At 36.6% G+C, this 70,386-nt stretch overlaps 7 protein-coding genes across 10 annotated transcripts; 1 reads left to right on the top strand and 6 right to left on the bottom strand.

Moving 5' to 3' along the window:
• Positions 1–7,794: 7,794 nt before the first annotated feature.
• On the bottom strand, positions 7,795–8,681 carry LOC119999399 (transcription factor bHLH167-like). The gene is made up of 3 exons (XM_038846936.1): positions 8,560–8,681; positions 8,132–8,482; positions 7,795–8,040 (listed from the first exon to the last, which is right to left on the bottom strand). The coding sequence occupies exons 1-3, from the start codon at positions 8,617–8,619 to the stop codon at positions 7,972–7,974; spliced, it is 480 nt and encodes a 159-aa protein (XP_038702864.1). The 5' UTR covers positions 8,620–8,681; the 3' UTR covers positions 7,795–7,971.
• A 10,209-nt stretch (positions 8,682–18,890) lies between these two features.
• LOC119999823 (polygalacturonase 1 beta-like protein 3) lies at positions 18,891–21,203 on the bottom strand. Its single transcript, XM_038847580.1, has 2 exons — positions 20,934–21,203; positions 18,891–20,835 (listed from the first exon to the last, which is right to left on the bottom strand). Exons 1-2 carry the CDS (start codon positions 20,982–20,984, stop codon positions 19,012–19,014), a joined length of 1,875 nt encoding a protein of 624 aa, XP_038703508.1. The 5' UTR covers positions 20,985–21,203; the 3' UTR covers positions 18,891–19,011.
• A 13,779-nt stretch (positions 21,204–34,982) lies between these two features.
• On the bottom strand, positions 34,983–37,689 carry LOC119999282 (polygalacturonase 1 beta-like protein 3). 2 transcript variants are annotated; one of them, XM_038846766.1, is made up of 3 exons: positions 37,532–37,689; positions 37,081–37,279; positions 34,983–36,992 (listed from the first exon to the last, which is right to left on the bottom strand). In XM_038846766.1, the coding sequence occupies exons 2-3, from the start codon at positions 37,129–37,131 to the stop codon at positions 35,169–35,171; spliced, it is 1,875 nt and encodes a 624-aa protein (XP_038702694.1). In that variant the 5' UTR covers positions 37,132–37,279; positions 37,532–37,689; the 3' UTR covers positions 34,983–35,168. The 2 variants fall into 2 exon arrangements, with proteins under 2 accessions (XP_038702694.1, XP_038702693.1); XM_038846765.1 differs by having other exon boundaries at positions 37,377–37,584.
• A 7,970-nt stretch (positions 37,690–45,659) lies between these two features.
• On the bottom strand, positions 45,660–48,459 carry LOC120000526 (uncharacterized protein At4g28440-like). Of its 2 annotated transcripts, none has more exons than XM_038848641.1 (3): positions 48,305–48,459; positions 47,230–47,454; positions 45,660–46,236 (listed from the first exon to the last, which is right to left on the bottom strand). In XM_038848641.1, the coding sequence occupies exons 2-3, from the start codon at positions 47,450–47,452 to the stop codon at positions 46,046–46,048; spliced, it is 414 nt and encodes a 137-aa protein (XP_038704569.1). In that variant the 5' UTR covers positions 47,453–47,454; positions 48,305–48,459; the 3' UTR covers positions 45,660–46,045. The 2 variants fall into 2 exon arrangements, with proteins under 2 accessions (XP_038704569.1, XP_038704568.1); XM_038848640.1 differs by having other exon boundaries at positions 47,230–47,471; positions 48,305–48,457.
• Positions 48,460–49,818: 1,359 nt separating this feature from the next.
• Positions 49,819–52,165, top strand: LOC119999853 (NADPH-dependent alkenal/one oxidoreductase, chloroplastic). The gene is made up of 4 exons (XM_038847622.1): positions 49,819–50,307; positions 50,861–51,184; positions 51,319–51,478; positions 51,755–52,165. Exons 1-4 carry the CDS (start codon positions 49,867–49,869, stop codon positions 52,018–52,020), a joined length of 1,191 nt encoding a protein of 396 aa, XP_038703550.1. The 5' UTR covers positions 49,819–49,866; the 3' UTR covers positions 52,021–52,165.
• A 393-nt stretch (positions 52,166–52,558) lies between these two features.
• On the bottom strand, positions 52,559–56,930 carry LOC119999310 (spermidine synthase). The gene is made up of 9 exons (XM_038846811.1): positions 56,555–56,930; positions 55,522–55,598; positions 55,291–55,413; positions 54,325–54,429; positions 54,036–54,108; positions 53,881–53,952; positions 53,601–53,796; positions 53,051–53,177; positions 52,559–52,888 (listed from the first exon to the last, which is right to left on the bottom strand). The coding sequence occupies exons 1-9, from the start codon at positions 56,913–56,915 to the stop codon at positions 52,826–52,828; spliced, it is 1,197 nt and encodes a 398-aa protein (XP_038702739.1). The 5' UTR covers positions 56,916–56,930; the 3' UTR covers positions 52,559–52,825.
• Positions 56,931–63,044: 6,114 nt separating this feature from the next.
• Positions 63,045–66,513, bottom strand: LOC120001112 (G-type lectin S-receptor-like serine/threonine-protein kinase At1g67520). 2 transcript variants are annotated; one of them, XM_038849364.1, is made up of 7 exons: positions 65,228–66,507; positions 64,973–65,095; positions 64,667–64,896; positions 64,301–64,508; positions 63,973–64,210; positions 63,737–63,887; positions 63,045–63,636 (listed from the first exon to the last, which is right to left on the bottom strand). In XM_038849364.1, exons 1-7 carry the CDS (start codon positions 66,402–66,404, stop codon positions 63,331–63,333), a joined length of 2,433 nt encoding a protein of 810 aa, XP_038705292.1. In that variant the 5' UTR covers positions 66,405–66,507; the 3' UTR covers positions 63,045–63,330. The 2 variants fall into 2 exon arrangements, with proteins under 2 accessions (XP_038705292.1, XP_038705293.1); XM_038849365.1 differs by lacking the exon at positions 63,045–63,636 and having other exon boundaries at positions 63,736–63,870; positions 65,228–66,513.
• Positions 66,514–70,386: the final 3,873 nt, after the last annotated feature.

Genomic DNA, 70,386 nt, shown 5'->3' with positions numbered 1-70,386 from the left:
TCAGGAGATTGGCGGGATCTTTCTTCTTGAGTGGAAATGTTCTTTATAAAAGGAATGATGGGATAGTTTTCTTGCGTTGTGTTGACGTTGCTGAGGCTAAACAAATAATGGAGGAAATTCATGAAGGAATATGTGGGACTCATTCCAGTGGATATGCAATGGCACGGAAGATTATTCGTGCAGGGTATTATTGGTTACCATGGAGAGGGACTGTATAAGTTATGCAAATAGATGCCACAAGTGTCAGATTTATGCAGACAGAACACATGTTCCAGTTAATCCATTGCATGTGTTGACATCACCATGGCCTTTCTCAATGTGGGGATTAGATGTCATCGGTCCAATTGAGCCGAAGGCTTCTAATGGGCATCGGTTTATTCTGGTTGCTATCGATTATTTTACCAAATGGGTGGAGGCTGCTTCGTATTCTAATGTGACAAGTAGCGTGGTTGTTCGGTTCTTGAGAAAAGAGATTGTTTGTCGATATGGAGTCCCAGAAAGAATTATCACTGATAATGGCACGAATTTCAATAGCAAAATGGTGAAGGATTTTTGTGACCAGTTCAAAATTAGTCACCATAATTCAACTCCATACCGTCCAAAGATGAATGGGGCTGTCGAAGCGGCGAATAAGAATATCAAGAAGATCATCGGGAAGATGACAGAGAATTACAAAGATTGGCATGAAAAGCTCTCTTTTGCTTTATATGGTTATCGAACATCAATACGCACATCTACCGGGGAGACTCCTTTCTCCTTGGTGTATGGTATGGAAGCGGTTTTGCCTATCGAAGTGGAGATTCCATCCCTTCTAGTAGTTCTGGAGGCAGGATTGGAAGAGTCAGAATGGACTCGAATGCGATATGAACAGTTGAATTTGATTGAAGAACGAAGATTACGAGCAATTTGTAAAGGGCAATTGTATCAAAGAAGATTGATGAAAGCACATAATAAGAAAGTTCGACCTCGCAGTTTCAGGGAGGGAGAGTTAGTGTTGAAGATGATTTTGTCACCTCAAAAGGATCACCGAGGGAAGTGGACACCGAATTATGAGGGACCATATGTGGTGAAAAAAGCTTTTGAAGGAGGGACATTAATTTTGACAAGAATGGATGGAGAAGAATTGCCTAATCCGGTGAATGCAGACGCCATCAAAAAGTATTACCCATAGGGAAAAAAAAAAAAACTTGCTAGATTGAAAACCCGAAAGGGCAATCTAGGCAAAAATTAGAGCAAAAAAAAAACTCGCTAGATTGAAAACCCGAAAGGGCAGTCTAGGCAAAAATTAGAGCCATAAAAATCCCGCTGGAGTGAAAACCCCTCGTGGGCGCTTCAGGCAAAAATTAGGGAAAAAAGAAAAGTCTCTACTATAGTGAAAACCCTTCATGGGAGCTTCAAATAATATTGAGATCAGAAAGGTGTGGTGAAAACAACTAAGGGGAATGAGGCAGAGGCCTTTCGAGGATTTTAGATGAATATAAGGAAATACAATGAATGACAGATATCGAGGCTGTACAAAGGTGAATTGGTTATGTTCAGGGGTATGCATGATGAGGCTGCGAAGGAGACGATTGATATGGAAGTAGTCAGATTCAATAATTGCAAAATGGGGGCACACAAAACTGGAGCAGTTTTGTGCGGAATCAAAGTTATTTCATTTTATATCCTGTAAAAATTTCTGCTATTTCCTTTATTTCTAACCCTCTTGAATCATATATATACTTGATCAGTCTCTCCTGTTATCTATCTATTCTAAATAAAACTCTCTGAAGTCATTCAATTCATTTATGAATTCCTCATTCACTGTTTGTGTTCTTCACGATTTTTATTGCTTGTATATCTTGCCTTCAGAAATCTCATGTAGTACAAGCATTGCCATACTATTGAATTTATTTGGAAGTTAAGTGAAGTAATAAAAGAATCATGACAAGTGTATTAGGACATTGTTCTTAGCAGGAACTTGAGAGATTTGGTGTTCTTGACTGTAAAGGAGCTAAAAGAAATTACATGACGCTAAAAGGCATGGTGGAGCCGAAGAGATTTTGGTATTCTTGACTCTAGAGGAGCTAAAAGAAATTAAATGACGCTAAAAAGCATGGTGGAGCCGAAGAGATTGTGGTGTTCTTAATTCTAAGAGAGCTAAAAGAAATTAAATGACGTTAAAAGACATAGTGGGGCCCAAGAGATTCTGGAGCCGAAAAGCTTTTGTTTGGCGTTAAAGGTATGTCGGATTTGATGAAAATAAGATGGAAGCAGTAAATCGATGGAAAGACCAGACAAAAAGAGAATGAAAGATACAAGAATAAACGTAACATGGCAGATTGAAGATAGGGTGGAATCAAAAGATGCCGTCTTCTCATGATGGATGATTGTAAGATGATAGGGGGTGATAATGCTTACGACTATTAACCAAAATCAAATTTTCAAAATGAGAAAAATAAAAGAAAATACAATTTTCTTCATGCATTCATACACTCATGGATATTTTCTTGCATAAATTCAAACAAACATTTCTAGCCAAGCTGGGAATAGCCTTGTGATCCCGTGCCCTTTATTTTTCTGCACCAACATTTGGCCAAGTCGGCAATGGCCTTGTGATCCCATGCCCTTTATTTTTCTGCACAAACATTTGGCCAAGCCGGGAATGGCCTTGTGATCCCGTGCCCTTTATTTTTCTGCACAAACATTTGGCCAAGCCGGGAATGGTCTTGTGATCCCGTGCTCTTTATTTTTCTGCACCAACATTTTGCTAAGCCGGGAATGGCCTTGTGATCCTGTGCCCTTTATTTTTCTGCACAAACATTTGGCCCAGCCGGGAATGGCCTTGTGATCCCGTGCCCTTTATTTTCTTGCACAAACAGTTGGCCAAGCCAGGAATGGCTACAGTGATCCCGCGCATTTCAGTTCCCGTACGAAACTCGGTTGACTACACCTTTGTTTGTCTTTTATTTCATAAAAGACATACAAAGGGGGGCAGCAGTAGTACCTAGTTTTCGTCCGGCCCAAAAAAATAGAAAAAATAGAAAAATTTAAAAATACAATAATAATAATAATAATTCAAAAGCCCGTTCTGGAGCCCGTAAGCTCACAAGCATGCAAAAAATCCTAAAGCCTATTTCTTGGACCATAAGCCCATAAAAATTCCAACCCAAACCCAATATAACTAAACCCTAGAAAATATCTAAAAAATAGGAAAATTAAATAAATAATAAAGAAAATCCTTAAGAGGGAAGGTGGTTCCTTTATTAGGGTTTCACAAAAATAAGGAAAAGACAAAAATGTAAGTCTTGAGGGTTTTAGAGAAGGAGAGAAAAATAGGGTTTTTGGGGGCATTTTGGGATTTTTTGAAATAAAGATAAGTTAAAAGAGGACTAGGGAGCCGCATAACAAAAAAAACGGGGGGCCAACAATAGGAGGGATTGGCGGCACAAGAGAGAAGAGGGGAAAAAGGGAAAAAGAGAGAAAAGAAGAAGAAAAGGGAGAAGTGAGCAGCGGGCAGAAAAAAGGAGAAGGGGGATCTTCGTTGAGAAAGAAAGAGGAGGAGAGAGCTCAGTTTGAGAGAAGAAATCATCGGCGGAAGGACAAGACAATGAGAGGAAAGGATTTCGAAAGCAAAACAGAGAAAGCTGAGAGATAGGAACCGAGATAGCTGCACCAGATTCAAAGAATGTAATATACTGCAGTCAACCTAAATAGCTTTTGTTTGTTCTGTTTTGAGAATTGTTTTGGTTGATGTGTGAGATTCAGCTTGTTTTATGGAGTTATTGATTGTGACATGAAAATGGTTGAGAAAACCTTAGCTGATGATGAATGACAGAATTTCATTTGATGTTTGTTCGGTTCATAATCTATATGGGTCTGCTTACTCTGTAATGTCCAATTTTGATATCTGGCGACTTTTCCTGGTTTGGATACCCGATTGCTTATGCTGTCATATTTGAATCTAGATCTGGCTTTGATACTCCTAATCATTCACTATGTTAAATTACGATGTCGATACTTGGCTTTGATTTTTCTGGTGTGAATCTTGTTCGCTCATGGTGCTGATGTTTAGTTACTAATATCTGGTTAATCTGTGGTATCAATACACTGTACATACCTGGTCAATATGTTAATGCCTAGTTCCGATGTTCGGCTATGATGTATTGTTTTGATGTTTGGTTCTTGATGCCTGGTGTGGTATTTAGTCTTGAAATTTGATTTGATTGAAACTACATTGATTATTGAGTTGATTCCCTCGTGGAAGAAATGCTCAAGAGTTGTTGCCGATCCATCGTTTGGGCCTTTGTGTGGGTACAAATCTTGTATTCATTTGGTTTAAATTGGATTTTTCTTATATTTCCAATTGTACATGTATTGATACGGTGTTTTTTTTAAAAAAAATGGTGTTTTAAGGTGGTTTTTGATTTGATTTAAGTGGTATTTTAACCTTTCTCTTGTTGATTTTTGAATATGGACCGGGCTCGATTCTACTTGGGCCGGACTTGACTTCATTTGGGCCGAAGCACATATTTGGAGATCGGATTGGGTTTGAGTAATGGACCGGGCTCCGTGGCCATATTTGTATTTGTATTCTTTATTATTTGTTATTCTGTATATAGTTTTATCTTGTTTTTATTTGAATATGTCTATCCTTGTAAATATAAGCCATGTAATAGGGTAGTGGAAATAATGAAAAGTAGATTAGTGTAGTTTAGTTTTATTTATGTTTAACGTAATTAGTATGTATGTTTAGGGGTTTAGTTTTACCAATCCATCAATTCAATAATCACGTTTTTACCAACTCTTCATAAAAACAAATTAATGGATACTACATTAAAGTCAACTAGGAGGAGGACTTGATGACATTCAGCTCCTGCCTAAACTTTAATTGTGCTATCCTTATTTAAACAAAATGTAAATGGTAATTTAATCTATTAGATACCTAAATTAAAGTTCATTAGGAAGAGGACTTGATGACATTCAGCTCCTGCCTAGGCTTTAATTATGTTATCTTTTCAAATTAAAGTGTCATTTGTATTTCTAAATATAATGATAAATTAATTTACTAGATACCTAAATTAAAGTTCATTAGGAGGAGGACTTGATGACATTCAGCTCCTGCCTAGGCTTTAATTATGTTATCTTTTCAAATTAAAGTGTCGTTTGTATTTCTAAACATAATGATAAATTAATTTACTAGATACCTAAATTAAAGTTCATTAGGAGGAGGACTTGATGACATTCAGCTCTTGCCTAGGCTTTAATTATGTTATCTTTTCAAATTCAAGTGTCATTTGTATTTCTAAACACAATGATAAATTAATTTACTAGATACCTAAATTAAAGTTCATTAGGAGGAGGACTTGATGACATTCAGCTCTTGCCTAGGCTTTAATTATGTTATCTCTTCAAATTAAGGTATCATTTGTACTCGAAAAAATAATGGTAACTAAATTAAAGTTAATTAGGAGGAGGACTTGATGACATTCAGCTCATGCCTATGTTTTAATTATGTTATCTTTTCAAAGCAAAATATCATTTATATTGGACAATCAACTTTTCAAGAAAAAGCACATAGATCAATCTAGGTAACCTTTTAGGGAGTTGTGGTGTGCCTAACACCTTCCCCACACTCAATAGACCCTCTTACCTATTCTCTGGTTCATAGACCATTTTTTAGTGTCCAATTGCACTTAAATCAATTGGTGGCGACTCTAAATCATTTTTCATCCTTTCATCGCCGGTCCGTGTCGTGACCCGGTTGCGACAATGTTGATAGACCACCATAATTTGCTTTTGTGGAAAATCCTACATCTGAAAGGAATATGCAACCTAAGTTTGACAGATTGTACATGTGCCTTGATGGGTGTAAAAAAGCTTTTTTAGCAGCTTGTAGGCTAATTGTTGGTTTGGATGGTTGCTTCCTGAAGGGAATTTATGGTGGTCAAATTCTGGCAGCTGTTGGGAAGAACCCTAATGATGGTATACTGCCAATTGCAATAGTAGTTGTGAGACATGAGAACACAGATACATGGGATTGGTTCGTTAATAGGCTGTTGCAGGACATTAGAGCTAAAGGGAAGCTGACATTCATAAGTGATAGGCAGAAGGTAAGTTGTTTTGTAATAATTGAGATTGCTAACTGTTTTAATTTCTGCTATAATGTGAATTACTAACTGTGTTTTGTTTTGACACACTAGGGTTTGGTCAATGTATTGCAATCATTAGAATCACAACATGAGCATCAATTCTGTGTATGCCATCTTTACAGCAACATCAGTAAGAGGTACTCTGGACTCCAGTTAAAGGAGCTACTATTTTTGTAATGTTTCTATGTTTTGTAATTGATATGTACTGAACCTTGATATTGTTGTCTTCTTATTATGATTTTAGATATTCTGACGAAGTTGTTAGTATGGTTTGTGTATGGATGTGGACAATTTGTTAGGTCTTTTTTAGTTGAAGGACCAAAAGTATTACATTTTGATAGTTTAAGGACAAAACGTTGTGATTTAACAAAATTTGCCAATTGAGATTTTTTCAGTATGCCAACTAGGCACCACGTTGGCTTTTTTCAGCGTCAATCAGACTTCTAGTATAAAATCGGTACTTTTGGATAGTTCGAGGACGATTTTCGTACCAAAAAAAAATTAGGAACGAAATTGAAACCTGGAATATAGTTCAAAGATGAAATGTGTATTTTTGCCAATATAGCAAGTACGCGTACAGACTCTGGTGACAGGATACAGACTTGGTTACTCTTCCGCCGTTGATTCCTTTAACCAACCCAATCTGGATATTCTGCTTTGACCCCTTAACAGCCATGTTTCGGCCCAAAACCGAGCTCGCGAAGTCGATCATGTCCTCGATAGAGGCTACGCAGCGCTCGGTTTCGCCGACGCTTGGAACTCTCTCACACTCGCTCAAAGCATCTTTGATTATGGTTTCCATGGTTGAGTTGTCACTCGATTTGCTTGATTTCGCCAACCTTGGAAGTTGAGAATGGTAATTTTGAGACAATTGTCCGGGGCAAAAATGATTTTTCCGGCATTTTATCTCTAATGTCCGGCATAGGCATCACTGTACCCTCCTTGAGCATCGATTCTCTGAAAAATTTGCCCGGTTCAACCCTCTTATTGACCAAACTACCACTCAGCTTCTTTGCGGCTTGCTCGGAGTTGGCATCAGTATATTGTTTAACCATTGAGTGTTGTTTAGTCTGGATATAGATTTCGACAGGGTTTAGGTGGTAATTGAGTGTTTGATTGTAGGTTGGTGAGTGAAGATTGTGGAATCTTGATGTGATTCCGGTCTTTTAAACATAAAATGAATGATTTACAAGTACACTTAACATTTTATTAGGGACAATGACAAAGCTCGTGAACCCATCGATGGCTTGGCACCATCATCGAAAACTCTATGTTGCTACGTTTTGTAATAAAATTGACACCAACACGGGACAACTAGTTCTAGTTTGATGGATAAAATCATAAAACTATATCACTACTCTGTTTTTTAAACATAAAGTGATATTGACGTTTACAAACTTGTTCTTATTAATGGAGCATTTCCAACGGGGTAATCAAATCTAATAATTGTCATTTTGGTTACCCAATCTAACCAATAGAGTTTCCAACGAAGAAACTAAGTGGGGATGCAAATTTGATGATCCAGAGAAAAAGTTGTTCTCTAGGACATATGGACAATAGGACATTGCATTTATATTTCATAGATAATTTTATATTAATCTCATACATGTAAATGATATTCCATAACATTTAATTTTATTGCTAAAATTATTTATGCTTACTTGAGAGTTGTTCATCGATAATATCATTTAAGGTAGTTGTGCTATTGTAAATAGCTCTAAAAAACATTTATGGGGATGTTGCTCTCGGACCCCACAAAAGTCTTTTGAGTAGATCAATGTGATATTATTTTAGAATTAACCCATCGCAACATTACTTCATGCCTCCGCCTGTGTTGAATTCAAGAAAACAACATCTTCAACCTCTCATGTACTCTTGAAGCGTCTATACCAATTCTAGGGATTATAGCCTGCATTTTAAAAGACAATGTATATATATATGTTTGCATTGCATATATGATTATAAGTGATCGAAGAAAACCAATTGAAGATGCACAATACCTGTGAATGGATGGTATAGAAAACCCTGTCACCCTCTTTGTGGCATGTAGAAGTGATGATGACTGCTCCTTCTTCCTCAAGAACCCTAATAACTTCAGTCAACTTAAACATGTCATCTGAACCACAAATCAAGTTCACTTCCAAAGTAGACTCAAATGCTCCAACTTCAACGATGGGTACTGATCCTGACGATGATGTAACGTTTGCAGCCAATAATTGATATTGATCACTTGTTATGGAAACCTCTTCACCTGTCAAAATTGCTTCTTTTCTTTGGTGTAGTTGTTTAACTCTCGAATCCAAGCCCTTTATGTAATCCGTGGCCCTGTCCACCAACTCCGGCACCGACACCTACAACAACAAATATAACAATTAGTCTTCCTCTTTGTGTCAATGTTTATTTGTGTGCTTGAGTAGAGAGGGAGGACCTGAGAAGAGTTGAGAGCAATGAGTGAGGAGAGATTGGAGTAAAGAACCCTCATGTGCATTCTTCGGTTTTTCTCAATCAAACTTCGATCATGTCTTGATGCACTACTACTACTATTGTTTCGTGGCATGATTATTAATAATTTTATTTGTTTCTCTATACGTATGGACTGTGTATATATATATATATATATATTACACAAACGAAAATTTCGATGACCCGGAAACCATTTTGGTCTTGGTTTTGAATTGCGGCAGACACCGACCATATGCAGTATTTATATCATAAATAGACTCCTACAACATGGACAATCACACAATTCTAACTTCTTGGATTTATATTAACAATATTCAAGTCTGCATTAATTAAGACTCTTCTCAGGATATTTTGATTTAATTAGCATAAAAAACTACATTGCTAAAACAACGTTCCAATAAATCCCATCAATATCCATCCCAAAAGTACCCCAGCAATATGTGACACTCATGACGCAGGCGGAAACAACAAAGATCAAATGAACATTTAATCGACAAGAGAACACTAGAATCCACCAGATTTCAAAGAAAACTATTTAGGGTTTCAATATATTTCTCAAAATCAAAGTTAACGATCACTAGGGCGGCTACAACCCTAAAAGGATGAAAAATACAAAACATAAAATTACTACAATATCCCTGAAACATAAAGCGGTTCATTTAGCACCTAGTTATGATCACCACGTCAATCCGAGTCACCCGGTCAAATTTCGTACAACTTTGACAATATGTTGATTTTCAAGCCTACTAAGCGATTTTATTATAAATATAGTAAACTAGTCCTACATCAACTCACCACACCTAATGAATGAGTGTCACACACTATTAGGATATTTTTGTGATGGATGTCACTGACATCTTTTATCATGTTCCTAAAAACTAACATATATATTTTTTTTAAAAGTTATTTCTTCTTAAAGAATATAAGAGAAATTGATTTGTCATTCATGATGTCATTATTACACTTTACTCTGCAACCTTAATTTTTAGGTGGATCTCATGCTTAAAATAACAATACTTTATAATTTTTAGTGGGACCCACACAAAAAAAAATATTTTAAAAAAACGTTTCTCGAAGTTTGTTCTTTTGGAGTGTTAATCTTAATTTTGTGTTTGATGGGGCAGGTTGGGAAAGCGGGCCCACAATTGGGCCCACCCCACCAAACTGGCCGTCCTATGCAAGTCCTAAAGTCGTGTATCGTCACGTCAAAAATATATTGATCAAGTCTTGAGTGTTGAAATAATTAATATTGTTATAGGCCGCAATGTAAACAATGGAATCATATCTTGTCACGTTAAAAGATATTGTAAGTCAAATATATTGCAATTCTGCGTGGCTGCTTGTCCCGTTCACATACCAGGAGTCAGTGAAATAGAACCAACACCAAAAGGAATTGCACCCAAGGAAGAACAATGTGTACTCAATCTACTAGTACTCAAGCCCGACTCAGACTCAGTTGCTGTAGATTTTGAATTCACAACCAAGGGCCGAATCATGAATTGATTTTGGAGTGGACTGTTATATTCTGATTTGTTTGAAAAAATTTAGTGGGGGTTTACCCTCAAAATTTTTTTTAAGATTATTTTACAACAATACAACTTATTGAAATGATATTATCATGTATTTTAAGAGTAAAAATGTTTTACGATTTCATTTAAGATATTTGGGTTCCATTGTGCTATTAAAAGCTGGGTTACGTAGCGCTATTGATATGTGGTAGTACTATATATATTTTTAAAAACTATAAGGGGACTACAATTGAGGCTGTTCACAACTGTCAATCCAATCACAATTCAAGATAGGTATATATTGCTAAACGCAAATCATGCACAAAATAGACATGCATATGATAACAGAGTCAAGTGGACCTTCACATCGTATACGGACTTCACGTTTGATTTGATTACGTGTACGCAAGGGCAGAATTAACGGGAGCCAATTGCCCACCATAGAATTTTTTGTTTTTGTCCAAAAAAAAATTAGGCCTTCAGCCCAATTTTTTGCCCACTCTAATAAGCCATTTGACCCAGCTTTTGTCCACCTTGTACCCGTCTGCTTTGTACGTCTCTTGTATTTCTCACCTAAGTTCTAGCTAGGCTCAACTCTCAAGGAATCGAACGTTAGGCTTGAGCTAGAGTTTGCTATTTGATAGTTTATCAAATGAATGACTTGTTAGTTATTATGCGAGTCTTAGGGTGTGTTTGGATTGAGGGATTTGGGGGAAGGGAATGGAAGAGAAGATAGGGGAGAGAAGGAAAGGGAAGAGATAATAATATTTTTCCTTCTCTTTTAGATAAATTAAAAAAAATTTAGATTTTAGATTAATTCACTAATTTATCTTTAGTTTTATGTTAATTGTTATGTATAAGGATAAAATAGGTTTTTTACTTATAAATAATTTAATTAGTCATCCCTTCCCACCAAATAACTCTATTTTAACGAATAAGAACTTTGACAAAAATTTAATAAAATCTTCCATCCAATTCCCTCCAAATCCCTCAATCCAAACACTCTCTGTTTGTTTTTTTTTTTTAATTTTCTCTCAACATATGGTACAGTGTCAACCAAAGGCGGACACAATTATGGGCAGCAAAATTTCTATTAACCCTACTATGAGCTTATGTGAAGCTCCCTTAGCCCAAAAAAGAGGCCTCCAGTGGCACGAGTAACGATAAGTATTAATGAATTTTTGTATTTGCGATATATATTCGTGAATGTGAATCATGACATAAAAAAAACTCTAAAAAAAATAAATTTCAAGACACTGTTGTGTCCCCGATGATAAGTGGCCCCAATGATCCCAATTCATGAGCAAAGGCGGATCCAGCATTGGACATAAGCGGGGTAAAACTTAGTGCTAGGGTCCGCTGCCCCTTGTAATTCCAAGCATAACTAATGAGCTTGAGACACTACTTTTTTTTTTAATAAGTCAGTAATGTATTAATATTAAAATTTTACAAAGTACGAGGGGCATACCCTAAGCTTTAGACAAAAAGACCAAATTGGGAGACACCAACCGGTTAGAAGAAGCCACCATCCCAAGCCAAACATGAGAAGGGAAATTTACTCTCCCTTTCATTCTTCATTCCCTTTCCCTTATCTTCCCTTCTCCCAAATCCCTCAATCCAAACACACTATAAATGAAATCTTGTGTACAAGCAGTTGAAATGAACCCAATGATGTGTAGGAGTAAGTAAGGAGTCAAACTTTGTGCCACAACAAACTAAATGCCCACTTTAATCTTGCCCCTTCTTGGCATATTGGCAACCCAAGTCAAAATCTCAGTAGTCTCAAGCTGTACCTTTAATATTAGTTTCATTATAATATCAATTTTGCCAACAATTTTTTTTTTAACTGAAAAATTTTATTAACAGCATCGAGATGTAGCCACAAACAGACCGAAAAGACTTGGATTACATGAATTCAATACAATCAAAAAAAATTAGAGCAAATTCCACTTAGCCATAGCTTAATTGCATAGAAAGCCATCTATTCAGGAAAACCCCAAATAGGATTTCTTTTTATCATGGAAAATTCTTGAATTCCGCTCCTTCCAAATTAACCAACAGGTACAATATTGAAAGATCATGATGACAATTTCCCTTTTGGATTTTGTTAGTGGCCAGGAGAAATCAGACCTCAACCTCTGACATTAAGTTATCAAATGGAACCCAATGCCCATTAAATTTGACGCTGTACTCCATACTTTCGACGCCAAGAGTAGTACAAAAGGTGGTGGGAAATCGATTCTTCCACTGCCTTACAAAGCACATCCATTTGGCAAAAGAAAACCCCTTCTTTTTAAGTTATCAATAGTAACAATTTTATCACCCAAAGCGCCTCCCAAGAAAAGAAAGAGACCTTGGCGGGGCAAGAGGAACTGGACTCAATCACGGCAGCTCCAAAGTCCAATCTTGCTGTTGCTCAAAGTTCAGCATGGTGGATCCACTTAATGAGTGGCATGCGCCACACTTATCAAGTCTTAGTTTAATGGTGACATGCACCACACAAATCAACAATGCCATTTAATGGTGGCAGGCGCCACACATATCAATCATCTGTCTTCTTCAACCTAGAAAACCAACTGAAGTTGAGCATAACTTCAATTTCTCAATTGTCACCGTCTTTGTCAACTTGTCCGCTGGATTTCTGCTTCCTTGAATCTTCTCATGTTTTAGGATTGTATCCTTCAGTAGTGATATGATGAAGTGGTAGCGAATGTCAATGTGATTGGTCCTCAAATGAAATGTTGACTTTTTATCAAGGTGTATAGCACTATGATTGTCATAGTAAAAGGTACCCTTTACTTGTTTAAAACCAAATTCTTCTAGCAAGCTTTGCAACCAAACCATCTCTTTACTGGCTTCTGTCACAGCTACATACTCACCTTCTGTAGCAAACAATACAACAATCTTTTGCAATTGTGAAATCCAGCTAACTGCAGTAGCACCTACTGTAAATTAACATATCCCTCCGTGAACTGCATAAACATATCCCTCTAAACTCAAGTTCCTTTTTCCATGGCAAAGACACATATTGATAGCACCCTTTAGATACCTCAATATTTACTTTACTGCTTCCCAGTGTTGCTTTCCTAGATTTGACATAAATCTGCTGACAACTCTCACTGCATGGGATATATATGGTCTGGTGCAGATCATAGCATACATTACGCTTCCAGTAGCATATGCATATGGAACTCTATCCGTATAATCACTCTTAGAAGTCTGAGGAGACCTGTTCCTTAGTTAGCTTGAAGTGACTAGCTAATGGTGTGCTAACAACTTTAGCACTATCCATGTTGAAACGCTGAAGAATATTGTCGATATATTCAGCCTGAGATAACTTTAGAGTTTCTATCCCTCATAATTTCATTCCAAGAATTCGCTTTGCTAGACCCAAGTCTTTCATGGAAAATTCACTTGCAAATGTTGCTTCAAATTCTTAATTTCTTTCATGTCTGATCCTGCCACTAACATGTCATTGACATAAAGTAAGCGAATAATGAAACTGGCATCAAACCTCTTGAAGCAGGGGTGGAGGGAGGGGGGGACAACATATATATATATATATACACATATATATATTACATACATATATCCTACAACATATATATACATATATATACTACATATATACATTACTATATATATGTTTGTATCTTTAGACTATGATGTTTTATTACCTAATAGTAATGAATGATACATAACAATACTAACTTTCATTCTATTATTATTTATATTAAACAATAATACATAACAATACTTACATATTCTAATTGTATCTTTCATGGTCTTTAATTAATTTTCATCAATTTTAATATGTATTTATGTTAAACTATTGGGTTCCTTTATGATACCAAATATTAAGATGGATTTTCATCCACAATATCATTTTAATAAGTTGTATTGTTGTAAAATAACCCTAAAAAAAATTTCATGGGCGATGACCCCGAAACCCTACGGAAATTTTTCGAACAAACCAATATGCGTCAACCCACCCCATGATCAATTCCTAGCTCTGCCATTGTCTTGAAGTAGCAGTAATGATCAGCATTGCATTTATGGTAGCCCATTCTCTTCATGAAGTTGTCAAACTTCTTGTACCAATGATGAGGCGCTTGTTTCAAACAGGACAAGCTCTTTTTCAATTTGCACACAAGATTTTTCTTGCCTCTTTCTTTAAAACCCTCAGGTTGTTGCATATAGATCTCCTCTTCCAAATCTCCATGTAAGAAGGCGATTTTCACATCTAGTTGCTCTAGATGTAAGAAGGCGGTTGTCACATTAACTCCTTCACCTTTGGACCTCTTCACCATATCCCCATGACGTCACTTCGATACTATGCTGACATTTTGGATCTTGAGGGCGCCCACATTACATGGTCCTACAATTGGGCTTCAAGGCAAGTGGATGGCTGGCCCATTCTTTCTCAAAATTCATGACTTATGAGTTGGGTCCAATCACTTGCCTTATAACCCACTTAACACTTACATGTTTTTTCAATGTGGGACTTCTCGTGTGGGTTACAACAATACATTCAAAATCAAAACTCACTCTTCAGTTAGAACACTATAATTAAGACTCCATTTGCCTCGCTCATTGTTAATATTTCCATAGCTAAGAAAGAAAAAAAAAATTGGACAAAACCTCATCAATAAATTTCCTTTTTTCTAGTCAAACAAGTTACAGAATCAAAAAAGGTAAACTAAAATAGTCGGTTGGCCGATAATTATCAGCCAACCGATGATACGGTATTTTAAAAATCATCAACCAACCCATCTATACATGGGTCCGGTGATTTTATCAGCCTGACTATGAGGGTTGATTCATGGTTGATTATTGACCGACCAATAATGGGCCAGTTGACGGGTAATGGCTGATATAACCAACCTAATCCCAACCCTACATGCAGGAATGCACATATGTATCAAATTGAATCTGACCTAGAGAAGATGGGTTTCTGACTGGAGATTCGAGAAACATAGGTGGGCTTAGCAGTATCGAGTCCACTCAACTTAGTAGCTTTGCATGCAAAAGGTAACCCTATTGTCGTCGAATGGCTTAAGGGGTTTTCCCTGATATATGCTGAAGAGACTTTAAGCGTTCTTCTTGCAAAATTAGCCGCCATGGCCATTTGCTATTCAATCCACTAACTCCGTTTGGTAGAGCGATTAGATTAATTTCAATGTTAACTTAAAAGTTGTAATAAAAATTGTGTAATATGCAGGGATGGAATCACGCCCACCCAAAAGTGGGAGGCCGCTCCCTTAATTAATTTTTTTAATAGTATTTTTTTGATAATAAATTATGTATATATATAATTTGGATATATTATGTAGATAACTCAATAAATGTCCCCCCTAACCCAATAAAAAATATATTAATAAACTAGAGATCCAACTAAATAAATAAATTAAGCTCAAACGATGAATGACCTTACTAAAGATAATGATACATGTCCACTTTAGTCCAATAAAAGACTAATCATAAAGAGGTAATCATTTGAAGAAGTATAACTTTGTGTATCCGCTTGTGTATGGATTAATATCATTATCATTGACTTTGCCAAACTAGGAAAACCTACCCAAGTGATTAATTTGAAACATTTTTATCTTTGAGCGTTTAAATTGAAACATTTTAAACAATAGTACGCAAATTGAAACAACCACCATCTTTCGATGTGCAAAAGTGCAATTTACCCAATCAAGAACCGACATAGATAGAGACATAGGTAGATGCAAAAAATATGGCGACTCTTTATTTACTCTGATTTCTCTGCGAAACCTACCACACTTCGCTTTTCACCCTAGATGTTAGTCTATTTGGATGAATCGACAATTATAATGGAATGAGATAGAAGAAGATTTTTCTGTTGAAGGAATAAATTTTCCGTCACCCAACAAACTCTGGTGGTAGTTGGTGGTAGCATCGAGTAGTGGTGAAGCATGGATTATGGAATAGGGATGGGTCTAGATTGGTTTTGTCAGTCGTTGGTTGCAGAGAATGGGGTAGTCCCTCGGCCTTAACTTAGGAACTTTAAAGTGCTTGTTTGCAATCGAAGTTGTAGTAAGATGGTCTAGATTGAGTGCGCCAATGGTCCTTATAGTTTGTTGGGAAAAAAATGAGTTTGCTCCATACAGGGTTTCTGACGGATTTTAAATACCACAATGACAGTCTCATTTTTTTTTTATCGTAATGGTTTTGACGCTGTTATCAACGGCATCATTGATAATGACGTTGTTTGGAACAGCATCACTAACGATAATGGTTTTTCAATTAGGAGACGCTTTTTAGAACAACATTTTCATTATATTTCGCAAAAGACACTATGATAAACAACATTAATAATAGACAAACACTAATGACGCCATGAGTAATAGCGTCATTTGAGGAAATAACAATGACGCATTTTTAACAGCGTCATTGTTAGAAGAAGTACACAGCTCATGACAGTTTTTAGCAACCATAAAGCAGCTTGTAAAAATAAGAAATACTAACCAAAATATGGCAGCAGAGTAATATTTTATCAACAACATGGCATCATATAACATCACGTACCAATTAAAGTTTTTAATTCATTAACAAACTACATGTTAAGTAATATAATCAAGGCAGTTTACATGTCAGTCCTCCTCCTAGTGCATGGAGGCCAAGTGCTAGGAGTAGTAGATGGTCCTGGAGTTGGAGCTTCCTGTGTTAGCTGTGAAATCGGTAGCAAATAGAGGAATTCCACGTCCACGTCCGTGCCCTCGACCTTGTGTACGTTGAGGTACTTGTGGTGGTCTAACTACCCCAGCATGGGTCTTAACATCAGTCAGACGATATCCCTCTCTAAGCTCATCAAGAATGTCGTAACATGTTGCGAACCAGTTGTGGGCAACAGCGTCAACAACATCATTAACCGCATCGCTCAAAGAAGCAACAGCTCTCTTAGCCCTTGCCAATGCCAAATAGCGTCATCATATGATCTAAAATGACGTCGTTCCAAATGGCGTTATTTCACATTATCTTGAATGACGCTCTTTATAACAACGTCGATAGTATAAAACATCTAATTTTCCTTAAGACATTATTTATAACTGCGTCATTAATGTACTGATTTTAAAAACCTTATGACGCTATTGAAGACAACGTCATTAGTGTAAAAAAAATATTGATAAAAGTCATTTCAGTAAAAAAACATGGGAGTATCATTGTGGTATTTAATATCCGTCAGAAGCCCCGTACGACAAAAAAAAAACCTCAAAAAATAGCCCCTGTTTCAGTGCTACAGTACAGAGTACCCTGCCTGGACCCATCTTTGGCCCCCCAGTTATTTGATTAGCAGGAAAGTAATTCAAGAGTCAATGATTCACCCAATAAGCACTAGCTACATTGTTCACGGAAGGCTACACCAGGAAGCAATTGCAGGGTAATTAATGTCACATAACAATTATACAAGCGGTAGAACTTGAAACAGAAACAGTGTAGTACTATAGTTATTGACAAGAGTTGGTTTAGGTATGCTCCGTTTGTTTGGAGGAAAACTAACATCTCATGAAAAATATATCTCAAGGAAATAATTATCATGGAAAAATAATTAGTTTCTAGTGTTTGGATAAAAAAATTGCTAATGTTTTCTATTGTTTGTTTGGTGAAAAACATAAATTTGAGATACAACATTATTATTTTCTTGTGATGATATAAAGTGTGTATACATATATTTATCAATGTGTCAATACATAACAACTATAAGACACAAATATTAAATTATATTTTGAGACAATAATCCAACAAAATACAGAATAATCCAACTTCTTTTATGTTTTTTACATACAAACACATCCAATATTACTTCTTTTCATTATGTATGTGGATGTGTATATAACTATAAATGATCGGTGTACACAAGTATATGCTCAATACATTCTGTAATAGAATATATTCACAATCACAGTAATATAACTTGTTAAAACTAATATTTTCTAATTAATATTTTTTTTATATATATACATATAACATGTATAATTTAATGTCTTATTATATATATGAGGTACAATTTTAATTGACCTAAAAGTTCCTCTCGGTCCCACGTGACATTGAGAAAAAAAATGTCTTAATTTAATGTCTTATTATATGTATTTATCTATATGCAGTATTATATATAAAAGATACAATTTTTTTAATTCACCTTAAAAAGTCTTTCATGTATACTTTTAGCAAAAAAATTAGCTTAACAATTAATTTATTGTTATGGGGAAAACAACATCCCAAGGATAATAAGGGAAATTGATTTCCATCTTACAACTCCTTATTTTGAGTTGACTTATTATAAATTTTGTTTGACTAATTTTGTTTTCTTATATCCAAACACCACAAAATTAAGAAAGCATTTTCAAGAGGTTGATTTTCCGTCAAATAAACGGAGTATTAATGTCCAAATGTTTTCTTTCCTATTGCCAGAGCCGAAATTCACATGCACAAAATTCAATGACTTGGCTGACAATTTTGCTTGAAATGATGCTTCAAATACTCTTCCACACTTCCACTTGGGGCTCCGCCACCATATCATAAAATTTAGTGCTACTAGTACCAGGGCCTCCAAACTCACAAACTCTGCCAAGTGGAAGTGGTGTATATATATCTATATATATCCATATGTGTATATATATGTAAGATTTGTCGCAGCAGGTCAACATGGATGGTCTTTCTGGACCACCTAATCTTTTTTATTCACGTGTTCTTTTGATTTTTATGTGGATATAGATATACTGCTTCGGTACTTGTTAAGATATGAAAAACAAAATCCAAAAAAAAAAAAACACACAACCTCATTAGCTTACTTTAAATAAATTATATCAAATTGAGCTCGAGCCGGCGGCTAAGTTGTCTTAGCCAACGGTTTCAACCCAAATTACCAAAGGTTTGCACCCACTCTAATCAGCAATGGTCCACGTCATATCGTTCTCGAATATCCAGTGACAAACCTCGATCCGACCTGGACTTGAACCTAAAGCTAAGAAAGCTCCATGGGTCGGGCTCCAAGATGTGGTATCCAAGTGACAGATGGCAACACCATGGTTGATCTTGGCCTTCGTTGATGGATCTAATAAATCCGCTTCGTATACCCGAACTTTAGGGACTGAATGGCAGTAATATAGCAAGTAGGGGTATAAACTCTGGTGGCAAGAAACGGACTTGCTTACTCTTCCGCCGTTAATTCCTTTAACCAACCCGATCTGGATATTCTGCTTTGACCCCTTCACGTTGTCAGTTGAACGAACAGCCACGTTTCGGCCCAAAACTGAGCTCGTGAAGTCGATCATGTCCTCGATGGAGGTCACGCAGCGCTTCGTTTCGCCGGCGCTTGGAGCTCTCTCGCACTCGCTCAAAGCATCTTTGATTATGGTTTCCATGGTTGAGTTGTCACTCGCGTGGAAGATTTGCTTGATTTCGCCAACCTTGGAAGTTGAGAATGGTAATTTTGAGACTATTGTCCGGGGCAAAAATGATCTTTTCGGCATTTTATCTCTAATGTCCGGCATAGGCATCACGGTACCCTCCTTGAGCATGGATTCTCTGAAAAATTTGCCCGGTTCAACCCACTTATTGACCAAACTGCCACTCAGCTTCTTTGCGGTTTGCTCGGAGTTGGCATCAGTATATTGTTTAAACGACATTGCCTTCTTGTTGGTGTACTCTTTGAAAGTGCTGTTGACTCCATAGATCTTGAAGCCTATAGCCTGCCCTTTCGCAGCCTCACCGTAGCCAGTGAACCTGTCTGAACCTGGGTTGAACGTTTGTCCGTAATTACCGAAATTTATTTTTTCGGAATTGGATTTCTTGCCGTACGATTGAAACGTATCGTCGCCGATATTGGATTGGTCTCTGTAGCTGCTGAAGCTTTCAGTGCCTGCATTAGCTTCTGCTCCGTAATTCTTGAAATTATTCTCAGGAACATTTCCGTTGAACCCGTAAGACGTAAAGGAATCATTGTTCACATTTCCCTTCTCGCCATAGTTGTTGAAATTGGAAGTAATGACATTGGAATCCTTGCCGTAGCTAGAGAATTCATTGGGGGAGCCATTTGCGTTCTTGCCATAACTGGTGAAGGTCTCGCTCCCCGAATTAGTTCGGTCCGTGTAACTCGTGAAGGAGTGGGTCCTACCATTGGCATCGTCGTCATAGGAAGTGAATCGGAGATTAGGCACATTGACATCCGGGTTGTAATTCCTGAACTCCCCATCGCCACCGGTGGCTCCGGTAGCATAGGTCTGGAAGCTCTGGTCGACGACATTGCCGTCAGAGCCGTAAAGGGAAAACTTGTCCTTGTGACCCCCCGAGTCGCGGCTGTACCGTCTGAACGAATCAACAGCGACGCCTGAATAGTTCTTGAAGGAATCTACTCCGCCGAGCCTGTCAGTGCCGTAGTTCGCGAAGTTTCGATCAATGAAAGGATCATAAGACACAAAGTTGGAGTCACTGTCATGCTTTTCCAGACTAGTAGCCAAATCGGGGAAGCAAAACAGTTTGGCAGAGGAGCAGAAAGAGGAAAGGTGAGTTGAGAGCGAGTTGTGAGCAGCGAGTCTGGCAAAATTAACGGCGTCAACACTGTTCAATGGAGAAGCCTTGGAGAAGAGAAAATTAGGCTGGGGTAGATTGTTGTGGATCTCTCTGCTCCAATACCGCATCAGATAGGCCTTGGGCGAGAATGGGTTCTCTCCGGATGCATCGCTCCCAGCTCCGGCAATATGGTTCACCTGCATTGCTCCAAAAACAACAATCAATTCACAATAACAGCATTGATAATCCTTTCTAGAACTACAGAGACAAACCGAGAGAGAGGGACTTGGCTTACATTATTAGAAAATGAGAGAAAGAAGAGACAGAGGAGGATGAAGAGGTTCATGGGTTTGTGATTTTGATTCAGGAAAAATTCTGTTGAGAATGTTGGTGGGTCTGTTGGTTTTGTGTGTATATATATAAAACAAGATTTTTTTTTCCTCTGATGTCAAGAGGGAGAGAGTGAGAAGATTGGTGCTGGAAGGCAGAGTTAATGAGGTTTGACAAAGAAGCGCACCGCTTGGCTTGGGGGAGCCTGCTCTGTTGAATGTGTCTGTGTGTGTGTATATATAGGACCTGCAAAGTGGATGGAGCATGATTAAACAGTAATTATATTAATTAATTAAAATTGTAAAAAAATCAGTTCATTCATCGAGTGTTGTGTAGTCTGGATATAGATTTCAAAAGGGTTTTAGGGGGGTAATTGATTGTAGGTTGGTGAGTGAAGAAGGTAGAATCTTGATGTGATTCCTGTGTTTTAATCATAAAATGAATTATTACAACAAAGTGCACTTGACATTTGATTAGGGACGATGACAAAGCTCGTGAACCCAAAGATGGCACCATCATCGAAAACGCGTCTCGTATTTTTGGTTGAAGACAAGTTTTGTTTTTGGATGTTGGTGACCATAAACAAAAAGGTATTTATATGTCTAGTCTGTGACTCTGTGTTCCTAAGTTTTATAATAAAATCATAAAACGCAAGTGAATCGTTGGTTGAACAGCAATCAGATTGCATGTAAGGGATCATCCGTCCATTAGATCGTGGATTCGAATCTTATCCCCTCCCCAAATATCTGTTTCAAAAAAATAATAATAAAATAAAATCATAAAATTATATCACTACTCTGTTTTTAAGTAGAAATTGATATTCACTTTGACAACTTATTCTTTATTAAATGGAGCATCAAATCCAGTAATTGTCATTTTGGTTATCCAACCCAGCAAATAGAGTCTTCAACGGAGGAACCAGGTGGGGATGCAAATTTGAAGATTCAAATATTTGGATGCGAAAATTGTTCTCCAAGAGACAGAAATGGGAGAATGCAAAATGACAGGTACTCTTTCTCGGGTTTCATCAATCTTGTCCTCTGTCTCTGTAAGTAGGCCGATTATTGCAGGACATAAATTTGCCCAACGTCACGGTGGAGCTCAAGATCGGCATAGTGATCTCTCAAATCTTTGACTCGATTGAAGATTCGGAAGCACTATATGTCCATAATTTTGATGTCCATAATCTAGGTGGCATGAGAAAAAGTGTGGGGGACTATTTACTAGATGGCACGAGGAGAAGTGTGAGGGACCATTTTGTATTAAATGGTCCCTCTAGTCCCTCACACTTCTCCTCATGTCACCTAGGTTATGGACACCAAAATTATGGACACATATCATTTTGGTTGAAGATTACATATGGACTTCTTATAATAGGCTAAGCTAAATGGACTAACTTGGGCTTAAGATGGGTTGGAGTTGGTAACAAAATTGAAAAATCAAATGAGGTATCAAAATACTGTAACCGTAATCAAATAAGTGTTTTGATAACTTATTTTGATGTCTCGCACTAGAGATGCTCACGATCCCACCACATCTCTCAATTGCTTACCTTTTGTCACTCCAAAAATCGTGTTTTCACTAGGGATGGCAAAAAAAATCGATCTGAGCACTATCCGTAGGGTATCCGATCCGTTTAAAATCCGAAAACCAATCCTATAGGTTTTGGAAACGGTTTTGGTTTTGGTTTTCAAACCCGTCATGGTTTAGGGTCTGGTTGGGTTTTTATGCCGGGTTTAGGGTACCCAAACCGTTTAATAAAAAGATCCATTATAGTAATAATATTATAAATCATCTATAAAGGTATACTACTAGGATACTAAATTATAACATGATAAAACATATTAAAACGTATGTATTTATAGAAACATACTAATAAAACTATAAATTTGAATAATTTGAATTATAAAATTATAATTAATATAAATCATACTCAATATTAATTTATATTAACATAATCATCAAAGAAAAAAAATAAAAATATTAAAGTTAAATGGTAAACGGGTACCCGATGGTAAACGGTTATGGAACGGTTCCGAGTTTAGAAATTTAAATGGTTTTTTAAATGGTTTTGGAACGGTTTTGGTATAGAACATCTTAAATGGAAACGGTTTTGGTATTTCCTAATTGGAAGAGTACCAGATCCGTTGTCATCCCTAGTTTTCACCACTACATAATATATATTTCATATTATATATCTGAAAAAATATCATATGTAGTATTGTATAAGCTAAAATGACTTGGAAGCAGATCCGACTTGAGCGATGTTGTAAATCCTCCCACATCTTTCGATGTGGTACATGTGGTATTTAACAAGCGAATTTAAATAAACATCACTTCATGTTCATGTTGCTGATACTTTTACGTAGTAAAAGAGTAGTTGTAGTACTTGTTAATTCTGATATTATATAAACAATTTAGTTATTTTTGTTTTTTTTTTCTCTTTAAATAATTAAATATTTTAAAATGTAATACATGCAACTAAAATATTAGTTTAATTAAAATAAAAAATAAAGTACCTATGATCAGTGTTATCAGAACCAACCTGTGGAAATAATTTTGGAAGGTTTAACCGGTTAGTTCGAAGGGTCATGGGTTGAACCGCATGTTTTTTAAAATAATTTATTTTATTTATAAATAATAATAGTAGTATAAAAATATATAATTAATCAAATATTTACATATATACTTAGTTAATTATATATGTTTATGATGTGTGATATTTTTATTAAGTGGTAAATACCACCTAACAAATATGATATTACCAACAAAAAAAATTAATATGTTATGAGAATGTTCATAAAAAAAATTGTTATGAGAATGTAAAAAAAAAAAAAAGTATAGACTGAATATTGTAAAGATGTTTAATAATGAAACACTGACCAAAAGTGATTTTTTTGTCTCTTTGTGGGTACTCTTGAATCCCACATCGGTAGAATAACTAAGATATTATGACAAACTTGAATATAGAAGCATGAGGAGAAAGCTTCACGTGAAAACAGCGGTCATCAAATCCTCTTGTTTGAAACCCGCAAATCGGCAAACCGCGCGGTTTATCATTTAACCGCGCAGGTCTGACGGTTCAGAACGGGTCAAGTGCTGATTCGGTTCAACAACAGAACCGGCTCTGCAAATTTGGGAATGATTGTTTGAACCGGTTAGACTGGAGGGCCGGGCCAGTTCTGATAACATTGCCTATGATAATGTTTCTACAACTAATAACTACTCATTTACCATTTTAAGAACATATTATATTAATATACTGGCAGAATGTTAATTTTTAAATTTTAACTCAAAATATATTCTTAGAGAAAAGTAAATTTTGTGAATTTTAAACAAAATTAAATTTAACACATTTTCTTATTTATAAGAATGCACATAAACTTTTTTTTTTTTTGAATACAGGGAAAGGGGATGGAGGAGGCTTGAACTCAAGACCTCTATGAGATACCATGCACATGAGTGTCATCTAAGCTACTCGTTGTTCTCAAGTAAACTTAAAGTTAATAGTTTGTAAATAAATATTTTTATAAGAAAAAACTATTAATTTGTCATAAAAATTATAAATTTATTCGTTAATGAGTTATGAATGATGTCTAATATTAAAAAATAGTAAAATAAAAAATTAAACAAAAATATCTTAACTATAAGTTTACTTGATGTCTAATGTCAAAAAAAAACGAAGAAAAAAATAGAGAAATATAAAATACAATCTTAATTGATCCCGTTTACGAATTTAATAGAACAAAAAATTTTAAAAAAATATTTTTTTTTAAAAGTTTATAGATCTGAATATATTAAGTTACCCAATAAATTAGGTAATTGAGACTTGTTGACACTCGGACTATCATAAAGATAGAGTACAATCAAAATGACTAAAAAAAGAAAAACACAAATACAAACATAAGGACGGTCTGGACATTTATAATTAGATTTAAATAGTTAAAGTATCATCTTAGTTCAAAAATATTTATATTGAAAATATTTATAGCATTCTTTGCATTGCACGGCACGTAGTTTACTTAATTTCAATTTTCAAATCTCTTCTAATCAGATTTTCCAGACCATTTAATTAAAAATTATTATATATTTTATTTAAAAATTATTCTTTACGATTGCATATCTAGACTGAGAGAAAGCGAACAAAGAAAATTAGAAAGTCGTTAATTAAACTCCTCCCAATTCTAATCCAAAAATGTGAGCTACCTAGAGATGGAATTCTCCCGATTTGTTAAGGACAATACTAAAGACCCCTAAAATTTTACTCCCAAAAGTTTCTCAAATCTATGTGACATTAAAATAGTCATTGATTAAAAACACACATGTAGGGTCTACTTCACATCCAACACTCTGTAGATACCCGAATCTACAATCGTTGAATAGTCAACGTAATTTATATGGAGGCCTTCTACAGCGGGGTCCTGTGAAACAAAGCAAGATTGAGATCCAAGAACTTGGGCTCCGGTGGGGTACCTGTCAAAGAACCTCCGACGCTCAAGTCAGTCAATCGAAATTATGTTGGTCAAAGCAAAGATATAAGAATTGTAAAGTGCGAATGCTGGTATGAGAATGGTGGATGCAAGATGCGAGGTCGCTATGAATGAGCTAAAGGTTGAAGAAGATAAAAGGGCTATGGGTCTCAGTCTCTCAGATTCCGTCCTCCGCTCTTAAGGAGTGGAAGGCCTTTTATAGTGGGGTTACTTGCCGACCAAGACTGGGTACAAGGTACAGTTTGCAGGTAGATATGGGAAGGTGGTGTCGGGTGTCAGAATGCGTGGCTTGTTTTGGTTGGTCAAGGATGGGATCGTACAAAGATCAGGCGGCTCAATGTTGCATGTTGACTGACTCGGCGTGCTTGGGTCAGAGGTCATATTTGTCTTATTGAGGTTTTGTCCGACAACAGTCTGAGATCACCATTGCCTCGATATGGTTTGGTCATACGATAGATATGGTATGAATTGTATGTATGCATGAACACGATATGCAATAGAGTTGAGTTGGATGGTTGATACCTGAAGTGAGAATGACTAATGCTCGCCAATTGTCCATAGCTTTGATTGACTTGGGCGTTGATCAACTCTGGCGTTGATTGACTGGGACAAACATGATCAATGACGATAGACGAGGTCGACAATCTCGAGCTTGGGCGCCCGAAGTTGGGCCGTTCTAGGGCGTTGGACGCTAGTAAACTTGTCCAACCTGGGTTCGTTCTGGTTACGTTGACCGACTGAATTGGGCGTTGACCGATGATCTCATGTTGACTGACAGCCAACCTAGCTGACTGGATCAAGTGTTGATTGACGAGTGGGCCAAGACGATTTTTGGCCACTACAGTTTGTCCCCCACTCTCGGAGTCAGACGAAGTCTGGCTGCGAGAGTAGTTCGTTGTTACTATTAGGAGGTTTGTTCGAGTGGCCTCGTTGACTGATATGGAATGTTGCTCAAGTGGACGCATTGGCAGACTTTGTTTGCTCAAGTGATCGTGTTGATCGACTTGGATGTCACTCAAGTAGTCGTGTTGACTGACTTGGTTCGCTCAAGTGATCGCGTTGATCGACTTGGATGTCGCTCAAGTAGTCGTGTTGACTGACTTGGTTCGCTCAAGTGATCGCGTTGATCGACTTGGTTTGCTCAAGTGGTCACGTTGACCGACTTGGATTGCTCAAGTGGTCACGTTTGACTGACTTGGGCTTGCTCAAGTGATTGTATTAATCAACTTGGATTGCTCAAGTGGTCATGTTGACCGACTCGGGTCACTCAAGTGGTCATGTTGATTGACTCGGGTTGCTCAAGTGATTGTATCAATCAACTTGGATTGCTCAAGTGGTCACGTTGACAGACTTGGATCGCTCAAGTGGTCATGTTGACCGACTCGAATCGCTCAAGTGGTCGCGTTGACTGACTTGGAATGTTGCTCAAGTGGTCATGTTGACCGACTTGGAATGTGGCTCAAGTGGTCGTGTTGACCGACTTGGGATTTTGCTTGGGCGGCCAAGGCTGCCATACCTGGATTTGTTTCAGTTGTATGTTTCGACAAGCATCATCTGTCTTAAAATGACGAGCAATTTGAGAAGTACCGACTTAAAATGGTGATCGCCGTTTTAAAGTTGCGGACTACTTGAGTCAATGTTATACAAGATTAGACATAGTAGAAAGTGGTGAGCCACTCGGTGAGCATGAGATAAAAGATAAGGTGTAATAAGGCAAGGTATAAGAGATAAGTCAATGTTTAAAGTGGCGAACAACCTGTGAAACACCAATGACGCGAGGCATAGGAAATTGCGAGAGTACGGTTCCAGTTGAAATAATACAGAATGATAATTAGTGTGAAACAAAATAATATGAATTCGAGATGCAATTGTCGTGAATACAATGTTAAAGTATTTCAAAAACATGGTGAGTTGTAAACAAAATAGAATGTGATTAGAAACAAAAAGGTGGCATCCATATATGAAAAAAGAAAGACGAATTCATGTCCCGAGAAGCATGTCTGCATGTGTATAAGTGATGAAACAGGTTAATAAGAATTGAGTCTCTAAGGTTGAATCGATGGGCGGGCGACATTCATAAGAAGCGCCAATGATGTGCAATATGTTATGATAAGACAAAGGATGCGTAATAGTAGAGAGGTAATACAATGGATGGGTGGCGTACCAAAGTGGTGGACTATTCAAGTTGTTTTGTTGTTTTGTGAGCTTTTAATGTATAAAATGTTTTATAAAAGAGAGAAAGATGTGTATACAGATGAGACAAGTTAGCGTTGAAAAAAGTAAAAGATATGTAAATATAGACAATCGAGTGATAAAGTTTATGGCGTATAATGTTGTCCGTCACTACAAGATGCAGTGATAAAAGCGTGACAAGAGATAAGATGTAATATTGTGAAAAATTAGAAAAAATAAGGAAACGGGTGTAAGTTTCCAAGATGGAAGAGAAGACGTTGACGGAAACGAGGATATTGGGGGAGAAGGAAGTTGATCGCCAGCAGCTTGAGTTGGCGGATTCGAAGAGAGTGGCGGCAGACGCTATTCGAAGGGTCGAAATGGTAGTCAACGAGATGGAGGGGTTCAGGACGCTGGTCGCGGATGCTAAGTCGGGCGAGCATAAGGCAAAGATGGGTGAATTGGTGGCTTCAGAGAAGTTGGGAGCGGTCGACCGTCAAAGGCGAGAGATGAATGCTACTATTTTGACTTTTTGAAAAGCGTGTGAGGTGGCCGTTTACACATATATATATAAAATGAGATAAAATTAGTGTTGAAGTACTAGACTTGAAGTTTGGCGAGCAAAGGTTTTTGGAGATCAATGTAAGAGATAGATTAGCAATAGAGTTTAGTTTTAAGATTTAAACAATGGATGATGAGTGGCGTGAGATAGGTTAGCAATAGAATTTGGTTTTAAAGTTCAAACAATATCTGAGTGGTGAGCCACGTAAAAGAAGCGCCAATGAAATAGTGTGTAACTCCCTTTTAATAAAATAAAGAATATATGCTAGAGAAAGATAAGTTATATAATAACTAATAAGCAAGTTAATATGTCAGTAGGAATGGCGGCCAAGGTTGGTGGCGCCATTATATAAAATTCAGGTATATATGAAATAGTTAACAGTAAAAAAATGTGTAAGTAAACAATTGAACAACTTTCAAGACAATGAATATATAAAATAATTGACATGCAAATGTGGCGGACAAACCGAGAAGTGCCATTGACATGGCGTGCAAGGTGAAATATATGAAAAAATGGGATAACATGCAAGTTAACGAAACAGGTTAGTATGTATAATAGAGGAAGGTAAGCGGCGAAGCAGTACACAGACATGTATAAGACGAATGTCATATCGAATTGGGAGATAAAAATAATACTTAGTTTGGATAAAGACAAACTTGGGTGAGGTTTGACGTGTAATATGTTCTAAGACTTTTAATGTGTAACATGTTATAAGATAAAAGATTGGTGTTGGCGGACAAAGGAGACTTGACGGTCAACGAAACAACGGAGACTTGGCATAGCGTGGCATTCAAAGTGTTCGTGTTCATTCCTTTTTAGAGAAATATAGCGCCAAACAATTGAAAATGAGTGGAAGACTAAACATACTTGTCAGTAGCCATTTAAAGATTAGTATCGACAAAAACATTTGTGTTGTAGTGAGTGTCAATGTATATATAAAATTAATGCATAGAAATATTGAATGGTAAAAACAATAAAGATAGAAAACAAGTGGCAATTTAATAATGTAGTGTAGTTTAGGAGATATGAGTCGAACATTGGGTGATATCCGATGGTGAGTGGGCATGGTTATAACGGTTTTATCATTGGATTTACTTCGAATGATCATGGTGGGGCATGGAAGTACCAAGGGGAAAGTCGACATTTTGCGACGAAACTAGTTAGGATCTAGTCCTATTAGCAACAATACGAGAATGAGTAAAGTCGGAGATGAGGGGGTCGAAGAAGTTGAGCAAGGGACAAAAGACAAAGAAGTTGAGTAAAAAGGCGGAGAGGGAGTTAGGAACGAGAGGTCATATGATGGTGATGATGTTGAGGCGAACAAGCCTACTTAGATATAGTTTTGTACTTTGCTTTTATTTTCACCTTTTGTTTGTATTTTGGGAACTTCGTCGATGAAAATGTCTCGATTTTTTTTTTCTTCTCTTTTGTGTTGTCAAATACACCGTGTAACTAGGTTGTGGATGGGACGATCGAAAATATATGAACATGACGGATGAGAGATGAGACTAACCCAATGTTCGAAAGTGTAGTAAAATGTCTCAGTAGCTTAACGTCTTTTGGTTGTTCGCCTTAGCTCTTTTATATTTGTGTGTCGTATATCCTTTGTCCCCCAGTTTGAGTGAAGTATCTGGTCAAAGGTTCTTTGCTCAAACTTAGTGTTAGTATAAACTAAAGTGGTGGGCCATAATACGGACTAACTAATAATACAGACAAGTCAACGGGTTTGTGATGAGAATTCCTTGGCGAACAAAACGTGGATAGCAAAGCCAATCAAAGACTGTTTGCTAATGAGACGAGCAAAGAGTTGTTAGCTGATGAAGAGGAAAAAATAACATTTGGCAAACGAGGGAATCAGTTGTTGGCTAACTAGGCATGTGAGGAACTCTTGGTTGGCCAGGCGAGCGAGATTATCTTGGTTGACGAGGCGGACGAGATGATCTTGACTGACGAGGCAGATGAGATAATCTTGACTGACGAGGTGCATGAGATGCTCTTGGCGGACGAGGCGCACGAGATGGTCTTGGCCGACGAGGCGAGCGAGATGATCTTAGCTGACAAGGCTAGCGAGGGGGTTTCGGCTGACAAGGCACACGAGATGCTCTTGGCTGACGAGGCGAGCAAGAGACACTTGGCTAGCAAAGCGAGCAAGAAGATTTTGGCAAGAGATGATGCTAAGGCTAAGGATGAGTTCAAGGCAAATGATGAGGTCAAGAGGGTTAATCGTTTACGAGATAAAGCCAAAGAAGTTAAGGAAGAAACGGAGAATTTGAGGAAGTTGGCGGCGGACGCTAATTTTGAAGAATAGACAAGAAAAAGTTGTTTTGGAATTTTTCTAAATGGTACATAGTGTTAACAGTTTTGGGCGGCCGAAGTACGACTTGTCGGACAAACTCGCGTGCCATGTATCCTTTGTCCCCCAGTTTAGACGGAGTATCTTAATCAAAGTCATTGTCATTATTGAATCCATTTCTTAGTCTTCGGGCGTCGGGCGTTCCTTATCTTCAGGCGCCGGGAGTCCGTGAGGGAGTTGGTGGTAGAGGTAATGAAGAAGGGTGACACTGGTGGTGTAACTCTTTTCAAAGATAAATCTAAATATAGTTTAGGTGTTCGAAATTTTGGGTTTATGGTGGATGAACCATATACGTTCGGCGATCGAGCTATAAAAACGAATGCCTAGACACTCAGAAACTTTTGATTTCAAATCGATTGACAGTACTAGTTCGGACATAATTTCCGACGTCTACCATAATAATAAACACTTAGCAAGTCAAAGATACTTAGCTTGGATTGTTGTTGATGTGTGCCCCGCTGTTGTAGTTTTAAGGTTGGCTTGTTATCTGTATTTTTCCGTGCACCATCCTTCTTTGTTTCTTTTCAAAGCTTGAGTGTCATATGTCTTATGCCTCTCACTGTTCTCGAGCTATCCATCTTGTGTTTCTTCACTTTTGGCGAATGAGGCTTTTCCTCTTTCTGTTAGCAAATCATACAGGTGGCCTTTCTTGAGCAAGTTGTCTATCTCGTAAAGAAAAGCCTTGCAATATGAGGTTTCATGCCCGTGGTCTCGATGAAATTCGCACCATTTAGTAGTATTCTTTCCTCTTCCAACGATATTCTTCAATGGCCATTTTACTTTATCCCCCATTCCTTTGAGTACAAGCACCGCCTCCTTGTGTGGAATGTTGAGGTTCTCTTTCGGCGCCTGTTCGAAGTATTCTTGTATGTTAAGTTCCTTACCAGGCGAACGAGCATTGGTCTTCGTATTTGAAGGAAGGGGCGTTGGTTGGCCGTATAATTTTTCATCGACCGACAAGGGGAAATGTATTTCTTCATCGCTGAAACTGGTCAAGTAACCTCAGACCGACTCGTGTTGTGGAACGTTGTGCAAGTCATTCGAGTGATTTTTGGTCTTCTTGTTGTCATTAGTTGAGCTATCCGGATGGAGTTTTCACGTCGCTCCTCTTTCACAGACGCCATCCAAATGGAGTTTTCACGTAGCTCTGTTCTCATAGCCACCATATCGATGGAGTTTCCACGTAACTCCTCTCTCATGGCCGTCAATTGAGATAGCACGTTGACCATGGGGTCTATTTCCGAAGGAGACATGATGTTTCAAGGTGATTGAGGTTGTGGTTTCTGGCTTTGTCAGGCGAAGAGCTGTAGAGGCCCCACGGTGGGCGCCAAATTGTAGATACCCGAATCTACAATCGTTGAATAGTCAACGTAATTTATATGGAGGCCTTCTACAGCGGGGTCCTGTGAAACAAAGCAAGATTGAGATCCAAGAACTTGGGCACCGGTGGGGTACCTGCCAAAGAACCTCCGACGCTCAAGTCAGTCAATCGAAATTATGTTGGTCAAAGCAAAGATATAAGAATTGTAAAGTGCGAATGCTGGTATGAGAATGGTGGATGCAAGATGCGAGGTCGCTATGAATGAGCTAAAGGTTGAAGAAGATAAAAGGGCTATGGGTCTCAGTCTCTCAGATTCCGTCCTCCGCTCTTAAGGAGTGGAAGGCCTTTTATAGTGGGGTTACTTGCCGACCAAGACTGGGTACAAGGTACAGTTTGCAGGTAGATATGGGAAGGTGGTGTCGGGTGTCAGAATGCGTGGCTTGTTTTGGTTGGTCAAGGATGGGATCGTACAAAGATCAGGCGGCTCAATGTTGCATGTTGACTGACTCGGCGTGCTTGGGTCAGAGGTCATATTTGTCTTATTGAGGTTTTGTCCGACAACAGTCTGAGATCACCATTGCCTCGATATGGTTTGGTCATACGATAGATATGGTATGAATTGTATGTATGCATGAACACGATATGCAATAGAGTTGAGTTGGATGGTTGATACCTGAAGTGAGAATTACTAATGCTCGCCAATTGTCCATAGCTTTGATTGACTTGGGCGTTGATCAACTCTGGCGTTGATTGACTGGGACAAACATGATCAATGACGATAGACGAGGTCGACAATCTCGAGCTTGGGCGCCCAAAGTTGGGCCGTTCTAGGGCGTTGGACGCTAGTAAACTTGTCCAACCTGGGTTCGTTCTGGTTACGTTGACCGACTGAATTGGGCGTTGATCGATGATCTCATGTTGACTGACAGACAACCTAGCTGACTGGATCAAGTGTTGGGCCAAGACGATTTTTGGCCACTACACACTCCACATTAAATAAGGGTCTTTTGGATGTCAGTTTTTGAGGATCTCAAGCATTATTCATTTGTTAATGTTGGTGCATGAGTACAAAAATAATAGAAAAATATAGAATTGTACTTCTCCATCTTTTCTCACTCTCTTGCGTCCGTGGACCCATGGATCCATATTCAAGTCCATCTCATATACCCATTAGTGTGTTCCCTCTTATTAATTGATGTTAATTACCTCCCACACGTGAATTTTGTAATGCATAAGATTACTATACAAAATAATTTTATTTTAGGGAAAATTAAAGATAAGTCCGTCACTTACAATTTTGTTTCAATAAGAACATTCCAATAAATTTTGTTCCATAAGATACATCAAATTAAAAAAATATATATATTCCATAAAGGATAAAAGACCTATAAATATTTGTTTTATCAATAGAAATACCCTCATCTTTTCATCTTCCCCATTTGACACTCAAATTACATATTCCTCCTTCGGTAACTATTTCGACCAATCAATGGGTGGGGATGATGCGGCCTAGGTCTAGATACACTCCAGTGGTGGTTGCTTCCGTTGGCGTTGTCTCTGGTTGTCAGATCAAACACTTTTCATCACGGTTGGTCGCGACTTCAAGGTCAAAGTCTAATGAAATTAGTAGTTGATGGCAACGAATGATGGTTGGGGGTTGGTTGTGGTGCTCTGGTGCTTCTCTTTGATTGGTTAAAGATCTTGATCGGTGGCAGGACAGCTGTAGTCCACTATCCCATGAGATCTAATAATTTTTTATTTGTTTCGAATTACTAATATGTTTGGTCAGTTTGGTAAAACATTTGTAAAGTAGCAGATATGTCAACAGAAATGATAGTAACAAAAATACTGGACAATTTTAGTAGCAGATATGCTACTTAAATGCTTTGTTGTGTTTGGTTGAAATTTTACTGGTAACATTTTTTGTGTGTAGTAGATTGTGATAAATTACGTGCAGGGGTATTATGCATATTAGTTGTAATTGAAAAATATAGTTGTATCTAAACATACAAATTAATTTATAAAATTAATATAATGAATCAAAATAAATTAAAGATACTAATAAATTATTGATTTATTTATTTATTAATAAAAGTTCATTTATGTGTTATTTAATTTATTAAATGAAAAGTATTTTAATAAAACTATTCCTTAATAAGTGGTATATTTAGCATAACATTAATTGGATGGGGACAAAACAGAGAAACACTGGTGAAAAGTAGTGAAATTGTTAAAATTTGGAGCATTTCAAAAGTAGTAGAAATGCCCTAAAAATTGTATTGGACTATGTGCAAAAGAATGATTGTTTGGACTATGCGCAGAAAATGTCATCCAAACGGGCATGTTATCTGTTTCGATCTGTTGATGTTATATCTGTCACAAGCTAAAGAAGAAGAATAAGTGCTCATCTCTGTCGCAAGCGAAAGAGGAAGAAGAATCTCGGATCTCAGTCGCAAGGAAAAAGAACAATAAGTGTTCATCTATGTCACAAGCGAAGGAAGAAGACACATGGACAAATACTTAGCGAAAATGCTAAACTTCCATACAACTATTCATCCATATGTATCCATAATCATACCAGCTAGATATATATGAAAATAATAATTATCTGCAATAGTGTAATAAAAACTTAAACAACGTAATAAGAGGGTGAACAATGTAATAAAGGTATATGCACACCTGCCAAATCGTTTGAAAATCCCCGACTTGGATTTTGCTGAATTTTTATTTTTCGGCAACAATGAGAGCAAATTCTGACTTGTCTTACTACCTTGAGCTCGATTCCGACAAGTTTAGCTTGCCACATATAATTTGAACACTCCTATAAAAACAATGTGAAAGAAGTCTGGTTCATTGAGAAACTAATGTAATAGGTGGCCGAGATAATGTAATAAGAGTGTGAAATAATGTAATGAGAGGTCGAAATAATGTAATAAATGTTTGTGTTTTTATTACTCCAGATAGTATAATAAAGTACGACCAGGTGAAAAATATTGATAATGGGTTTTGTTAGAAAGTGTTTTACATTTTGATTATGAATATGTAATTTTTTCAAAATTTAACATGTATTTTGAGAGAAAATATTTTGAAATTTTGATTAAGAAAAGAAAAAATAATTATGGAAACTTAGAGATATTTTCTTATGTACAATAAATACTACCGAATACTTAGATACTTTAAAAATACAACTCTCATAAGTCATAAATAAAGGGCCTATATGAAGGCTTCCAAAGTGAGAAGTACACTACATTATTATTAGCTTAATTCAAATAAGTTAGACCAAATTGAGCTTTGTATCCACTCTAATCAGCAATGGTCCACGTCATATCGTTCTCGAATATCCAGTGACAAACCTCAATCCGACCCGGACTTGAACCCAAAGCTAAGAAAGCTCCATGGGTCGGGCTCCAAGCCGTGGTATCCAAGTGACAGATGGCAACACCGTGGTTGATCTTGGCATTCGTTGTTGGATCTAATAAATCCGCTTCGTATACCCGAACTTTAGGGACTGAATGGCAATAATATAGCAAGTACGGGTACAAACTCTGGTGGCAAGAAACGGACTTGGTTACTCTTCCGCCGTTAATTCCTTTAACCAACCCGATCTGGATATTCTGCTTTGACCCCTCCACGTTGTCAGTTGAGCGAACAGCCATGTTTCGGCCCAAAACCGAGCTCGCGAAGTCGATCATGTCCTCGATGGAGGCAACGCAGCGCTTGGTTTCGCCAGCGCTTGGAGCCCTCTCACACTCGCTCAAAGAATCTTTGATTATGGTTTCCATGGTAGAGTTGTCACTCGCGTGAAAGATTTGCTTGATTCCGTCGATCTTGGAAGTTGAGAATGGTAGTTTTGAGACAATTGTGCGGGGCAAAAATGACCTTTCCGGCATTTTATCTCTAATGTCCGGCATAGGCATCACGGTTCCCTCCTTGAGCATTGATTCTCTGAAGAATTTGCCCGGTTCAGCCCATTTATTGACCAAACTGCCACTCAGCTTCTTTGCGGCTTGCTCGGAGTTGGCATCAGTATATTGTTTAAGCGACATTGCCTTCTTGTTGGTGTACTCTTTGAAAGTGCTGTTGACTCCATAGATCTTGAAGCCTATAGCCTGCCCTTTCGCGGCCTCACCATAGCCAGTGAACCTGTCTGAACCTGGGTTGAAGGTTTGTCCGTAATTACCGAAATTTATTTTTTCGGAATTGGATTTCTTGCCGTACGATTGAAACGTATCGTCGCCGACATTGGATTGGTCTCTGTAGCTGCTGAAGGTTTCACTGCCGGCATTAGCTTCTGCTCCGTAATTCTTGAAATTATTCTCAGGAACATTTCCGTTGAACCCGTAAGACGTAAAGGAATCATTGTTCACATTTCCCTTCTCGCCATAGTTGTTGAAATTAGAAGCAATGACATTGGAATCCTTGCCGTAGCTAGAGAATTCATTGGGGGAGCCATTTGCGTTCTTGCCATAACTGGTGAAGGTCCCGCCTCCCACATTACTTCGTTCCGAGTAACTTGCAAATGTCTGGGGCCTACCATTGGCATCGTCGGCATAGGAAGTGAATCGGAGATAAGCCACATTGACTTCCGAATTGTAATTCTTGAATTGCCCATCGCCACCGGTGGCTCCGGCAGCATAGGTTTGGAAACTTTGGTCGACTACGTTGCGACCAGTGCCATAATGGGCAAACTTGTCCTTGTGATCCGTCGAGTCGCGGCTATACCGTGTGAACGAATTAACAGGGACATAGTTGACCTCTGAGTAATTCTTGAAGGAATCTACTCCGCCCAGCCTGTCAGTGCCGTAGTTAGTGAAGTTTCGATCGTCATAAGCAATAAAGTTGGAGTCACTGTCATGCTTTTCCAGACTATTAGTCAAATCGGGGAAGCAAAACAGTTTGGCAGAGGAGCAGAAAGAGGGGAAGTGAGTTGAGAGCGAATTCTCAGCAGCGAGTCTGGCAAAATTAACCGCGTCAACACTGTTCAACGGAGACGCCTTGGAGAAGAGAAAACTAGGCTTCGGGAGATTGTTGTGGATCTCTCTGCTCCAATATCGCATCAGATAGGCCTTGGGCGAGAATGGGTTCTCTCCGGCTGCATCCCTCCCAGCTCCAGCGATATGGTTCACCTGCATTGCCCCAAAAACAACAATCAATTCACATTAATAGCATTGATAATCCTTTTAAGAGATAGAGAGAAAGAGTGAGTTGGCTTACATTATTAAAAAATGAGAGAAAGCAGAGGGAGAGGAGGATGAAGAGTTTCATCGGTTTGCAATTTTGATTCAGCAAAAATTTTGAGGAGAATTTTTTTCAAGTTTGAAATCTATGTTGGAGTGAGTGAGCTTTGACGATGAAGCGCCCTTTCTCGCTTGGGGGAAGCTGATCTATCTGTTGAATATATATAGAACCCAACCTGCAAAGTGGATGGAGCATGATTAAACACTAATTATATTACTTAATTAAAATTTGTAAATAATCAGTTCAAAAAGAGAGGAAAAAAACAAGTGTACCAAAAATATATAGGGAAAGGCGGAAAGCAAATAGAAGTATAGACCAGAGAGCTAAAGGAGCAAAAAGAAAGGAAAGGACTGATAAGTCTGATTTAGTTTTGTGTTTTTAGGGATGAATAAGTAAAGATTTGGAAAGAAAAATAAGATGCACTCACTCGACCAAACACAGAAGAACTAAAACAGATCACAACCACATATGGAAATGAATGACTGCAAATGGCTCTTTGATGGGTTGTATATATAGACTCCGAATGCCTCATAAAAAAAAAAAAAGATGTCCCCGCTGATAGGGATCTCAAAAATTATATCCCAGATATGATACGTCACAAAATGAATAGTTTACTTTATTTTCAATTTAAATGAAGGAACTCACAATACACAAATACACCCCACTTTCCCAAACATCAAAATAGAGTGGAGGGTGATAGATATGGACAGTCAAAACTTGAATTTGAGGATTCTCCCAATGTGCATATAAATGTCCTGCAACATTTACGTGTATAATATAATCTTGAGAATAAGTAGCATGGATGTATTCTTTACTCTCATTATACATTTCAACTCGGTTTAGCTGCTTCCCGCTAATTTTTTTATGCAACATCAATAATTTATTGTTCAAACAATGAGAAAATTGTCCGCATGAGTAAGTTGGAATAATGTTAAAATTTTAATATCTAAATTGAAACATTTATAGACTGAGTTGAACGTGGTCAATTTTTTCTGTGACAAAAAATTATATTAACCCATCTCTTATTTAATATAGTACTTAGTGTATGTTTGCTTGTGATATAATCTTGATGTGATTCCTCTCTTTCAAACATAAAGGGAATGATTACAAGTAGTATTTAACGTTAGGGACGATGCCAAGGCTCGTGAACGTGAAGGATGGCACGATCCGTAATTCCATCAACTATAGTGAGCGCTAAAAGTGAGAAAACGCGTCACGTCTTTTTGGTTTGACATATAAGTTTTGTTTGTTTTCGATGCGGCGGCTATAATTACTTGAATGATAGTTTAGTGGTAAATTTTTCAGAAATCCGACCATATGAATTTGCAAAATCTTGATTTCAATTTTTATCAGAAAATTTTATATAATATCATTCTCGATTATTAAAAATATATAAACATGATCGATATCATAAAAAAAATCATTTATATTTCACGTCGGTGTTACTAGTTTTGTAATAAAAATTGACAACTAATACTAGTTTGAATTAAAGAAACATGCGTGTTATTCGCATCTTCATTAAGTGATATCATGATAATTGATAACATGTGCCCTAAACGACACCTATTAAGGATTCATTACAGTAAATCATAGTATCCCATATGTGATAAACATTCTCCCACCTAATTTTTTAAACTTTAAATACATATTTTTTTTTCATATTTTAACATATTTTTCATCCTTATCTAATTTTCTAAGGGCACACATTATCGTTTCTCAATCATCCTTACTCTGTTTTTGGCAGATATGCATTATTTGATTGTATTGATTCCTCCAAAATTTGACTATTGCAACTTGCTTGACTACCATGCAAATCTGCAACCTAGATTAGATCTTTTAATAGCTCACTCCAATCAAAACCGTGTTTTCACCACTACATAATATATTTAAAACACTATCACGTGTATAAACTAAAGCTTTTAAATAGTTAAATATTTTACTATAATTTATATAGGTAATTAGAATCTTAATTTAATCATAAAAAGGTACATATATTAATATTACTATGACTAATGATTCTAATTCATATTGATATATTTCAAGTACTTATTTATCATTTTAAGTACATATTATATTAAAAATAATAGCAAATTAGCAGTTTTAAAATTCTAAAATTGGTTTAGTATATGTGTCAAACAATTAGCACTCAAAGAGCAAACATATCAAATAGTTACAGACTCACATAATATACATATCATAATAATAGAGCTTAATTGTTATTGATTTTGAATATTCATCGAAAATTAATAAATATAATAATTTAAGATGATTATTATTACCTGATTCTATTGTCTTTTTTGTAGTACATATTTTCATTAAAATTATATTTCAATTATGTTCCTCTAACTATTTGTAAGAATTAAAATTTAAATAATCAAGATCAACAAGGAAAAAAAATCATCAGGCATTAAATTTTACTTAATTTAATATTCTAACTCAGAAAAATATTATTTAACTTTTTTTAATTTGCGTAGGGACAAATGATAAATAATTAGATACTTTAGAAATACACATGTCTCATAAATAAAGTGTCCATGTTCTACCCCTCTCCAAGACCCTGTTTCTAATAAATAAAAAAAAGTAATATAGATAATACATATTTTCATAATGTCAATTGGTGCACAAAGCACAATAATAGGTATAGAGCAGTTCAGTTAATATTTAAATAAAACTATAGTTTATCTGTCCTATGGCATTATTATTATCATAGTAGTAGTAATATTACTTTAATAATTTCGATAAAGATTAAAAAAAAAAAAAAAAAAGATCAATGCAACATGTGCAGATTTGTAGAGTCGGTGGATCTTCACGTTCTGCTGCTCAGTATAATTCCAGTCCATTTCTTTTGACCTTCAACTGATCTTACATGGATTTTCCAGCAAAAATAGAATAATTAATACAGCTCAGTTTCTGCACAGGAAGCCTCGGTACTAATGTATTTTAATGTCAAATTGTTATTATAGTAGCAGTAAACTACGTTAATAATTTCGAAGTCACAGCCACAGAGATTAAAACATAAAGTAATGCAACGTGCGTAGATTTGTATACTACTTGGTGGATCTTCATGTTCTCTAATTGCAGCCCATGCATTTGTTTTGACCTTCAACTGCTCTTACATGGATTTTCCGGCAAAAACTAGATAATACAGCTCATGAATTCACAATCAAACTTTCAGTTTCTGCAAATATCATATGAATCCCCGATACCAGCACCACAACCCAGCTCTGGAGTATCAGTCTCAGTAGCATCGATCAACTTCAGTTTCTATGGCTATTATTGTCACATTTGTGAGATTTTTATTATGATTTCTTGTTCTTGCAAACACACTCTTAAATAGAAATGATTAAGGAAGAAGTATATGTATAATATATGCTGATTGTTTAATGTTTTAAGGACAAACTTCATGTTCTGCGTTACTGATGGATTACTGGTGTATATAGATGTTCAAGAGGTGGTGAATAACATACCAACAAGGAATCAAAGCATACTATCAAAAGGAGCCACAAATACAAACACTCAAGTACTCCAAGAAATAAAGCACGTAAATGAAAATGTCAGGCTTGTGAAGCAGCACATGATCAAAGGCAACGACGAAGAGAGCGAGACATGTCTAAAGCATCTGCATGCGCGCTTTCGTCAAATTGGACATTACAAGAATATTGAAATGTTGCAAGGAACCAATTCTAACTATTCAATATTCATGCCATTGTATTAACATACACGTTAAGGACAAAATATATATGCGACAATCAATCTATCCATGATCCATCTATCTACGATTTCCCATTGGACATGTCCCTTGAAGGAAAAACTAAGAATTTAGTACAAAAGAAACTCATCGAAGTAGACTACTAATTAATCCATTATTGACTCACCAACAATGACAGCTTTGATTATATTCCGGGGACATTCCTGTCCATTATTATCATAAATCCACACCCTCACACATATCAACAATATTGTTCGCTTTGGGTTATTTTATTCCCGTGGATACATCGGGCCTGCACAGTTTTGTTCCTCCTTAATCCAGTTACTACCGGCCAAAACTCATAGGTCAAAACCCAGCTCACTTGGGTTAGGAAAAAGCCTTGTAAGAAGTAGGCTTTGGCTTTATTAACTCATTGGTTGGACATTGCCCAACCGATGTGGAATTTTTTTAAAATCATAACAATGATGTCAAGGTTTTTGTTTCTAAGTCATTGTCTCCATCTTATACAAAGGGGGTGCTTGAACATAAGGAAAGGTGTGTGTTTTCATACTCGAATGACTTAGAAGTTTCACCTCTTGAATCCTTTTGCTGTTCAGTTAGCTGTCGCGGATTTTATACTATTGATTGAAAAATGAAAATTGACCCATCACGGAATCTAGCTTTTGTCATAAAAATGAATCAGATTTTCAGATCATACACACCACAGAACATGACCCAGAGTAATAATGTAACTCCTTGCACATGGAGCTTAATTGTGATAAACCAGAAATCCTAAGAGAGCAGCATAGAACTCCATTTCTGCATACCTGATATTTATGTCCAAAGCGCGTGGACGAAGACAATCATTCGCCAAAAAGATGAATAACGTATCGAAAAAAGAAACAAAGCATTCTATTAACAAAGTGCAAATAATCGAGCACTGCAAGAAATAAAGCAAATGAAGAATGAGCAATGTCTCAGTAGGCTCCAAAGTGTACTGCTATGATCGTTATTTTTATGAGTGAAATATTTTGTATATTGCGGAAGTAATTTGAACAAGGGAAAGAACAAAATTAGAAAGTAAGATAGAGAACAAGAGCTAACAAGACAGAGTAGAAAGGGAGTTCTTTCATTCAAGTTAATTCAAGAGATACATCTGTTACATATATATATAAGTAGATATGCAACGGCTAGTTCACAGTGGGAGACAAAAGACAACGGGTGGAAACGGCTATTTTGAGTTTATGTGTATTTGTGTCAGGCGTGCTACCATCCTCGAGCTTTCTAACTCATATTTTAACACTCCCCCTCAAACTTAAGTTGGTGTAACCAACTTGAGTTTGATACAAGAAACATGATCCAAGTTAAGAAGAGAAGAGGAAAGAAGAATGAGACCCTCTATGGGATTCCGGTTCTCTATGGATACATCGGATTACCCATGAGATTTTAATTCCAATTAAACCGTCTCACTTAATGGTACTTAGGTTCAGTTGGATTGTAATACTTGGACCTTAATTTCGGGGTACTTTCTCACACGCACAACACAAATTCAAATTGCCACACATGAAAATGGACCACATGAAACCCAAATTTCAAGGAGACAAAAAAAAGTCACCACCTTTATCTTCTTCCACACACCTCCCATTATCTCTTTTTTTTTTTTTTAAATAATTATTACAAAACCCATTTCTTCAATTCTGCTGCTGACCCAGTAGAGCAAAAGTAGTGGTAGCATCATATTTGCTTTTCACGGAATCGAGAAATCCCTTCTGAACGATTTCCTGGGAAGAGAAACTATCCTCAAGAAGCTCGTCGATCCGCATGTGAGGAGAGTAGGGCCATTCTGGATCTTGGATTCAATTTTTCGAGTAGGTGTTGGTACCGTTGCGACTTGTTGAAGCTCCATTGTGATATGACACTAGCTGGTAATGATGAAGAGAAATCATTCACGATGAGGCCACTAGTGCTGGTTTGGGGCCTTCTCCTATGGATCATGCGTGGTTGGTTTTGCTGTGCATCTCGTTTGCTGTGGTGCTGCCGCTGCCTCAAGACCAGGCAGCGGCAGTAGAGCGGAAGGTCACTTTTGATGGTCAAGAATCGACCGCTCCGATACCATGAAATATTTTGTATATTGCGGAAGTGATTTGAATAAGGGAAAGAACAAAATTAGAAAGTAAGACAGAGAACAAGAGCTAACAAGACAGAGTAGAAAGGGAGTTCTTTCATTCAAGTTAATTCAAGAGATACATCTGTTACATATATATATAAGTAGATGTGCAACGGCTAGTTCACAGTGGGAGACAAAAGACAACGGGTGGAAACGGCTATTTTGAGTTTATGTGTATTTGTGTCAGGCGTGCTACTATCCTCGAGCTTTGTAACTCATATTTTAACAATGAGGACCAAGAAATTTCATGCTTGTGAGCCACTAAATGATCAAAGGCAATATTACTAAATGTTGGGTTTTTAACCCTACTGAAAAAATGACAGTATGAGTGATCAGGTTGTTCTGTGCTGAATGTGTATATATTCTTGGATGAATTGTTTCTACGTCTGCAGTTCTTTTTCGAGTTTTTGTGCAAGGTTGCATCCTGAGGTAGCTTACGCCACTGAGCAGTTTTGTGTAACACAAAGTAAGTTACTCCAGTCATAGTTCAGAATCAGATCCAAACAAGGCGTATGAATTTTCTACTCAGCTATAACGTGGAATAAGTTGTATATTTATTTCATAGATGCGAGTCTGTATTAGGATACTAGTTTAGAGTTATGTTTAATTAGAAACTTTTGTCTAAGATTTTACGTTAAAAGTAAATACTTGTTGATTAGTTTTCCTAGTTTCATTTATAAGAGAATGAAGAAGAGACAACTTTTTGCAGTACTAGAAATGATGTGGACAAGAAAACACAAGTTGTAATCACTACAAGCCACCCAAAAAAAATTCGTTACGACTCAAAGACATTGGGAGCGCAATCAACAAACTACCATTATTGAGAGCCACTTGAACTCTGCTCTCCTTGCAGGCAGGCATTGCCAATTTAGCTAGCTAATATCCATGGTGACGTTGATGGATCGTCACACAATATTATACCCATGTGTATAAATATATACATCACTAGTTTTGTTCTCTTTTTATGTTTGTCTTTTGTTTTTCCGGTTGGCACCTAAATGAGTGGTCCTTTGCACTATGTTTTTTAGGATATGATAGTGTTATGGAGCAGGTTTTTTATTCCTGCAGTGACAAATGACAAACATGGTGTAGAGTTGGTTGGTCCACACACAAACACCCACAACTCCACCACTTATCAAAAGAGAAGATTTTGTACAAATTGAGAAGATGTAACACAACAGCCATCAGAAAATTTCGGTTCACATAAGAAAATTTGTGTGTGTGTGTATATATATGTATGCGTGCTTGCCCCACACCTTTTGTCCTTCCTTTGCAATCTTATTATAATTTTCATAAACCCTTAATTAAACATTTTTCATATACAATAACAGTTGATATCAGTTTAATTTCAAGATTACCAATTAAACCCAAATGGCTATATTTCATGCCTCTTGGTCTTTACATAGGCTTTAGAGTTTAAACTGTTATTGGTATAGTGCCTGTTTGGTGCAGCGGATCGCTGTCTCCATTTCCGCTGCACCAAACGGTGCAGCGGCTGCAGCGGTTCCGCTGCAATATAAGAAGCTCCATTTAGGAGCTTCTATAGGCGGATCCGCCAACACCTTTTTTTAAAAAAAAATTTTTAATTGTGGGGCCCACGTAATGATTTGTCTTTAAATTTTTATTATAATTAATGTGGGCCCCACAATTTTACTAATATATATACACAGTTTTCTATTTAATATTATATATACAGTTTTCTAATATACTTAATTTTTTTTATAATAAATTATATTTATTAATTTTAATAAAAATTATATTTATTAGATTACGTATTAAAATAATTTTAATACTTAAAATATTTTAACAGTTATAATACTACAAAAATATTTTAACAGTTATAATACTTAAAATAAAGAAATATTAATATTTTATTAATTAATAACTAAAAATATTTATTAATTAATACTTAAAATTAATTTTAATCAGAATTATATTTATTAGATTAATTTTAACATAAAAAACTAATATTATAATACTTTATTTCAACAATTTTTCCGCTAGCGTCAGTTTTTAGTTCACTAAACACCTCACAGCATATTTCACAGCTTTAAGCTCAGCATATTTTTCACAGCATTTCCCCTAATATTGAAAATCAAGATTTCGGCTCTGCCAAACAGAGCCATAATAGGGTGGAATTCCGCTTCGCCACCAATGATTCTTTTTCCACCCGGAAACTGCTCGCAGTAGTGGTATGTATTTTCGGCCTTCTTTGGTAGAGACTTGAGATTGGGCTTATTATTTTAGCCTAAAGTGCATGTAACGCCGACTCGAAGGCCCGAATCTATTTTATGTATATTAATCAAGCTTCGGGCCTGAGCCCAAGATAGTTAAACCCAATAGAACTCTTATAATGGGCATATTCAACAGACTACAAACTTACCTGGTTGGTTTGTATGTCGAACCAAACTCTCTGGTTAACTAGATTTGACTGGATTCCGCCTATAAGGGTTTAGTGAACCAAATCACCTAAACCTTCTGTATATAACGTAGTGATTTTTATTTGATTTATTCTTTATGGAGGTATCCACCACAACTGTGACTTAGTATTTCCTATACAAGGTTCAAACAATACTTTTAAACCTAAACACCAAACTAATGCAGCAAACGATACTTTTGAACAAAAATGGCAGCACAGAAATTTTATTTTGGTGGAAAATAGAAGTTAATAAGCAAAATGAAACCATTTAAAAAGGAGATGAAAACGCATGGGAGAAACATATGCAATTATGCTAAAGTCTGGTAACATACATTTCACAATATTTAAAGGATAATAATCTCGCATTACAATAACATCTCCGTCTTAAAAATAAATAGGTAGTATGCAAACCAAGTTTCAAAAGCCAGTTGCCTTTGCTCGTAGATTCGCAGACATCGCCATCAGTTTGGAGGTTCAACCAAAAGTTCCAAATCTGCTGCAAGCTCGGTAGCTATTTGGATGAAGTACAAGCTTCCAGATATCTTTTTCATAAAATAACTTTCACAATCATTTGGACATCCAATGCCCGCAGACTATACTAATTTTCTTTGCTAGAGTCGTTTTATTCTTGGCTCACCGTTTAGTAGAAAACGGAAGTCCTAAAAAGTTACTCTTCAACTACATTTATGAGTTCATATTCAATCAGCGAGAGGTTGTTATCTTCCTTCACAGTGAAACTAGCCGGCTCAGTAACTTCAACTCGGCCCCATTTGTCCACAGCAAGCCTCATCGAATTCTTGAACATGTCGATTTTTGCATTGCGAAGGGTTAAAGTAGACCCCTCCTTCATCAAGTCCACTGAATGATAGTAATTATGATATTAGTGGAACAAGTAAACCTAAAAACTTTCAAATGACCATCAATGTGTAGGAGAGTGGTCTGCCATCAGCTGATGCAATTAATGCATTAAAAAAAGAAAAATGTTTGATGAACTTAAAAGAAAGCTGAACTCCCACTAGCTATTGGTTACGTAGAAATAGTTATCCAGTAAATGATAGCATTAACAATTAAAACAATAGATTAATTGGATATCCTCAGTGACCAAAAACTTCAACCAAGGTTGTATAAAACAAATTCCAATGCAACTCTATCATCAATGAAACAATTACATATATAAGACAAAGTCAAGTCCGATTAGAGAGCAACCATACACCATCCTTACAGTCAAATGAGAAAAATGACCAGTAATTTCTCCTTTTGGAATGTAGAGAGAGTCACCAGTAAATAAATGCATATTGAGGAAATATACTATTTTATAATACTATTAAAATGAGATATGAGTCAGAAACTACATCAGCGAAATTGTGATGATCTGTATAGCAAAACTAGGCAATAAGAATCTCAGAAAATGACCATAATAAGACAATAAGAATAATTTAATATGAAAAGAATACAATGTTTACGCTTATGTTATCAAAAACCTTAATGTGCCACAAAAATTACAAACTATTAGAACCATCAATACTCCCATTTTATGAACTCAAGGAAAACAACAATCAACCCATCCTTCTCAGCTAGTCTATGCACATTAGCTATTTACTTAACAGGTTTGAAGATATAAGATTTCTTTCTCCTACCATTTAATATCTGCTCAATCATATAAATGAAGTTCACCCAGAGATGAAAATCCACACATGTACTTATATTCTGAAGGCAAAAGATAGACAGCAAAATTTATAGGTGCATCGTTTATAAATTAAAAACAACAACAAAAACAAAATGAAAACAAGTAACTACACAAATAATAATTTAGAAAATAGACATTCAATGAGTCTAAGAAAAATCAAATACCTTGATCATTTCTAGCTGTAAAGATGATCATTCCTGTCTCATCTCCAACCAAACATTCAGCTAGTCGCATTTGACGAGACTGCGGACCATCACCACGACCCTTCTGCACTACCATTTTTGTGCTAACCACCTTCACAACTAGAGTATGCCCACTGGTACCAGGTCGAAGCTGGTCAACCTTGGTGAACACCGGTTTCCTCAAGCCTGGCTTTGCTTCTGCCATATCTACAAAAAAGACAAGCCTACAAGAAACAGCATTTGAAACTTAAAAGAAAAGTCAAAGGCAGGCCATGAAGGCACAAACTCAATCAACAAAAACAGAACTTTAAAGATATTTGCATACTGCAAAAATTGATACAGTAACCCCCCCCCCCCAGCACATTAAACCTTTTTTCTTCCATGGAAGATAGAGATGAATCTACTAAGCCTACGATTGGGGCGATGATTCGTTGGGGTTGGGAGGCGAAAATTTTAAGTTACAAAACCTTGATTGGGTGAGGGTTTCATGAGGGGAGGGTTGGGGAGGTGTCGCAAATATTTGTCTTTTCATGTGTTATTGCTGGGTGAACTCCAAAATTAAACCTTTTTGAAGGGTTTCAGACTTTGGTGGTTGATAAGGGTTCCTCACTTAAAATGCCAATCACGGGTTCGCGAAACCTCCAACTGAACCCTCCCCTCGCGAACCCCCCAAACCTCTGTGCCAATCACTGCCTCATTTGTTTAGCAATGAATCAAAATGATCCTTAACTGGCTACCAGAAAACTAACATAGTATTTCTAGTTGTCCCAACAATGAGTAATGAAAGATCAAATTTTGGGATAACAAGAAGAAACTTAATCAGAAACTCAACAAATCCATTCCACAAACCAAATCCATAGAACCCGATAGATATCAACGAGGATCTTCAACCATCATTAGATAACCAAAAAAGAAATCAGATATTACGAAACACAAAAACGGATAGAAACAACAGGAACACTTGAATCTTAATTCAAATTACAACAATTAGCATCAACAGTTTAATAGCATCGAGAAAATAAGATCAACCGCTTGAAACAAAAGAGAGGTTACAAACCTTGGTATTACAGAGACGATGAGATTTGGGGATCTGAGACACTCAGAGAGATCTGTTTGAGAAAGTTTAGCCGTCTCAGGTCACAGTTAGCGATACATATGCAAGGTTGTGATGGCTGAAACTGAATCACAGCCGTTGATCCTCAGGAACACGTGGGTTTCCTTCAAGCGTACAACAAGCAACTTGTTCGACTCCAAAGTCTAAAACTCCTTTAACCCTATCCTATTCCTTACCTTTGTTAATATAGTTTAAACGTTTTTCAGATTTTAGTAAACTCACGGTTTAATACAATTTTTGCCACTCAAAGATGGTTAGTGTTCCAATTTGACCACCAAATTTTCAAGTGTTTCAAATTGATCACCGAAAGTTTAATTTGTTCCAATTAAGACACTCGGATAGAATTGAGATATTTCGGTCAGTCAACCTACTGAGGTGAGAAAAACGATGTTAACGATTGCACATGAAAAGAGCAGCGAGTAAAAATTCTCTAACCCTACCATTCACCCTCACTGAATATTAAAGTCTTGAAAAGATTCATTCATTAAGTCAAATAAATATATGACCACTACTTTTATTTTGAAACCATTTTCTTGAGGTTTCTTTCTCACACTTTAAATTATAAGGGAAACTTAGGTAAAGTATTCATGTGAGAAGGATCGAATGAGTGTTTAGTACGGTTTATAAATGAATTGGGAATCTCTACAATTATTTAGGTTTTTTTTGGTAATCCCATTAATACTCTTGGATTGATAACTGTTTTTTAAAAATTGTTAAATTTGTAATATACGCAAAAGAAGTTAAAATTCCTAAATTGATTTTTTTAAAACATTATTATTTATATTTTTTTTTTTGTTTTTACAAAATAACCCCACAAATCACACGTCCAATAAAAATATGACTAGCATGCTTTGACCAATAAAGAATTCTAAACTTTAGTGTGCTACAAAACTAGGCAAGCCCTAAGGGCACCGCTCATGAATCAATATTTAATTTATTGACAATAAACAAATTTTGAAAGAAAAAAAAGCTTCTATTGAAAATATATAGTACATTTTGGTCATTGATAAATAGGTTGTGTTACAACTTAGTTACTACATTTCAAACGTTACATAATTGTTTCACATTCAGGTTTTTTTTTTATTAATTAGGTCAGTTAAAATGCTGAAATAGCATAAAAAATCAAAAAAGCTAACTGTGAAACTACCTAGTAAAATCAATGGTCAATTTGAAACGTTTGGAACGTTATGGATTGAGTTGTAAGTTGTAATACAATATATGTATCAGTGACCGAAAGTAACATTTATTCAAATTTTAGTTAAGACTTAAGATCATAATGTGCTTAAAAAAATGATTTTCTTGAGAAAAAAAATGAATCAGAAATCTCTGGAGGACGGGGGCTGTAGAATTGGTGGCCTATGGCTGTCCACGTGTCGATTACGAGCCCACTATACCAAAATTATTATCAAATCCAACAAAACACCACCTTACAGGCTGTGACAGTTTATAAAGCAGAGAAACTAGGGAGCTAAAATTGTGAAAGAGAGGCAGTTTAGCTTGGTTTAATGGAAGCCACTCTCACAGCAACCACAGCTTCTCACCTCATTACATCTCACACTCTCCCCTCCACATTCCCACCAAGAAAATTTTCCCTCACTTTCCTTGGAAACCAAAGGAAACCCATTTCAACTCTCAAGCAAACTTCTTCCTCCTCCTCCTCCTCCTCCTCCTCTCACAGTCCTCATCTCAGAGTCTCTGCAAATTCCCAAGCTGCCCCTGCCTCCTCCTCCACTGAGACATCCAAAGTGGCCTCCTTACCTTATGAGATGAAGGCATGGGTTTATGGAGAATATGGAGGTGTGGATGTGTTGAAGTTTGATTCTTCAGTTTCAGTCCCTCAAGTGAAAGAGGACCAGGTCTTGATTAAGGTTGTTGCTGCTGCGCTTAATCCTGTTGATGCCAAGAGAAGGCAGGGGAAGTTCAAAGCCACTGATTCTCCACTTCCGGTAATTCTCTTTTTAAATTTCTCCGTTGGGTCTGTTTGGATGCCAAGAAAGTTTTTAGTTTTTTTCTATTGGACATTGTTGTATCTGTCCTATGTGTTGAGAATTTAGGATTGATACATTCATTAACATTTGATGTTTCTATTGGTCTTCATGAGGTACAAATATAGTAGATTCTACAATATTAGGGATGTTACTGGGTAATATATAAGATGAATTAGTTCTCTTGACTTCAATGTCGTGATATATTATTGTTGATTATCTTACACTCATGGTTTTGCAATATCTGGAGATCCTTGTAACTATTATCCAAGTAGCTCTCTCTGCTAGAGTAACAAGTTTTTATAGAGAACCCATAAATCTGTGTATATTTATAATGGTCTGTCAGAATTTATAGTGAATTTGAAAGCAAGAAGAACAATAATTATGGTGCAATTTAGATGATGTAAGTTGATAATCATGAAAATGGGGGTGCTCTATTTGTTACTCAATTCTTCCTTTAGTGCTTGCTAGTAGCTGATTACTAATAGAAAGTTTGTTTTAATGTGGGGTATAGACGGTGCCGGGCTATGATGTTGCTGGAGTTGTGGTGAAAGTTGGAAGCCAAGTGAAGGATCTGAAGGAGGGGGATGAAGTCTATGGGGATATTAACGAAAAGGCTTTGGAAGGCCCTAAACAGTTTGGCTCTTTAGCGGAGTTCACCGCCGTGGAAGAGAAGTTGTTGGCGCTGAAGCCTAAGAATTTGGATTTTGTTCAGGCTGCCGGGCTTCCTCTAGCTATTGAAACAGCCTATGAAGGTCTTGAAAGGACTGGATTTTCTGCCGGCAAATCTATTCTAGTTTTGAATGGCTCTGGTGGAGTTGGAAGCTTGGTTATTCAGGTACATTACTCGTTTCCATCTGTAAATTCTATGCTGTGGCCGTCAATTGAGTTTTTGAATGCAACACTGGAACTTATTATGTATGAATCCTCTACTTTCTTTTCTTATGTCTTTTTGTTTCTTGGTTGGTGCAGCTAGCAAAACATGTATTTGGTGCTTCAAAAGTGGCGGCTACTTCAAGCACAGGAAAATTGGAGTTGTTGAAGAGCTTGGGTGCCGATTTGGCCATTGACTACACCAAGGAGAACTTTGAAGATTTGCCTGAGAAATTTGATGTGGTGTATGATGCTATTGGTAAAGTTCTTTCTCTCATCTCATCTTGGATAGCGCATAAACGTTTGTATTTCCTTTTCATGCATATTTGGACGGAAAGGATTTTGAGTACGGGAATTAGTTCATACAAAATTTTGAAAACAGGTGCTCATAGCTGCTAAAACCAGGGTTAGGCTTAGAATTAAAGTTTTCTTTCTCAAAGCTAGACCTTTTGTCAATAATCTTCTAGTTTTTCAGTTCACATGAAGACTGATTTTCGATAAAAACCTGAATATTTGACCTGTACATAACTAACAGGGCAATGCGATAGGGCAGTGAAGGCCATTAAAGACGGGGGCAGTGTCGTGGCTTTAACCGGTGCTGTCACGCCCCCTGGATTCAGATTTGTGGTCACTTCCAATGGAGATATCTTGAAGAAAATAAACCCATATTTGGAGAATGGGAAAATAAAGCCAGTCATCGATCCAAAGGGGCAGTTCCCATTTTCTCAGGTGCCTGAAGCTTTCTCTTACATTGAGACCAATCGAGCTACTGGAAAGGTAGTTATATATCCAATTCCTTGAGAAGATTGAACCGATGAACAAGGCCATCGTGTAATCTATCTGATAATTATTGAAACATTTAGAATTGTAGAACTGATGACATTTTTGGTAATACCAGATGTATGAGTATATGGCTTTTGTAGATGAAGTGTTGTTTCTTTTGTTATTCTCCCTCTTTTTTCAGATACTAATGGTGAATTTGAGTTCCTCTTTCAGAAGAGAGGATGGAAAATATTGCAATGCAAGCTTGACCAGAATTAGAGAGAACTAATTCCTTCTCATAGAATATGAAACTTTTTTTACTTTTAATGAAGGAATTGAGAGATTGTACTTAGAACACATGGTTACATATATTAGTGCTCCATTGTTTCAACAAACAGATAAGTTTCTCCCCAGAATATGAATGCAGATTCATCACTTCTGATGATGGACTAAATCTAAATGTTCATCAGTCTAGGTAAGCTGGAGAATTGAAAATCAAATCAATTCAACTCAACAAGGGCCCTCTTTGGTTGCACTTCCAGCCCCAGTTATGCATATGCTCAAATGATCAAATGAATATCTTTAAAAATATAGATAAAATTACTCATGGCCTCCGTAAACATTGTGAAAAACAGCAAGTTGAATAAACTAAAACCAAATATAGCTTCTGCGTTCGTAGTTTTTAAGTAGGGAAAAAATCCACAAGAAATTGCATCGACCTCATAAATTGAAATCAACGGCCATGCAAGCCATTTATGTTAGAAGTTTTAAGCAGTGGATTGACTATTGAGGACGGATACTCTACAACAGCCTCGACTCTGCTCCAACACTTCAAAATTTTAACTCATTTCTTCGCATCAATGACCCTCTTCGCAAAAGTAGGTAAGCAGAAAGCTGCTGAATGAATCTGAAATTAACAAAAAGAAGAATGTCACAAGAATACATGTAAAATAAAAGCGGGAAAAGGGAGTTTTAAGTGAAACATAATTAATTAATAATCATGTACAAGTGTCATATACAGTGTAATATGAGAGTGAAGAAGTGAAACCCAATTGGAGAAAAATGGCACCTCTGAGTTGTAAAATTTCAAGGGCTTTAATTTGTTGCAACTGTCAGTAGCATCTATAGGATTTACCGGATGCTTGAAATCGACCAGGGGTCCCTCGGTTGAGCAAAGCATAAAGCCAATCACCCCACTGAAACAAAATAAAAAGAAGAAAACTATTAGGGTAGGCAAATGTTCATGCATTTTGTTACCCAGGGCAACTCACCCATGCATACCCTAGGTACTAACTAGCTGCCTAGCATAGTAGCATACCCAAACATACATAACATCTACATGAAGTCAGGAACCAATCCCCGATGCAGACAAGGATTAGGAACTCAGGTCTTGTATTTCAAGTAGCTGACTTGGAACACAAAGAAACAAGGACAAACAAAATCCATAATTCTGCAAGGCACTTGAGAAGCGTTGAGGCTTCGGTGATCAGTATAAAGGCCAATCAACCTTTATAATGCAAAGTAAAAAGGGGTCTTCATTATCAGCCAAAGTAACACACTTGCTGAAATACAAACACAAGCAAACAAATTGATTCAGATGAAATAGTTCAAGAACATGCCTTGGGTATGTAGGGACCGTAGTCCATGCATAGTTCACAGAACCTTTGAAGACCTGGCGACAATTAGCTACAATGTCCTCGATGATGTGCATGTGAAGCCATATACTTTCAGCCTGAGTGCACACAACTCCTCCTGGACGAAGAGCCTTTGCCACCGACTCAAAAAAGGGCTTCTCAAATAGCTCTTGTGCAGGACCTGATCAAACATCAAAAAATTAAAATTCAGATTATATTCTCTAGGATCCCAGAGGAGACCTTACAGTTCCATAGACATTGTTACCTATGGGATCAGAAGAATCAACTATAACTGCATCATAAGTTCCTTCAGGAACGGCTTTCAGAAATGCAACCCCTGTGACATCAAAAGACGCACACTAAATTAGAGTAAATCTCAATGAGACGAAGAGGAAGATTAATAGCAGCAGCTGATCATACCATCACCAATATGAAGTGTTACACGAGGATCCTCATAGCCAACTGCTATTTGAGGAAAGAACTCCTTAGAAACCTAGGGAATGTAAACAGAATCCCAGCATTAGGAAATCTAAGATTCTTGAGGACAAATAAATAAGGACGCGCAACAGTACCTTATTGAATCAAGAAGACAATTCATGTCAGTGTAAAAAGAGCAAACAGCTGCAGACTTTAGACTCAGAATATAAACATAGACATGTATATCCAATCAACCGGCTTGAAAAACCATGATTATTAGTTTATTACTCACATCAACAACCATCTTATCAATTTCGCAAATATCGATATGTTCAACAGAAACATGGCGAGACACTTCGCGCAAAACCCCGCCATCACCTCCGCCAATAACCAAAACCTGCAAGACAAACAACACGAGTTTTAAGTCAACATGGTGAGAACAAAAGCCACGTTAAGAATGACAAACAAATCATGCCACGTAACAGGTCCAGGTTAGTATAATAAAAAAAAACAAACTTCATCTCTAGACAAAGGGTTGCCACTTAGTTACTTGTAAGTTGCAACATTTAGAGATTCTCCCTTTTCATTCCATCATTCTTCTGGTCTGTTAATTTCTACTCCAAATTTTGAGGATTCCGAAGTTGAAATTTTTTATCTCGAGTAGATTAGTGTCATCCTACCTAATGCAGTAATTCTGCGTATTTTTCATTTCATGAACAATACTCTAAAGATGGAAAAAAAAAATGAGGAGAAAGGAAATAATAGGTGCATGTTGCAAGGCCACAAGAAAATAATTGCATCCACAACAAAAATAATGTCTTACCATAAACTGAGAAGCACATCCCCTATTTACTTATATAAGTAGGCATAACATGCATGGTCCAGTTTCATCAATGAGACTTATTGAGACATATCAAAAATCTGAGCCACTGAGGCAATGGTACAATGTCTATGCAAACTATATGATGCTCTATCCAGTATTTTGAAGTTGCTCATGATATTCTAACTAACAAAGAAAGACTCGCATCTAAAGAGCAATCTATGATTTTAACCAGTTGAAAAGGACAGCTGGTTTAAGTAGTCAAGCTCCTTGCCACCTGGCCCAAGGGCAGGGATTCCTTGCCACCTGGCCCAAGGGCAGGGACTCCTTGCCACCTGGCCCAAGGGCAGGGACTCCTTGCCACCTGGCCCAAGGCAGGGACTCCTTTTCCTGCCCTGTTGAACAGTCAAAAAAATTTTTGGGAGAAGCAATAGAGACCTTTTTTGGGCTAGGAATTGAGCAAAGTGGAAGATGTGTGATCATTTCTTGGTATGCACATTCATCCCTCTCTGTGAGCTGGATCACTCCATCCAAAACAAGAACCTTCCCGTATGTTGAAGACTGTAAAATGATACCACAGTACATAGTTAGTATCTGACACTGAAACCATGTGAGTATCAAAAACATGCCAAGAGACAAAAAAAAATAGACATTCAAAAGCTATGACACCTGGAAAACCATGACATCTTGGTAATCAGACTTTCCGCGAAATAAGATCTTCTCTACCTTCAAGGAGTGTGCCTCGCCTACATAATTTCAGACACGAAAGAACTACAATTTAATAAACTCTAATGTAATATAGCAGTCTATGCTTCATGGATAACCTCTGTAAAGAAGCCCAAGTCACGAGAATTAATCTAACAATGAATAGGCGATTGCTGTCAGGATAAGCAGCATATAGAAGATATATGCATGATAATTTATGGACAAATGACCTTCCTCTCTAAATTTGCAATATTATATATTATCTAAACCCTGAACCAACTAAGTAGCTTGGAATGTTGGGAGTTTAAATTTCAAAAGCAATGCATCTACTGATTACTATAAAACAGAACATTTCAGAAAAGAACCACACAGTTAAAATTATACAATTATACATCTACCATCTATTGCATAAGTTGGAATCAAACCAAGACAGAAGTTAAATAACTAGCAGATACAAGGACGGCAGGCAGCACGAACGCACAAACACATGCCACTAGCATCAATCAAATAATGGATGTCCTCACATCAAGTTATATACTTTAGAATTGTCTAGCTGATATAAACTAACACATCAAAAAATGGAAGTGACGTACTCATAAAAAAAATAGAAGAAAAAATTATGCACAAAAAAATAATAAGCAAGAGCAGCAAGACACTAATCAACATAAACAAACGCATTATACATACGAGACACTATCACAAAATACAAAAGAGGATGCCAATAGCTAATTCAAACCAGCACAATCAAGCTTAATCTATATCCAACAATACTAACAAGCTTGCAAAGGCACTTGTTCCAAATAATACAAGCACCCTCTCTACACGGTTGAAAATTGGATCAAAAGGAAGCTTCTTCAGAACTTCCCATGTGAACAACTACACAATATTCATGAATCGGAATAGGTTATTAAACACAAACACTTTCTCTGTTTTTTCTCTTAAAATTTCTCAGCACCCAAGAAGCCAAAAAATAAGATTGAACATACGAAAAGCATACCAGGCCACATTGGGCTAATCTCAGAGAACCACCCAGGAATAACAGATGAGATAGAATCCGGTAGCTCCTCGTTGTTCTCAGTCTCCATGGACAAAGTATTGACAGGGACCCCATTTTCTTCATCTTCTCTTGGTCTCTTCACCGGCAAATCAGTAGCCAGAGCACCACCCTCTTGTGCCATAATCACGCCCACCGACACACACTCGCTGTATCTCAAAATACCAAAAACCCCAGAAGACGGAAGAGTAGAAGACCTATCAAAGCGAGACCACACAATCTTGGTCTTTTGCCTTTTATAATAGATAAAACGAATAATAGGAAAGAACCAAAACACTCTTAAGGCCGCGTTTGGGTTTTCCATGGAACTCTCAGTTTCTTTCACAGCAAAAGAGTGGGTGCACCAAACAAGGAATGTAGATTTTTTATTATTATTGTTTAAATAAAAAGGTGGAGTTCAAAATGATAAGGTGCTCAATTAGGGTTGGGGATTTTGGGATGAGAAATTGGGAATCCCCTTGCCCTTCTCCTTTTTTTAAAGCTGTTTTTTGTCAGTCTAAAGTATTAGAATATCTAAGTTCCATGGTGGGACTTGAGAAGCAATACCTGGAAGAAATCACAAGAACATATATTCATAAGTATAGGCTAGAGTGGATATGTATAGCAACACCCTACCCTTAATTATGTGACATTCTACAAAATTGGCATTGGAAATACTGAAAAATATTGTGATTAGATTTAACAACAAAGAATGTGATGTCTAAGGTCTCCATGGATTTTTCATGTGTTTGTCCAACCGATTTTTGAAATTTATAAATTATTGCGTAGATCTAATGATTTATTCAAAACGCACCCAAACAATAATAAGTATTGGTTCTATCATTAAAGAAGGAAAAAAAATCTTCAAGGCGTATAATTGGACATATCCTACCTAGTACATTTGATTTACAAAATTGGATCCTACGAACAACTTGCAAGAAATTTTTAAGCTAAAAGATAAAAATAACATGCATTGAGAACCTTGTGACAAATCCATGGCATTTTTGAAATAAAATCTATCTATCTATCTATCTATACAATGTGGAAACTTAGAGAAACTTTTAGAGCAATATCATGCATCCTTAATATCATTTTCAACTTATTATAAATTGACATGCGGTATTTTTAGTTTTAATTGTAATAGGATTTGAAGAGTAGGATAATGACAATGATTTCAATAGATGATACACACCAAATTAAACTCAATTAATTGAAAACATTTGGTGAAAAGTCATGTTATAAAAAAAATTGAGAAAAAAAGGTAATTCATTTCACCTAATATACTTACATCTAATCTAATTTCACCTAATATACTTACATTTAATCCCTTATATCTATTTTCCTTTAAATAGATGGAAATTTATGGCATACATTTGTCTTAAAACACATACACCACACATATGATTTCTATAAAAGGGTAGCTTGATCACCATATTTGCACCTTATCTTTTCACAGATATTACTCAACAAGAATCCATAGAATTATAGTAAAAAATTTTAAAAAAAAAGGTTATAGACACCAAAATATATTCATTAACCCATAAAGAGAGAGAATATGAGGCATGTAGGCACTCAAGTCATCATAAAGATGAAATACAATTAAGAGACTAAAAAAGAAAAACACAAACACCAACCAAAATTGGTCGTCATCAGACACTCCCGAATGACATCGTTTTTCATTGGATATTGTCAAAAACCGATCAACACTGAGTTACATCGAACTTCGTTGGATTAAACAAACATCAACAAAACATATAGGAGTTTCTTTTTTATTTTTTTTGTTAAAAATTTATGTGGGGCCCACGTTAATCATGATAAGGTTGAAGATGGATGTTTACAAGTTTATATTTTACTGAAAAAAAAAATTGATTATTATTACTGACATACTTTGTGTGGTCCGAACAAAAGTAAAACAAATATCAGTGGATCTGTGGATGTGATTGCTTTTAGAAAGCAATCTTAGCCTCTCCACGTGAACAACGAGTATGTACTTTTGGACTCACATGCACGTGCACTCCGGGTACGCATAATAATGGAAATTCTAGTACCTCTCTGTTCCTAATCAATCATAAAGGAAACCCTAATGCTATGTTTGGTTGGTTGGCCAATTCCGGCCGGAATGAGAATGGTGAATTCCTATTCCTATGCGGTTCCGACGTTTGGTATCAATAAAAAAGCAGGAATGGAATGATGAATTCCTTTGATATTAGGAATTGTAGATTCTGGGGTTGAACTTCGGAATTGTGAATTCCGGTTGGAATGGAATACACATTCTATGTAAAAAGACAAGAATGACCCTTGGATAGAAAGAATATTGGATTTAACTTATCGACTTTGAGGATATGCTACACATAATCAGTTCAATGTATTGACTTTGAGGATTAAATACATCTACACATACTAATTACTAATACAAATATCCAACAATCAAATGCAGTTAATTAACAAAGAGGTCGGCCATACGCAGTACTTGTGTATTTGGGGGATGGCCTGTATATATGTCTAGTGCACCAAATAAATTTTGCAAAAATTATAAATGTGTAATATTTAACATAACAAATCCAAAGATATTTTTTGTTCAAAACAAAAATTAAATTCTTTGTGATTATTCTCATTCAAGCATTATTCTCAAAATTATCATTGAAACATAATAAATCATAAGGGACAATATAGTCTTTTATTAATTATTCTCATTCATATTCCTATCACAATTCATTCACCAACCAAACATTGGAATCCAAAGAATTCCCATTCTTGTTACCCTTTCCATTCCTATTCCCGTTCCCGTTCTCATTCCCATTCCCACGACTAACCAAACATAATGTAATTATGACTTCATTGAACATCGACCCCACAAATTTGAGCTTTTCTTGAGTCTCTCTTCCAAATTTTGGTGTTTATTTGTTAGGGGGCGGTAATTGCACCCCATTTTTTGATAACATATACGTGACACAATACAATCACTAGATCTAGTTAGTATTCATAGGATATAATCACATTTATAAAAAAAAAATCAGTAATTATCTCTTGATTGCTTCTGTTCACGAAAGCATTGCTTGTCGGGACTATAAACTAGGCCCAAACAGCTCCTGAATCTGACTCTACACCGTCTTTGCATGCTCTCATATCATAAAAATGAATAGTCACGATTCCATCAAGTATTCTCTCCATCTAGACCCCTCTCACCTCCCCAAACACCACCAATCCCCTCCTCACCGTTGGGGTATATGGGTCGGAACTCCTGAGCTCTAGGCTCTAAACTCCCCATGATTGTGAAGCGAATAATATTGGTTTCTTCCATGGCAGTTTTAGACAATGAACAAAAGACAGTGTAGTTCCCGTGGTGCATATAATTTTCTCTCTAGGTTGTCTAACTTTTTCTGTTTGTGGCTTGTTTATCAAAAAGAAAATGGGGTGTCAAAACCAAAAAATGGGGACGAATACTGTCAAGTTGTCCAAATTAAGATCTTACATAAGATTGATGGAAAGCCTAGGGACGGAATCAGTGTCAGGCATTAGGGGGAGCGAAATCTAATGTGGGGTCCGGGGGTAGCACTCCCAGAAATTTTGTTTGGTTATATATATATATATCATAAAAACCATATCCATAAATCAGGAAAGCATTAACAAAACAAAGAGAAAATTTAAAGGGGAAGGAAATAAGTACAAAAGAGGAAGTAATTTGTGAATTGAGCTAGTTTTTGTCTTTTTGAATGTCAAATGTAATTGAGCTATTTTTTTTAATATTAGTTAGTGGGCTTGTAACAGTTGTGGGCTGTTAGAGTTAATGCTTGATCTGTTACCGTGTGAGTTGTGGGCTGTTAACTTGGTCTGTTAGAGTTAGTGGGCTGCTAGAATTGTGGGCCATGTATTGATATTAGTTTTTTTTTTTTTCTTTTTGTCTGGATATTAGTTAGTTCATGTGTGTTTCGGTCCACCAAATCAAATTAAGGGGGAACAGAGTCTCTTATCTAATTATTTTTAATATATATGTACATATATTGGTCCTTTTATTTTATTTTATTTTTTTAAGGGTGGTAGCCGTCCCCCCTTAGTTACACATGGTTCCGCTCATGGGAAGAACAGCAAGATTGAATCGTAAAATAGTAAGATTTTACAAATTTTAAAAAATAAATATGAAATAATACAATAATTTATTTCAATACAAAAGTAACATAATATAATATTGTATATATATGTAATAAAAAATAAAATATATGATTATTATTTACTATAGATATTTTAATATGGCACAAAACTTTAATAATTTTCTAACACCTCAAAAAAAGTTTGAAAAGTAAAATACAAAATTTAAATAATAATACTTATGTTGCAAGTTTGAACTTGTATTTTATAATTTCAATTTTAGATAAATTTTGCATCAAGATTGTCCTCACTTCTAACATTATCCTTTTCACTATTTCCATCAATATCTTTATTAATATAGTCATTAAAATCAATATCATCAAATTATAAGCATGAATACAGCCCCATTTTGTTTATGCATAAATAATTATACTGTCCTTCAAATTATATATATATATATATATATACACACATATAATGCGTAAAGATAAAATGTATATGGAGGAAGCACTATTGAAGCCAAGAGATTATTTACTTATTTATTTATTTTTTACTTGAAGAGCAATCTTGTATTGGAATACGTGTTTTGTTGATGTGAATGCATTGGGAGACATGTTTTGCTGATGTGGTTATATTAGGATTTTATATTTTGATGTAGTTTTGTTGGGGACAACATGGAGACATGGAATATTGTTGCCCTCCATGTTGAGTGGGAAGAAATAATGTATATGAATTTATGTTTTGCTAATGTGATTGTATTGAGATACGTGGTTGGTTTGATTTTTTTGTATAAATTAGAGGTGAAATTTTTATTGGCTCAACAAAAATGTGCTATTGCATTTGCCCTAAGGATCTAGAATGCAACTTCCTTTTCTCAAAAAAAAAAAAAAAAATAGAATGCATCCTCCTTTGGCGCATCCATGCACATTTACTTACACCAACAAATCTCACAATTAGTTACTTGTATTGGAAAAAGAATAGTGCACCCCTTTCGGACACCATCAATGTAACTACAAAAAATATTCTGAGGCTTTTCTTAATGAAACGGGTCTCTTTGCTGGGCCTCTTGCTTTTCTAAAAGAACTGATTTTCTGACACTAAGTTGAAAATATGGATTTAAAATCTAACCCACACACTTGGACAAATTGGGCCAAAGCCATGGTTGAAAGCCCAACTTTACTCATGTTTACAATGTTTTTCATTGAGGTTTTGATAACTCAAGTTCAATGCAATAAATGGTGCATTAATGAACCCGAAAGATTTAACAATGATAAGCAACTTTATGAATGTTTTGACCTTAAGAACACTAGCTTGAGAAATTAGGGGTGTACATCGGGTGGGTTCTAGGTTATCGGATTGGGTCTGACCCGATCCGAATGATTTTTTAGAGGTGAGGATCCGATCTGGTAACCTTGCTAAGAATTATCGGGTAATTGGGTTTCGGGTCGTTCGAGACTAAAAATCTCATATTGATCTGACATAACTCAACCAATTATTTATAAGTAAAATTCAATTGTAGATGCGTTTTCTAAGTTTAAATTCTCATGGCGACGACCCATAAGAATAAATCCGTGTGAGGCTGTAGCTTAGAGTGAACAGTATCTTCCGTATTTGGACTGAGAATTTCAACAATATGGGCAGAATAACATAATTTTTCAAGGCTGTTAAGTTCTTTTTCTTGGTCTTCAGTTTCTGTGTATTTAATTACCCCAACGGTTTCGTCGGTATCATTCACCATTTCAAGTGGTGGACAAAAGAATGTAAAGACAAAAGAGACCAATATTAACAAACCATGGTCCCTATGTGCTCCAACTTTTTCTTAATAAGATATTTATAGTGGCAACTGCTTTCATGTTTCGGGCCTCCAAACAATGATTGGGCCACTTTCCATTCTCTACATAGCAGCGGTCAGCAGAGACACTCATAGGGTCCATTGGGCCTCACTAAACGATCTTCTGTTCCTAATTTTTTGCGGCTCAGCCCAGAGTTTCATACAAGATTCTTGGTCATCACTCATCACAGTTCATTCACATTTCTAGATTGCTCTTCCCTTAATTGTTGTAACTTGACAAAGACAATAACTTTGGAACACAAGCTGTTTTGATTTTTCACTCATTGCGGGTAGATAATGCAGGCCAAAAACCCCTCAACCGGATGAGGTGGTTAAGACATATACCCAAATTCGAGTTCCTTCTCCCACTTACCTAAAAAAAAAAGGGGTAGATAATGCAAATTCGTAGCATAAAATCATAAAACCTCTAACAAATCATATGTTAGTAATTTGATAATTTCCAATCTAATAAAAGTAAAATCTAAAATTCAAAACCAATATAGTTATAACTTGTAACTATCAAAGCATAGCATGGAATAGGTCATAAAGATGGCAACATAAACATAAATGTATTATTTGCTTGATCTGAGTTTTTGGATCTTTCCTCTCTTCTGTTCTGGAAAATCCCTAGAGACTGCTCCGGTTGGAGATTTAACAATTGGGACTAAACTCTAACTCCTCCTCCACTTCTAATCCCCACAAATCAGATTAACAAAACAGTTTGCACAAAACTGATAAATACCATATTAACAAGCATAAGGCCATAAGGAAATAGCTTTAATTTCCTTTACCAGGAATCACTCAAGCTAGAAATTCATAGCTGCTAGCGACCGTAAATTCCTGAAAACGAAACTGTATTCAGAGATTGCTCTTGTCTTCTCCTGCTTGAAGCAGCGCCTACCAAATTCAGAAGAGCAGAAAATCCAGGTTGTTTCGGCGTTGGTAAGATTTCTTCTTTGTTGCTAAGGAATGAAACCACATCAGACATGGTTGGCCTGTCATCTGCATTTTCTTGACTACACAGTAGTCCTATTTGAATGCACAATGAAACTTCACTTTCTGAGCTCGATTCAGCCAACCCTGGATGCAACAATTCCATGAATCTCCCATCCTTCCAAACCTCCCAGGCCTGTAACGATCAGTCCACATTGTAACTTTAGAATGAAGACATAAAGAGTATAAATAACAAACTAAATTCGGAGCTCAAAACGAGTCTGTTTTCCACTCACATAACCTAGCAAGTTGAGATTGCTATCAGGGTCATTAAAGGCTGTGTTTCTTCTTCCACTCACTATCTCCAGTAAAATGACTCCAAAGCTGAATACATCAGATTTTGTCGAGAAAAGGCCATGGAGTGCATACTCTGGAGACATATAACCACTGATTCCAGCATTTGAAAAAAGAATAATGGTTAAAGAGAAAGTGACAATGGTTATATTAATGCTTCGGGTTGGGAGTCACTTACTATGTTCCGACTATCCTTGATGTTTTCGTTCCTGACTGATTGTCAAGGCAGATTCTAGCCATTCCAAAATCCGATATTTTCGGGTTCATATAAGCATCCAGTAGTATGTTGCTGGTTTTCAGGTCCCGATGAATAATTTTCAATCGAGAGTATTTATGAAGATAAAGAAGGCCTTGAGCAATCCCTTCCACAATGTGCAGTCGCTGACTCCAATCTAGCAGGTGTTGCTTTGATGGATCTGCATTAGTTTCTTACTCAATCAATTATGTAAAATCTACATTAACAAAAGGAGAATAAAAGGTATTCACACAAGGCAAGGGATACAAACCAAAAATGAAGGAATCCATGCTTTTGTTTGGCATGTACTCATAGATTAAAATCTTTTCTTCTCCTCGAACACTATATCCTATTAGGTTAACAAGATTCCTGTGCTGAAGCTTCGAAATTAATTGCACCTCACTCTTGAACTCCTCCAGCCCTTGTCCCGAGTATTTAGAAAGCCTTTTGACTGCAATTTCATGTCCTAATAACATGCCCTGCAACAATGAGAGCAAATGCTAATTATTCCTCGTAATCATTCAATGAAAAGTACTTACACAAATACTATATTATCTCAGTGGCCTTATAAATTGCATGGTTTCTATTCTTATTCATAGAAGAAAATCCTATCAGTGGAAAACAACACACATGATACCTTATATACTGCTCCAAAACCACCCTCTCCAAGCTTATTTTGGTAAGAGAACTGATTAGTGGCAGCTTTAATTCTTGAGAAGCTGAACTCTGGTAAGTCATGATCATGAACATCCTTCGCGCCAAATTCATTTAGGTTGTTAGCATCAAGAGTAGCCTCTGTATGATCCTGTGATTTCCAAGGAAACCATTGGAAATTTTCTTTCTTTCTTCTTAGAAATCCATACATTCCTGTCACAGATAACTCAACTTCAATTTTCCAGAAACAATAAAGTATAGTCATCAATATGTGGCTTAGACAGAGTACCTAAACACTTGCGCTTTCTCCTTTGGACATAATACAACCAGAACATCAAACAGAACACTGTGGAGGAAACAACTGCCACTGGGACTATAATTGCCACCAAGAGCTTCCTCTTCCTTCCATTGTCTATGTTCCCAACAAAGAAAAAAAATGTAGTATGTGTATTTTTATTGGAACAAACAAACCAGAAACAATGATAGAGTACCATATCATCAAAAAACAGCAACAAAACGTAAGTTTTGGCTTTTGGTATTATACCTGATGTCTGAGAAGCATTTTCACGAACATAAACAGAGTTATTTCCAGCATTCATTTTGCTGACAAGATCATTCATATCTCCATAGTAGAATTCACAAGAACCTCCATCATCAACTGAAGAATATGCCGTGCATGAACAATTATTCTTGCATATCAGCTCACAATCTCCATAACCAACAGTGGCAGAAACTGTGGCAATGGACGAAATTTGCGTTACCCCCCTGTGCTCAAAGAACCCATCTCCAGCATCACACATACTTGGCCTTGGTATCAAACATCCCTGGCTATTGATTCCCAAGGAGTTACTTATATCACACGGTGAATGAATCTCCCTTGTTATTCCCTCCTGCAACTTCCTGTACTCGATTATATACCCATTTGAGTCCAGAGCAAACCATGCCGAAAAGTTATCTCCCATATTATTGAAGGTAAGATAATCCTCTTGGGGATTAGATACCAAGCTGAAATTGAACCCCTCTGATGAATTCTGAAAGAAGAATCTGAAACTACTGCCATCCCATAGACCAACCGGTTGATAAACATCACTAGCTCTTCTCCAGACATTGAAAAGTGACTTATTAAACCTGTCCAAGCCAAAAGCATAGGTTCCACTGCTTGGTACCGATGGACTTGACCATGACAGAAGAAACCAGGACTTCTTATTATTTGGGTCTGAGTTTGAATGGCCAATTTTCATCCCAGGGAGGTAAGTGTCTGTTGGGTAGTCAAAGCTCTGCCAGATAATCTTGCCATTATCATCTCCATCAAGTAGGACCAGATTTCCTGTATCTAGAATTTTTGCTATGGTGTTGTTGGTTTTTGAAAGTGATCCAGAGTTTATGATCCAATTTGCAGAGGATTCGTCCGCTATCACCAAGTTCCCGTCTCGCCTTATAGAGAGATAATCTGATGAATCCAAGATGTGATTGTCTCTGTTGGCAACCCAGACTGGTTTCCTCTCTTTGTCGTCCTTGAACCATACTCCCAAGTACTGATTTTCCCAGCCAGTGAAGCTGAAGAAACCCAACACAAAAACCTCACCTGCTGAAACCAACGTTTGGTTGTAGTACAAGGTTTCTCCAGATCTGAGGCTGTCTTTTGCATGAATTGATGGTTGGATAAATAAACAGGAGAAGAAAACAGAAACCCAGACTTTTGTGTCTCTTTGTGAACTCATTTTGAAGGCTAATCATTCATTCCTTCCCTCATTTCAAACAGCAACTTTTTATCATTCCCTGAGCTAGTTGCAAAAAGAAATTACACCATAACACGCCATTGAATCACGATTTTATTATCTTTTGTTCAAACATAGACTAATACTTTTAAATAGTTTTTTGACTGACCCAGGAAGGCAGGAAGAGACGAACATTTTAATTTGTCAAAGGTGATGTTTGAAGCTACTACATTCTACATAAAAACTTTTTCCTTTTTAAACCTTATCAAAGTATCTCTTTCTCAAGACTCAAGAGTTTGAAACTTCTCTTAGCCTCTTATACATTAGAAGATGTTTACACACATATATGAGAATTCTCCTATGAGATCTTAAAATAAGGTCTCGATTTTTGGGGTTCAAAATTTTTTTAAAAAATTTTGAAAAAAAAATATATTTGTATTTTGATCGGTCTTGCAATCTCCCATGCAAATACACTAAGAAGTTTAAATAGTTAACTTAATCATCTTAACCAACATATTTTTCCTTCATTAACAAATTTATGATATATATATATATAAAATTTATTAACGCAAATTAATTATTTTTATTTTCAACTTTCAAACCAAATTTTGTCTAAAAAAACCGAAACCGAAAAAAATTCTTAAACCGAAACCAAAAAAAAAAAAAACGAATTAAAAATTTTGGTATATTTTGGTTTCAATTTAATTTTGAACACCCCTACTTCTAATCTCCACAAATCATATTAACAAAAGAGTTTGTAGAAATTTTGTGCGTACAACTCAATAGTCTGGATAAATGAGATACTAGCTACTAGGCCTGAAATCCTATCATAACTGAACTAACTTGAACTGATAGACATCACCAGTGCGTGTATATTAACAACTCCCAACTTCAATGCCCTCACTAAAAACTTAAGCGAATGCTTATAAATACCATAATAACAAGGCATAAAGCCATAGGGAAATATTTGAAAAGCAACAAAGCTTTAATGTCCGTCCTTATAACATGATAGTAAAATTTGCACAAAAATATCTAACTAACTTTACAAAAAATATCTAACAATTGCACGCTTCATTTTTCACGTTCACAAGTGTTAAAACTCAACTTTAAACAATGGGTTGGAAAAAAAAATAGAAAAATGGAAGAAAAAATAATAACAAGTATTATCACAAACTATAAAATATTTTAATAACCTAAATTAATATATAATAAAGGATTACATTCTTTAGTCATGGGACATAATAACAATACTTTTCTTATTAGGGAAAAGTGTTAAAATGGCCCTCAGAGTTTCACAAACGGATCGATTAAACCTCTAAACTTTTTTTTAGGCTATTTGAGCCCTTCAATTTACAATTTTGGTGTCCGTTAGCCCTTACGACAAATATTAGAGCCCATTGAATTTCTCTTAAAAAATCAAAATCACATATGGATGAACCCTAAAAAACAAAGCAAGGAGGAGATGAAGAGTGAGGCAGCAGCTTAGCCTGGGTCTCTTAATATTGGCACAAGGTTTTCTCCTTTGGGTGCGGATGAGGAATTGGAGCTTGGACATGTTTACCTAATGTTCCCAATGAAGAGAGTCAGTTCTGTTGTCTCTGCCGTCGATATGGATGGGTATTTCATGGCTGCTAATGCTACTGCTAAGCGGATATCGAGTGGGAAAGTGAGAGTTTTACCGGACTCTGCAAATGGGTGCAGCTATGATGTTCGAGAAAAGTCCCAAGAGAGGAGTGAATCCAGATTGAGCCTTGAGGGGGTGGAAGAGTTTCAGTACAGATTAGCTTCTTGTAGATCAAGGAAGCCTGCTTTTGGTCACTGTAAAATTATTCTTCTAAATGGACTAGATAAGGAATGTGACTGTAAGAGAAGGGCCGGAGAAGATGATGATGAACATTATTTGCACCATGTTTTTTACTAAATACACCTCATTAACCTTTTAAAAACACATTAGAGTGGGGTGTACTTAGTAAAAAATGGGGTGTAAATAATGTTCATCGAAGATGATTCCTCTTTCCAATTTTTTTAATTATTAATTATTTGATTTTTTAAAATTATAAATTGAAAATACCACGTGTCATAATCTAAATGGTCAATGCTACATTATTTCCACGTCAGATAATGTCAAAAGACAAATAAAATGCCACATCATACACTTAACGACAAAAAGTTGACACAACTACACAAGCATTTTTTAACAGAAGTTTGTCATAAGGGCTAATGTACACCAAAATTATAAGTTGAAGAGCTCAAATGGCACAAAAAAAAGTTCAAGGGCTCAATCAACCCGTTTATAAAAGTTTGAGGGCCTTTTTAACACTTTTCCCTTCTTATTAGTACATACTAACATAAAAATATATGTTCTTAAAAAAGCGCGTGTAGCGCGAGTTTACAACTAGTTATAAATAAAGAACAAAAGCAAGGTATTCTGGTATAGTATGGTTTAATCCAGTCTAGTTTGGTATATACATGTGAGAATTATACTATATGGATGCCCGTAAACTTTAAAATTTTACGAGCGTCTCATCTTAATCATTAGATCTAACTAACAATTGAGATTAAATTTAATAAAAAAAATTATAACGCTAAGTTTGATTTGCTCAAGTCGTACACAAAACACTATATTTCATACGAAAATTGATTGGGGAAGGTGCACCTCGTCACGACGAGTCAAATGGTACCGTATGAGGTATCAGAGGGGAAGGCGTGTCTCATCACGATAAGTCAAATAGTACTATCGATGGCGGGAGGGGAAGTTGAAGTTGGCTGAATAGACGACGGGGAAGAGGCGTTGGTGTCACGACTTCAAACTCAATTTTTAGCCAATTTACTCTATGATTCAGGCTGTGATAGGCCATAAAAGTTTGTCGCGGTCGAAAGCTTAATTTTGATAGATTGGTGGTCCAAAACTGTGGTCGAATGCTAAGGATGATCATTAAAAATTGAAGCTCACATCACCACAAAGATACTCCGACCTTCCACCACCACCAGTGGCGGTCCATTTGGCCGGAAAAAGATTAGAAAGCCCCGACCACCGCAAGACAAAAGTCTGAAATACAACCGATTTCGGTGATGGTTCGCTACACCACAACTGCCGTTGGACTCCCTTCATTGAGACGCATAATGCCTAGTCAGATACGGCCCAAAATGGTCACCAAATATAGCCCTTTTAAAATAGTAAAGGTGGTCCGCCAATGTTACTGTTTCAAAACAGTAACATTGGTCGGCTAATGTTATTGTTACAAGCCAGTAAAGTTGGTCGGCCAGTGTTACTGTTTCAAAACAGTAACAATGGTCAGCTAATGTTATTGCTTGGAAATTTTTTAGATCCGATCGATTTCGGTGGTAGTTCGTCATACCACCATCACCGTTGGACTCCCCTCATTGAAGTACACAATGCCTAGTCATATGCAGTCCAAAATGGTCACCAGATATGTCCGTTTTAAAACAGTAATGTTGGTCAGCTAATGTTACTGTTTTAAAATAGTAACATTGTCGACAAATGTTATTGTTTTGAAAAAACTTCAGATTCGGCCTATTCTGAAGACTGCTCACCACACCACCACCACCACCACCATATTGGACTCCCATCACAGAGAAACACAATGTTCAGCCATATTTGGATGAAAACGGCCAACATAAAAAGAGATGAGAGAAAGAAATATGTAGTAATAAGAGAGAGATAATGCAGCAGGAGAGAGAAAGATGCAGTGATGAAAGAGATGTAGTGAGATGAGATAGAGATATAGCATAGAGAGAAAAGAACAAGAGAGAAACTATATTAGATTTAAACCTCTTTGAAAAAGGGGTAAAAAACGAAATAGATAAAATTTAAATGGATTAAATAATTATAAAAATAAAAATGAATTTATGAGTGATAAAGTTTTTTCTTTGAAAATATGGACATAAGATCCAGCCCACACAATTGGAAAAATTGGGCTAAAGCCATGGTTGAAAGCCCAATTTTGCTCAAAAGTTATAGCTT

This window comes from Tripterygium wilfordii, chromosome 6, assembly GCF_013401445.1.
Source record: "Tripterygium wilfordii isolate XIE 37 chromosome 6, ASM1340144v1, whole genome shotgun sequence".
Taxonomy (NCBI): domain Eukaryota; kingdom Viridiplantae; phylum Streptophyta; class Magnoliopsida; order Celastrales; family Celastraceae; genus Tripterygium; species Tripterygium wilfordii.
Note: the sequence above shows the minus strand (reverse complement) of the source record. Positions and strands in the feature narration are given on the sequence as shown.

What these genes read in the sequence shown, in the direction of transcription:
- LOC119999399 (XM_038846936.1), bottom strand. Translation starts at nt 8,619, where the DNA reads ATGCACATGAGGGTTCTTTACTCCAATCTCTCCTCACTCATTGCTCTC. An exon ending in TTGCTCTCAACTCTTCTCAG is followed by an intron (nt 8,483 to 8,559) that starts GTCCTCCCTCTC and finishes TTGTTGTTGTAG; the next exon opens with GTGTCGGTGCCGGAGTTGGT. An exon ending in TCTATACCATCCATTCACAG is followed by an intron (nt 8,041 to 8,131) that starts GTATTGTGCATC and finishes TTTAAAATGCAG; the next exon opens with GCTATAATCCCTAGAATTGG.
- LOC119999823 (XM_038847580.1), bottom strand. Translation starts at nt 20,984, where the DNA reads ATGAACCTCTTCATCCTCCTCTGTCTCTTCTTTCTCTCATTTTCTAAT. An exon ending in TTCTCTCATTTTCTAATAAT is followed by an intron (nt 20,836 to 20,933) that starts GTAAGCCAAGTC and finishes GGAGCAATGCAG; the next exon opens with GTGAACCATATTGCCGGAGC.
- LOC119999282 (XM_038846766.1), bottom strand. Translation starts at nt 37,131, where the DNA reads ATGAAACTCTTCATCCTCCTCTCCCTCTGCTTTCTCTCATTTTTTAAT. An exon ending in TTCTCTCATTTTTTAATAAT is followed by an intron (nt 36,993 to 37,080) that starts GTAAGCCAACTC and finishes GGGGCAATGCAG; the next exon opens with GTGAACCATATCGCTGGAGC.
- LOC120000526 (XM_038848641.1), bottom strand. Translation starts at nt 47,452, where the DNA reads ATGGCAGAAGCAAAGCCAGGCTTGAGGAAACCGGTGTTCACCAAGGTT. An exon ending in TACAGCTAGAAATGATCAAG is followed by an intron (nt 46,237 to 47,229) that starts GTATTTGATTTT and finishes ACTATCATTCAG; the next exon opens with TGGACTTGATGAAGGAGGGG.
- LOC119999853 (XM_038847622.1), top strand. Translation starts at nt 49,867, where the DNA reads ATGGAAGCCACTCTCACAGCAACCACAGCTTCTCACCTCATTACATCT. An exon ending in CCACTGATTCTCCACTTCCG is followed by an intron (nt 50,308 to 50,860) that starts GTAATTCTCTTT and finishes TGTGGGGTATAG; the next exon opens with ACGGTGCCGGGCTATGATGT. An exon ending in TGTGGTGTATGATGCTATTG is followed by an intron (nt 51,479 to 51,754) that starts GTAAAGTTCTTT and finishes CATAACTAACAG; the next exon opens with GGCAATGCGATAGGGCAGTG.
- LOC119999310 (XM_038846811.1), bottom strand. Translation starts at nt 56,915, where the DNA reads ATGGAAAACCCAAACGCGGCCTTAAGAGTGTTTTGGTTCTTTCCTATT. An exon ending in CAATTCCTAGCCCAAAAAAG is followed by an intron (nt 54,430 to 55,290) that starts GTCTCTATTGCT and finishes TTTGTCTTGCAG; the next exon opens with GTTTTGGTTATTGGCGGAGG. An exon ending in ACGGTCCCTACATACCCAAG is followed by an intron (nt 53,178 to 53,600) that starts GCATGTTCTTGA and finishes ATTTTGTTTCAG; the next exon opens with TGGGGTGATTGGCTTTATGC.
- LOC120001112 (XM_038849364.1), bottom strand. Translation starts at nt 66,404, where the DNA reads ATGAGTTCACAAAGAGACACAAAAGTCTGGGTTTCTGTTTTCTTCTCC. An exon ending in GTTTTGGAGCAGTATATAAG is followed by an intron (nt 64,509 to 64,666) that starts GTATCATGTGTG and finishes TCATTGTTGCAG; the next exon opens with GGCATGTTATTAGGACATGA. An exon ending in TCAAGGATAGTCGGAACATA is followed by an intron (nt 63,888 to 63,972) that starts GTAAGTGACTCC and finishes TGCTGGAATCAG; the next exon opens with TGGTTATATGTCTCCAGAGT.